Source organism: Cricetulus griseus (genome assembly GCF_003668045.3).
Source record: "Cricetulus griseus strain 17A/GY chromosome 1 unlocalized genomic scaffold, alternate assembly CriGri-PICRH-1.0 chr1_0, whole genome shotgun sequence".
Classification (NCBI taxonomy): domain Eukaryota; kingdom Metazoa; phylum Chordata; class Mammalia; order Rodentia; family Cricetidae; genus Cricetulus; species Cricetulus griseus.
Window position 1 is genome coordinate 216,055,583 of NW_023276806.1, and position 72,089 is coordinate 216,127,671.

Consider the following 72,089-nt stretch of genomic DNA (forward strand, 5'->3'; position numbering starts at 1 on the left):
ATGGTTGAGAACCACTGCTAAAGAAGCTAAACAAAAGGGAATAAAGCATCACTGCAGAACATGATCTAATCACAATGAAACACATCCATAGTAGAATAAATAAACAAAGGATTTACAAAGAAACCAGGAAACATTAACAAAATGCCACTGCTAAGTTCTTACCTATTAGCAATTACCTTGAAAATAAGTTGATTAAATTATCCAATTGAAAGACTTGGAGTGGTTGACTGGATTTCAATAAAGACATCCAACTCTACACCGCCTTTAAGACACTCAATTAGCTTTTATAGACATCCATAGACTAGCAGTGAATGGAAGGGGTTGGAAAAGATGTTCCATGCAAATGAAAATTAAAAGGGAGCAATTCTGCCTATATTTATAACAGATGAAGTAGACACTAAGTTAAAAACTATTAAACAAACAAAGATAACTCTTACATAATGATAGAGTCCATTTGTCAAGAGGATATAACAATTGGATGTAGATATACAAACATCTACATCCAATACTACAGCACATAAATTCAAAAGTAAATTATCAGTCCCAATAAAGTGAATGTAGAGACTTCAGTTACTATCATAATTTCTAAAATGATCAGATGGTCCATCCAGAAAATATAGGATATATAAGAAAACGAGAATATAACAAGGATTTATACAAATGAGCCCACCATATAAAGATAACCATCATCCAGCTGCAACAGAATCCACCTTCTTGTGGAAGGTACAGGACAGTCAAGCAGATGTTAGGCTATAAAATGAGTCTTAAATTAAAAGAGAAAACCAATCATAGTGAGCATTTTGTTAGCCATACAACATGAAAGCAGACATCAACAACAGGATGAATGTTGGTAAGATTCACAAACATTGGAAACTAAACAAAAGATGTACAAATAACCAGTATATTAAAGGAGAAACTAGAAGAGAAATTAAATTTTTTCTTAATCAAAATAAAAATGGGTACTAAAAATGGGTACCAACGCATACTAAATGGTTTAAAAGAATCTTTAACAACATAAAAAAAAACAACTTAGCTCATTGTGAGGGGATGGGAGAAAATAATGAAGATCAAAACAAACTAAATGCAATACAGATATAAAGAAAAAAGACTGTTAACACCAACTTCAGTAAAATGTTAAAACAATGGATACTGAAATAAATAAAATCAAAAATGAAAAAGGACATTACAAGTAATGCAATATTTATACAAAAGACCTCAAGATAATACAATGAAAAGATATACTCTCTCAGCCTAGACACATGAGGGAGGGCCTAGGCCCTGCCCCAAATGATGGGACTGACTTTGATGATCCCCCAAGGAAGGCTTCACCTTCCCTGGGTAGCAGAAAGGGGATGGGATGGGGAGGTCGGTGGGGGCCATGGGAGGATGAGAGAGAGAGGGAACTGGGATTGGTATATAAAATAAGATTGTTTCTAATTTAAATTAAAAATAATAAAATTTAAAAAAGAAATGAGCAGTGCACAAACTATGAAAGACCAAAAAACCCATCATTAGTGCAGCATACAGAAACAGAAGATCTGAACAGTGGATGCAGAAAGATATTGGGTTAGCAGTAAAGTATCTCCTGTATGAGAGCAGTCCAGGTTGTGAAAGCTTCACAACTGAATCCTGGCATCCTTTAAAACAAAAACAAAAACAAAAACCTTCAAACACTTCACTAAAAAAATGAAGAAGAGAAAAAGATCCTAATTTATCTTATGAGGCTTGAAACTGCAGGAAAATATCTTCGATGAAGGTAGAAGTAATAATACAAAAGAAGTAGCAACTCACATTTCTAAGCATTCTAAAAAGATTATGCATTATGATCAAATAGGATTTATCTCAGAGGTACAAGAATGCTTCAAACTACACAGACCTGTAGATGCCATTAAGACAAAGAAAGACAAAAACTGTATGCTCATTTAAGTAGATGTAGAAAACACATTCAAAAATGATTAACATCTTTTTGTGGTAAGCATTCACAGAAAAATTAGTTAGGAAAAGAATATACAACCCCAAGAGATGTGTATGACAAGCCCACAGCTAACACCACAGTCATCAACAGAAAGCTGAAAGCTTTGTGAACTTTTCACAATGAGATTCTTCCCATTTCTCTCCCTCATATCACTGAAAGTCCTAGTTGAGCAATCAGATAAGAGAAAGTAAAAAGAACATGCAAGCAGGAATAGGAGAGAAGTGAAATTGAAACAAATTTAAGAAGAACTGATCTTGTTCCAATAGATTCTGTACAATTCAAAGTAATACTCAGATTCATTCTTAGAATATGGCATTCTTCACAGAAATGGAAAAAGTAATTCTTTTTCTTTTCTTTTAGTTGAAAATTTTTCATGCAATATTTTTCCTCCCCCAACTCCTTCTGATCCTTATCACCTCTCCATCCACCCAACTCCATCTCTCCCCCTTCTCTCCCTCTCTCCCTCCCTTCCTCTCTCTCACTCTATTTCTCTCTCAAACAAACAGGCAATCAATAAAAACCACAAAAACAAAACAAATTGCCAATTTGTATCTTCTTAACTGATGATAAGCCCTGGTTCTTGATTGCAATTTACTCACTTTGTCGCTAACAAGGGGCTGACATCATGCAGAGTTATATCATGCATATGCCCCCATAAGGTAATGGGAATCACACTTGGAAACAAAGACATGGAGGCTATACATCTTCTCTTAAGACAGTGGTTCTCAGCCTTCCTAATGCTGAGACCCTTTAATGCACTTCTGCATTTTGTGGTGACACCTAACCATGAAATTATACATATTACTACTTAATAACTGTAATTTTGCTACTGTTAGAATCGTAATGTAAATATCATGTTTTCTGATGGTTTTAGACTGGACCTGTGAAAGGGTCATTCCACCCCAAAGGGGTCATGATTCATAGGTGGAGGAGCACTGTCTTAAACTATATAAACATTTGTATGTTTATTTACTCATAAGCCATACTCAATATGCATGAAATTTCTACTGAAAGTGTATGAAAACAGCAATTGGACATTTAAGAAGCCATTTCAACACCTAAGCCATTTCAACACCAAGGGTAAGTTTGGGGACAGAAGCTCCCTGGAAACTCATATTTTACTTATTTCATATATTTCATTTATTTCATGGCTTTAAGCTTTTTTTCTCTCTTGGCTCTTCACATGTTAGCGCATGTGCACTTACATTTTCCTGGTATAAGAATATGTAATTCATTGTGTCAGTCAAACTTGGTGGGGCATTATTAGAAATACAAAGAGAGGATTGTTTTAGTGCAATCAAGAACCAAGACTTTTCATCATTAGGAAACAAAAAATTAATGATAACTTTATAACAGAAGAATTTCTATCATTGCCTGGCTAGCTACTTCTATAAATTCTGAATACTTGGAATAAAATTTAACCAAGGCCATCAATTCTATTAACATTTCAGCTTTCCCTGTTTTGCAGTGTCATTCATCTATTTATTTACTTCTCTCTTACACTACAACCTGACCACATTTTCCCTCAGCTCTACTCTTCCCAGGGTTACTCCACACTTCCCCTTTTCCTCTTATTTATTCATTAGTTATCACTTGAAGCAGTTGTTATATCTACATAGGTTGAGTTCTCACAATAATTCTAGATTTACTCAGCCCTGCTGTCATTTAAGATGTATAGTTGAGGCAAATACGATAACCAGGCTGGCGGGGAGCTGAGTACCCTTCTCTTCCCTGAATCACGACCCCAATATAATCTTTCCTATTGTGTCCTTGCTAATGTAAAAGTGTTTAATGCTTCCTGGCTGTAGTGGGTAGCATGAGGATAAGAATTTAATTGGTTATTCTTGAAGTTCTTTTACAATAAACCAATTTTTATAATCTTGAAAGAAAAGATGTATAGGTGAGAGATAAGTACTTTTGTGTTGGCCTCCCTGGGAATGAGACTATCTGGTCTGTAGCTCTTCATCTCTTTTCTCCACCAACTCTGTTTCATGTTCCATGACTTTAGAGCAACTCAGGGTTCCAAATATTTGAAGGAGAAAACAATTGACGAAATGCTCAGAGGTTTAAAAATGAAGAAAACTCAGCTTTCTGCTTATTCCTTCCATGAGGGCTTAATATTCCAGCATGACTTTCAGAGGCAGCCACCACACCACTGTCCTTCCCTACACCCATGAGCATCTCTTAATCAAAAGAGAGTACCAGAGGAAAAGACCCTTCCTTCTAAGGAGAACCGTATATAAATTACATCCTCTGATTTTCCAAGTAATTCCAGCATTTCTCATTATAAAAATTAACGTCTTTAATCTAAAAAGTTTTTATAAGCACCAGGCAATTTAAGGAAGCTAAAAATTTAAATGTTTGATCTTCCAGGCTAACCCACCAATGATTCTTATTATGCATTTTAAAAATGTCTAATTCCAAACTTACTATTGGAAGAATAATGAGAATCTTTTTCTTTTTTGTGTAGTGCTGCATCAATCAAACACAAATATTTCACAGCTATTCTCTTGCAAAAAAACCTCAGTTGTTATCATTCAATAGGATTTCTCTCCCAGTGAATGGGTTCATGGCTGTCCAATTCAATTCAAATTTACATTTCTTGTTTTTTCTGGTACCCCCAAAATTAACATGCATTTTACATTGAAGCCTTATTGAATCATAAAATCTCACTGCACTGAGCACTGCCATTTTTAAAATGAGTAGCTGTTTAAATACAGGGAAGTCTGGCCCTCATTTTGAGGAGTAGTTGTGTTAATTGCAAGCACTACCTAGAGTGCCTTTTCAGTGGCTTTGTCCTTGGGTTTATGTACAGACAGACTTTTAATTCCATCACTTCCCTTGACTACTTCTATATTGCTCTCACAGTTAACTTTCTATGCCTCACTTTCATTATCTGCAAAATATTAACATTACCAAAGCAAAATAGTAGCATGAATTTAAGATAAAATGGAGTCACGGATACAAAATATTTTCATGGTGTGGCTGCATAGAAAGATTCTCAATTTTTTATACTTGTCATATTATTGGCAAATTAAGTAAACAAGTTTATATGGCAAAACAAAAATGTTATGCTAAATTCATTCTAGGCAGGATACTCTACACCTATGTTCCCTGAAGATCCCATACATAACCCGTGTCATCATTTCTGACTTCATTGTGGAACACCCCAGAAGTTTATATGTACAATCCCTGATGCATCGTGTCCACTCATGACAGGTTGTGTGAGAGCTGATTTCACTGTGATGTCTTCCTGGGCTGTTCTCCAAACAATAAGTGTACTCAGTTGACAAGATAACACTGTATTTCTGAAGTTGCTTTCATACACTCCTGTTAAATGATATTCTCTACTGAAAGCACTTAATAGACAATCTTAAAAATAATCCTGCGGACTATAGTCATTTAAAATTGTCAAAATAGAATGTTTCTTAGGCCTAATGAACCTCCTTAGAGTTCTTTATCTCCACTTACTTTTGATCAGGTAACACTTTGGTAAAGTCCCTTTTTAACTAAATTACTTAGATATTATACTATTGGTGTTCTCCTAAAGTCCTCCAGCGACCCAGTATAACAGCCACAAGGAGGTACCTTCAATTTATCTTCAACTCATGAAACAACTCCATTTGCTGGAATAGAAACCTTATACTTTCATAGCTTAGCCAGCTTCCCTATCATTCTCCTATAAATCACAACACACAGTATTAAGAATATGAAGCACCCATGTGCATTGTGTGTAATTTAGGTAAATATAAAACAATACGATTCCAGAGGCTTTATTAAATAACATTTGTTATTAATATGTCCCCACTTCTCATTCTATGTTGACCTCTGTCCTCCTGCTCAGGTTGGAGCAACCTTGCCATTATTCCATTCTCCACTTCATATTTCCTGTATCCTGTTATTCACATCCTGAGATACTCTCTCTCTCTCTCTCTCTCTCTCTCTCTCTCTCTCTCTCTCTCTCTCTCACACACACACACACACACACACACACACACACACACACACACACACTTTTATTGTCCCGGAATACATTCCTTGCTTCCATGCTATGTGTTTTGTACACTCACATCTGAGAATTCAGTGCTAGGAACTGCTGATAAAACAGAACACACAACATGCAACAAGTACCATCAGAATTTCTGGGTCTGGGTTACCTCAATCAGTATTATCTTTCCTAGGAACAGTATGTCTGGGTCACATGGTAGATTTATTTTTATTCTTTTGAGGATTCTTCAACTGATTGCTAGAGTAACTGTCCCAATTTGCATTTATTTATATTCTCACGGACAGTAAATGAAGGTTCCTTTTTCTTCACAACCCGATGAGCATTCTGTGTGTGTGTGTGTGTGTGTGTGTGTGTGTGTGTGTGTGTGTGTGTGTGTGAGAGTGTGTGTGTGTGTGTGTGTGTGTGTGTGTGTGTGTGTGTGTGTGTGTGTGTGTGTGTGTGCATTAAAGGACATTAAACCACTTGGACTGACAGTGTTCCCTACAAGAACCACAAACTAACAAAATCTCTACTCCCAGAAAATAGAAACCCTCCTGTTGAATGGTTCATCAGGATGCTACAAGGGACTCACAAAACAATGTAAAGAATGCATGTGGTTGATGGGACAGGGAGGTTGAGTTGGGGGAAGAACAAAAGAGAGCAAGATAAGAGATAATATAATAGAGGGAAACATTATGTTCAAAGAGAAATTAGGCACTAGGAACATGTCTGGAGAGCTACAGAGATGACACCAACTAACAATTTAAGCAACAGAGGAGAGGCTACCTTATATACCCTCTCCTCATAATGAGATTGATGACTAAATCATATGCCATCATATAGCCTTCATCCAGCAGCTGGTGGAAGTAGAAGCAGACACCCACAGCTAAACCTTGAACTGAACTGAAATCCAGATGCAGAGAAGGAGGACTGATGAGCAAAGGGTTCCCTACCAGGCTGGCGAAACCCACAAAAACAGCTGACCTGAAGAAGGGAAAACTCTTGGTCCCCAGACTGATAGCTGGGAAACCAGCATGGAACTGATCCAGACCCCCTGAATGTGGGTGTCAATGAGAAGACCTTGGAAATCTATGGGGCCTCTTGTAGTGGATCAGTATTCATCACTAGCATAGGAATGGACTTTAGGAGCCCATCCCCACATAGAGGGATACTCCCTGAGCCTAGACACAAGGGGGTTGGCCTAAGCCATATCCCAAAGAATATGACAGACTTTAAAGACACCCTATGGAAAGCCTCACCCTCTCTGGGGAGCAGAAAGGGTATGGGATAGGTAGGGCATTAGTTGGTAGGAGGGAGGGGAGGAAAGGAGGGAGAGGGACCTGGGATTGACTTGTAAAATACGGGGCTCCAGTGAGTTGAGCTGGATCTGACATGAAAGCCTCTTTCCTGTAGTAAAACTTGCATGGCTCTAGGAAATGCTATGCAAACTATTAAGGGAGGGAAGAGATTAAACAACCCTACTCAATCACAGCATCTGTGAACATCACAATAACCATATGACAAGATATGCAGTAAATAGCACTCAAATGTCAGTGGCAGCCAATAGTTGTCTAATTGTACTTAAGGTCCACTCAACAGGAAGAAAATCATTCCTGGTACTACAAATCTTGTTTCCCAAGACAAGTGAGGTCATTGACCTTAGAAAAGAACCACTACTGCCATTTGTTTTTAGATCAGCATATTTCCTTACTATGTTCCAAATACTTTTCTTATACCCACATAAATGTAGCTACCACCCTCATCAATGAAGCTTCTCTTTGCAGCAGAAACTGTACCAGAAACCCACACTTGGACACAATGCAGAAATCCACAGATCATGGGGAGCCCAGGTGCACTGGATGCATCTACATCACATTTCCTACACCCATGGCTCAGTGAACATAGTGGAAGAGGGACTAAAATATTAAGAGCCAAAATACCAGAAACTCTGCTGCAAAACAGTCTCTCCTAGAAATGACTGCATAAACAAAACCAGGAACAGTGGTGACACGTGTGTACATGTTAACATGGAAAAGGGGAATTTCACAGGATCCTACTCCTAGATGAAGAACTACAGGCAACTAATGATTCCTGGAAGAGGAAAAATCACCCCCTCTCAAGGATGAATTCACTATTCTCTGTCCAACATGGAGTGGTTGGCCCTGAAACCAAATACACACAAAAATAAAAATGTGCTCAGAAAATTCTATTTACATGTATTTGCTAAATGTTTACAAATGATTATTGTTCATAGAACTTTTTAAAATTAAATTAGAAACTAGCTTATTTTACATGTCAATCCCAGTTCTCTCTACCTTCCCTGCTCCCCTGCCCCCCCCACTGGCTCCCTATCCCATCTCGTTTCTGCTCCCCAGGAGGTTGACAATTTGCATGGGGGATCTTCAAAGTCTGTCATATCACTTGGAGCACAGCCTAGACCCTCCGCCCTGTGTCTAGGCTGAGAGGGTATCCCTCTATGTAGAGTGGGCTCCCAAAGCTCATTCCTGGACTAGGGATAAATACAGATCCACTACCAGAGGCCCCATAGATTGCCCAGTCCTCCAAACTGACATTCAAGTTCAGGGGGTCTGGGTTGGTCCTATGCTGGCTTTCCAGCTATCAGAGTGGGGTTCATGAGCTCCCACTTGTTCAGTTCAGCTGATTCTGTGGGTTTCTCCAGCCTGGTATTGACCCCTTTGCTCATAACTCCTCCCTCTCTGCAATTGGATTCCAGTTCAGTTCAGTGTTTTACTTTGGGTGTCTGGTTCTGCCTCCATCAGCTACTGGATGAAGGCTCCAGCATGGCATATAAGGTAGTCATCAATCTCATTATCAGAGAAGGGCATTTAAGGAAGCCTCTCCACTATTGCTTAGATTGTTACGTGGGGTCATTTCTTGTTGATCTCTGGACATTTCCAGAGATCTCTTTAAACCTATAATGACTCCCTCTATTATGTCATCTCTTTTCTTTCTCCCCTCTATTATTCCCCTGACTCAATCTTTCTGCTCCCTCATGTCCTCCTCTCCCCTCCTCTTCTCCCCTTCTCTTTCTCCTAGCTCCCTCTCCCTTCTCCCCATGCTCCCAATTAGCTCAGGAGACATTGTCCCTTTCCCCTTCTCTGGGGGACCATGCATGTCTCTCTTAGGGTCCTCCTTGTTTCCTAAATTTTCTGGTGGTGTGGATTGTAGGTTGGTAATCCTTTGTTCTATGTCTAAAATCCATATATGAGTGAGTACATACCATGCTTGTCTTTCTGTGACTGGATTCCCTCACTCAGGATGGTTTCTTCTAGTTCCATCCCTTTGCCTCAAATTTCAAGACTCCATTTTTTTTTGCTGCTGAGCAGTACTCCATTGTGTAAATATACCACATTTTCTTTCTTTTTTTAAGAGATACTAATGTATTTTTTTTACTTTTTCTTTCGTTTGTAGCTCTTTTAACTAAATTAGAAACAAGCTTGTTTAATATGTGAATTCCAGTTCCCTCTCCCTCCCCTGCTCCCCTGCCCTCCACCAACCCCCATCCCATCCCCTTTCGACTGTTGTAGCTCAATTGATGCACTCTTTCTTTTAAAAAACTGATTTGTCCCAGCATTCTTATTGCTGTTATTTAAACAAATAAACTTTTGATACCTCTAACTTATGATAACAGAGATATCCTATATGCTGCCTTCCACTACAATATGGATTATCATTGGTCCTTGAAACTACTCCCTCCTGGTATCAACTTTCACTTCAGTGGGCATGACCCCTTCCTTGACCCAGTCATTCCTCCTCCATCAGAAACCACCCTATGTCTACCAAGAGCACAGAAATAGAAGGACATTTCTATGAAAATGTCTGGACCCTTCACATATGAGGAAATATCCATACTTAATAGAAATTACAAAATATTCTAAGTATATTATTGTAGACCTACAGTGTCTTTATAACACAAAGACAAATAATGCATATTGCTAATTATTAGTCATGTCTATTTTCCTATTACCATATTTGAACTAAGAGAATATGCCTTCACTACATCTCTGTATGGATATCTATTTTATATAAGAAACTATGATGTGAACTGAAGATAATGGTATTCATCATTTAAATCAAGATTATTCGTTCTATTTTATCTTAAATATATTCTGTGCCAGCAACTTGCTAATCACTAGAGATACTATGTAGAGTGCCTTCATAGCTTTACAACATTGAAAACAGCCATGAAGAAAAGAACCTGAACACAAGGTACAGTGTGGCAAAACAAAATTTTGTTTAGAATCTAGTGTGCAAAAGATGTCTAGGAGCACATGGAATCCAGGAATGATGTCAGAGAAACAGACATTTGAAAAGGGCCAAATGCAGGGCTGGCAAGGTGGCTCCCTGGTTAAGAGACATACTACTGTTGTGAAAAGCCTAAATTCAGCTCCCAGCACCCACTTCAGGCAGCTCACAACCACCTGTAATACCAAGCACAAGATATCTGGTGCATTCTTCTGGCTTCTGCAAGCATGTACACTCATACACATACCCACACAGGGATGTGCAAGCGTACATATAATTAAAAATTAAATCAAGTCTTTTTAAAATTCACTTTCAATGTGAAGAAAACGAGGAGCCAAATCTGTAAGCAGAGTGAGAGTGAGGAAGGGGCTGTCTCTGCACAGCTGACCCCCAAGCATCTCTTGAACTGCCTGCTCTCTCTGTTCGGGGAATTTCAATAAAAAGACGGTGTTCTATGAAAAACATATCTCTTCATAATCACAGATCAGTTACCTCTATTCTCTTTCTATATTTAGAAGTATTTCATATTCTTGAGAGAAAAGACATAGTGGGGAATCTTGACTTCACAAAAAGCTGAATTTCTGCAATTCTATGATAAACTATCTGAGTAGTAACGTCTTCTTAACCTTTGTTTTTAAACAGTGCCTTTGCATTCACCCCCTTGCCTTGCTGGGTGCTATCATCTTATAATGCACAAAACAGCTCAGCCAGCAGCATCATAGCAGCAATATCAGCAGATACTGCTCCAAAGCCCTCTTTTCCCTAAAACGCAGTCAAAATCATTCAGAGGATGTGTTCCAAAGCCTTCATTCGCCATGAATCCCCAGGAACCCAGCTCAGAGACACAGAATGTAGTTACTCAGTGCCAATGGAAAATCCTTAAAGGAGACAAATGTGCCCTACCTGGACCTCCCTTGCCAAAGAAGGACCTATGGAAAAAGGAGACTTCAGTGGGGATAAAAACACTAGAAAAGATGAGACCACTGTCACTGTGGCAATTGTTACGTGCATTTTAGCATTTAGCTACAGGCCACACAAAGATGAAAAGCCAGGCATGCCCTATCAGTACCTGAAGATATAGGCTGATTTTTAAAGGAATGAGTCTTATATATGTATGTTTATGTGTATGTTTATATATAGGTACGTATTATGTGTTCATTAAACTGAATGTTATCTTCATGGTGTTAAATTCAAAACAGGAATAAGATAATCATATCCATTTGTAGCATTCTAAAAAATCAAATCTTTAAAAAAAAAAGTTGAGCTATAATAAGTGCCTGTTCACTGTTTCATTGACTACAACTAAAAGATCTTCTTAAATGCCAATTAAAAATTTAAATGGTTGTTGGAATCTGACCTCATGGAATCTATAATAACTGCTAACTTGAAAGGATCTAACAATCTGTTTTCAGAAATACATAAACATTAATACCAAATTACCCAGAATAAATGACACATGAAATAAGAATAGCTAAAAAAGTGAAACATTATTTTATGCTAACTATAAAAATAATCAAAAAAGATAACACATCATTAAAGAGTAGATTTAAGCTCACAGATAACACACTACGAATAGGTTTAACCCCAAGATATGATTTTACTGTTTTACATTTATCTACTTTCTCTGTCAGTGTGTGTGTGTGTGTGTGAGAGAGAGAGAGAGAGACAGACAGACAGACAGACAGACAGAGACAGAGACAGAGACAGAGACAGAGACAGAGACAGAGACTGCACTTATGGAGTTCATAGGACACTTGCCAGACTTAGATCATTCCTCTCACCACATAGGTCCCAGACACTGAGCTCAGGTCTTCAGATGTGGTAGCAACTCCCTTCACCAGATGAACCGTTTTACTTGACCTATACATTTATGTAATGTTAAAAATGAATGTTTGTTCAGCACCTTAGCAAAATGAGCATAAATTAATATCACTCTCTCAATAAGATATTTATGTTGTCTTATTGACATACTAGCCTATGAACAAAAACATTAACATGTGAGGAAAAATAAAAGGCAAATCTTCAATGAAGGCACAATTAATTCTATTTTAGTGAACTTCCACACAATGAATAGAAGCAATATATCTTAATATTAGTAATATCATAAATTGTATCCTAACTTTCAAAATGTGATAGTTGACTCTGGCCATGCAAAAATACAAAAAATGGAGAAACTATTCTGCTGTTTACTAAAAAGAATGCAAAAAAAACCATAAATGATGTCCAAGGCATCTCAACTTTATGAAAAAACTGAACAATTCTCCAAAGAACTCTTTATTAATCTGAAGATAGATTTAATTGTGTAGGATCCTGTGAAACTGTAGGTAAGCATTTAAAAGATCAAGTGTTTCCCAGATTTTAGAGAGAAATGGATGTTACATACATACAGTAGTCTGTAGGATAGATGATCATTCTTTGAAACTATGAATGACAAAGACATTATGAGTCTTGGTCACAGAATATGGAGAAGTAAGGCTGGCAATCTAAGGAAGATCCATAACCCTCCGACTAGTTTCCATAGTGCTGGAAGGTGTTATGAAGGCTACCAGAGGAAAAGAGTAATCATCAGTTACACCCAGCTGTGAAGCCGACAAACTACAACTATCGGATTCCACTGGTACAATAGTAGCAGGGATGGCTTTGTTTTGTGGAATGAATGTTATAGTAGTAACCAACCACTCTATTTTATTAAATATAGGACCCATTCTATGAGATGGAATCCATACCTGGCACTGTGAATGGAGCTAAAAGTGTCTAGATAAATGGGTCATGATCTCTAGAGAAGATGAATACTTCTCTAGAAAATGAAATAATATTATTCATTTAAATGTACATAGTACTAAAATTACTCTGAATGACTCACTGCTATACTCATGGAGCAGCATATTTCTCAACCTTCTTCAATAAAGATGATTCTTTTAGTATATTGCAAGGAACACAGAGCCCACAACTGGTCAACATGTAGAGAATATATGGGAAGTACTCAACCCTAAACAGGGTGCATATCACACCTTTTCCACCAAGGCTCAGGATTCTTCCAGGAAGAGAGGGCAGAAAGATTGTAAAAGCCAGAGATGGAAAACAACTTCAAGGAAACACTGTCTTCCAGACACAACAGGGCAGCTCAGAGTTTGTGATAGCATGCATAAGGCCTGTGCAAGTTCAAACCAGAGAAAATACAAGATGGGGCTTAAATGGACACAAAACCCCATCACTAGCTGAGGAGCTATTAGCTTTGATAGCTGACAGGACAGGAAGAGTCAATGTTCTATCACTGTGTGTTCTTCTGGTGTGCCTACTATACAGCTTATACTGCTATACGCCCAGGCAGATGTTACTCCCCAAAGTAGCCAGGCAGCACACATTAGATTGGATAAGTTTATAAATAAATAAATAAATAAATAAATAAATAAATAAATAAATAAATAAATAAAAGAAACCCCTAAGTCGGGTGAGTATGGAGTTAAGAGCAGACAGCATGTATCTCAGAGGAGTTGGGGAGAGATGAATATAATCAAAATACATTCTATGAAATTCTCAAAGGATAAACACAAATATTATTATAAAAAGAATTTAAAATCTATTTCTGTAAGTTATTTGACAAGTTATTCCCAGTAACCATATAGAAAAAGTGATATATGATCTTAATAGAAAAAATTGTTTACTAGATATTCTAAAAGCCTTTTTAAAACCAAGTATGACTTTATTAATCAATAGTATAAACCTTAAAACTGTCATTTATCAAAATTAAGGAATTTAATTAGTATCAAAGTACCTAAAAAGCCTTAAAAATATGATACATACATACATATACATACACACACATATAGATAGATAGATAGATAGATAGATAGATAGATAGATAGATAGATAGATAGGAAGAAAGAAAAAAGAAAGAAAGAAAGAAAGAAAGAAAGAAAGAAAGAAAGAAAGAAAGAAAGTAAGTTTTAAACAGAGGTTACCAAAAAATACAATACAGATAGGATGATCAAGAGAAAGATGAGAGAGACAAGTGGGAGAACAACTGAGTCTAAGAGTAAATGCAAACGTGTAGAACTACTGATTCATAGAGAAATGAGGGTAATGGAAATGACTTGTATCTGCCTCACAACATAAACTCAAAATCTAAATTCCACATTGGCCAGACACTCAAACAGGAGAAAGAAAAATACTGAAGTTAAAACATAAAGTCAGAATCAGAGAGAATATATTTGGAGCATATGTGATAGTCTTTATATATATTCAGAGATGAATTGATATCAAAAATTTATTTAACTAAACTAAAAATGAATTTAAGACACAAAATGCCAATGCCATGTGAAAATCTAAAGGCATTTCATGAGGAAATAATTTGAATATTATAAATATATGATAGATGCTTAAAAAACTACAAATTAAGAAACTGAACATAGAATAGAGCCTTCAATCTCAATTTAGCCTTTATAGAGCTATGATCAAACTTGAAAATCAGACACTAGGGAAATATCTGGATATCTACAAAGATGACACCAACTAACAATCTAAGCAACAGAGGAGAGGCTACCTTAAATGCCCTCCCCTGATAATGAGATTGATGACTGACTTATATGCCATCCTATAGCCTTCATTCAGCAACTGGTGGAAGTAGAAGCAGACACCCACAGCTAATCACTGAACTGAACTGGAATCCAGTTGCAGAGAAGGACAAGTGATGAGCAAAGGGGTCCAGACCAGGCTGGTGAAACCCACAGAAACAGCTGACCTGAACAACAGGGAGCTCTTGGTCCCCAGACTGATAGCTGGGAAACCAGCATGGGACTGATCCAGACCCCAGGAACGTGGGTGTCAGTGAGCAGACCTTGGAAATCCATGGGGTCTCCTGTAGTAGATCAGTACTTATCCCTACCATAGGTGTGGACTATGGGAGCCCATTCCACATAGAGGGATAATCCCTGAGCCAACACACATGGGGGTGGGCCTAGGCCCTATCCCAAAGGATATGACAGACCCTGAAGAACCCCTAAGGAAGACCTCATCCTCTCTGGGGAGCAGATGGTTATGTGATAGGTATGGTTTTAGTTGGGGGGGGATAAGGGATGAGGGGAGGGAGAGGGAACTGGGATTGTCATGTAAAACAATCTTGTTTCTAATTCAAATAAAAAATAAAGTAAAGGGAAAATATTGATGAATACATGGAGCCTTGAGAATGTATGGAACTAGTAGGTTTATAATATGAAAACCTTAAGGAAAATCAATATAATTAGAAATATATAGATATAGGTGAGTGTGTGTGTGTGTGTGTGTGTGTGTGTTTGCACGCGTGCACACGCTTGTGCATGCATTCAAGTGCATCTAATGGCCTAACCAGTCTATACCTAAGGAATAACAACAGGAATTCTTTATAGTAAAAAATTTTCTAAATGGGGCTGGAAATGGCTCAAAAGTTAACCCACTGGCTTTTTACAAACATATGTATCTGCCATTCCAAGAAATCCAATGCCATCTTCTGGTATCTAATGGCACAAAGCATGCACAAGGTGCACATACATAGATATAGGAAAAAAATTTAAATAATACATATTTTTAATATAACCAATACTGTTTCTAATAAAAAGAAATACAGAAACCACTTGCATTTTTGTCAACAAAATAATGAGATTTACCTTTATTCAATTCAGTACAATACTCCATAACAGAAAACATGACAAATTAATTGGAACTGCATTTATAAACATGGATGAACCACAAAACAATTTATTAAGCAGAGTATAAGATGTCAGAGCAGACGTTCTCATTATATACAGTTAAAACTATATAAAACTAAATATAGTGTCTAGAGATGTAAGTATAGGTACAAATATAGTAAAAATTATTATTGCCAGGCATGTTAGGACATATGTTGACTACATTTAGCTGGGAGACTGAGGCAGAAGGATTGCAATTTCAAAACCAGCTTAAAATATTCACAAAATTAAGCTGGGAGGTGGTGGTGCATGCCTTTAATCCCAGCACTCAGGAGGCAGAGATAGGCTGGTCTCTGTGAGTTCTAGGCCACATTGGTCTACAGAGTAAGTTCCAGGACTACCTCCAAAGCTACAGAGAAACCCTGTCTCAAAAAACTGAAAAAAAGAAAAGAAATATTCACGAAATTATATCTCATGAACTTTAAGAGAACAATTGCCACATGGAACAACGGAAGTATAGTTCTAAGTACTGCACAGCAAAGCAAAAATCACTAATATATTCTATTGCATTTTTACAATAAATCAATTTTTAATTTCTTATTTATTACTTCTATTTTTGAGATAATAAAATTGCATAATTTCCCCTTTCTCTTTCCTTCCCCTATATGCCCCTTTCCTCTCTCATATGCCCCTTCTTGTTCTCTTTCAAATTCATTGTCTATTTTTTCATTACTTGTTGTTACATGTAATATATAATATGCACACATAAATATATCCCAAATAACACTTATTCAGTCTTTAGCATGCTACTTGAATGTTTTCTGGAAGGACTATTTCTCTTATACTCTGCTTCAATTTTTATATTATTTCTGAGACTTCGATATTATACAAGACGAATATTAAGATGCCAGGTTGAAAAAAAAAAGTTGTTCTCCAAATCCCAGTATATCAAAAGAAAATGCACATATCCTAAAAAGAAAAATGAGTACAGTCCTCGAGAAGAAAAGATAACTGTGACCAAACCTGGAAGACAGAACTTATAGAAGAGACACTCGAATGGAACCAAATTGACAGTAACAACAGAGGGAAAAAAACCTCAGCCCAAACTGGCCTGAGCAAAAGCTAGTGCCAAGGTGAGAACCTTTCCTCCCACAGAAGCTTCAGAGAAACCTCAAGCTCAGAGTCAGCAAATTCAAAGGGCAGACATTCATGGGTACAATTAATTAGAAGACCATCAGTCAAAAGCAAGCACTGTGCCAGGACTGGCCCTCCTTCCTCCAACAGAGCAAGAAGAAGGCAGCTGTAAGCACTGGCATTTGCTACTGAGGATGACTCCTTCAGAACTATTTGCAAGAAAGGAGAATCTTTCCTAAGAGGGTTCTCAACTTAGGTACCCAGGTCAGAATGCAAAACAAAGGAATGTCCACCATGTCGGGAAAATAAATTAATATCATGTAAGTTACTAAAACCCAGGTGATATACTCTGAACTTGTCCCTGTGAGGAACTGTTTGATGTTTTTGGTGCAAAAATTTATGTTGTGAAGGTAAGGGATAATTAGTGATATATTCACGGACGAACAAGCAGAAAAAAATAAAACAATTCAAATAGGGGGCAAAAGGATAAAAGCAAGTGAGAACAAAATTACAAAGCTCTATAAGTCAAGCTCATGTGCTGGTGTGATCATAATAATGTACCTGAAAAATGAATTAACCAAAAATAAGAAGCAGCTATAATGGGGGAGGAGTGGGAAGCAAGGGGCTGATATAAGAGAACAAAACACTCATCGGTCAGCGTAGGAGGCAAACTCCACAGGCAATGGCTAAATATAAAAGAAAGAAATTGGAGGAAAGGAAGGGCACAGCTAATCATGGTATTTAGAGGCATGTGTGCGTAGCTAGTAGACTGCTGGAATCATTGCCCACTGTCTCCAGTGGGTTCGGGAATTGGCATATGGCCCTGTTGTTCTTGTGATAGGCTAGTAAATGTTTAAAATTTGTTCTCTGGGGAAAAAATGCCCAGATTTGTGGTATATGTGCCAAGAGACCCATACAAACTGGCAGTAGCCCACCAGTGTTTAGATCCAAGGTTGAAGCTTTTGTTACATTTGATGTTAAAACCTTATTCACATATTATTTTGATAAGCAATTTTAGTAGTTAATTTAATAGCTGAATGATTAAAAATACTTTAAAAGGTGCTTTCTCATGAAATAACTAAAATTATAAAATACTTAAGAATGCATGATTAGAAACAGGTTGAAGGTCAGTATGAAGACTGTGACAAACCTTCTCTGAAGATATTTTCTAAGACATGGAAGAAGCTTTCTCACACAACAGACTGTGTAGAATCAAGATGATGAAGCTCAGCCTAATCTAAATTTTTCAGCTAATTCTAAAACTTACTTGAAAGGGTAAGAAATACAAGGTAATCATTAAAAATTAGCACATGAACACTTTATTATATGTTTAAAATATAATAATATTATATTTACTTAAATATTTTATTAATAATTAAAATTTTAATGTGTTAATTCAGCCAATTGTGGTTATTAGTGATCAACGCAATACATTAATATAAGGCAAAAAATTAAGATCAATGGAAGATAATTTTACAACTGCACATATAGTTAATGCCTAATAAATGCAATCTTAAGATGATGATAAGAAAAAAATAGACTTGCCAAGAGTGTTGTGAGTGGGATAGAGATGTGTTTCAACAATGGAGCATTTGGACAGCACGAAGAAGACCATTAGTATAATCCTAAGGATCACAAATGCACAGAAATAACAATAAAATTCTAAGTGTTCTAATATCAGGAACAGCAGCATATAGACTTCTGTCCCATGCATTAGAAAGTCAGCTTAAATTCTGAAGACAAATAGTAAAGCAGTTTTTTAATTAGAAGGACTTAAAGTGCATATTTCTCTGTAAACTTGAAGTTAAGAACATCTTCCTAAATTAATCATAAAACTCCGACACCTTAAAGAGAAAGCTCACAGTGACATAAAATTAAAAGCAATCATTTCTATGAAGCAAAGCACAACACAATCAAAAATTAAAAGGGAAGTAGCAGATCTGGAACAAGAATCTGTAATATACATTGAGCTAAGATTTGCATGGCAGTTTCACAAGGCAATAGGAAAACCATAAATAATGGACAGAAGAGTCGTCCAAGGACATGGTCAAGCAACTAACAGAATCTATAGATAGATTAAACAATAGAGTGTATTTTAAATAGTTTCAAACTCATTAATAACTCAGAAAGTATAAACTAAAAAATACATTTTTAGCTGTTATATGGGCAAAATTGACAACATATGTCAATGTTATTTTTTATTTTTATACTGCAGATAGCAATGTGTATTTGCGCAATCTTTTACAGGTGAATTCAGCAATGTCTGTATAATGTGTTCTTTACAGTTTCTGATGGACAACATCCCAATCAGAGTGTGAAAACCTATTTGACTACATAGAGATGTAAATCTCCAGGGATTTCTCATTTTTCCAAATGTTATCTAAATAGATAAGATAATGAACTATTTTTTTTCCAAATTAAAACAGTTCTAGTCAGGTCTGAAATTTGATAGTATGATATTTGGATGTTCAGAATTCTCAAGATAATAATTATATCAGCTAGCCATTAAACACTTCACTGATATGATATCACTGATATCATCTTTCACTGATATGAATTTTAGTAATCATGTGATTTTTGTTATGTGCTTGTAGAACACATGGAAAAGAATGTTATACCAGTCTCCCACTGCTTGCTGTATGTCAAACTATGCTAAGCCAGCTATTGATGCTTTGTGTCAGAGCATAGATGTATTTATGATGCTAATATTGTATCCTCAGTTTGGAGATGAGGATACCAATGGTTAGAGAAATTGAGGAATTTGTTCAAGGTCTCACAGCTTATTACAAGGTATTTCAAGACCGGGTCTGGCTGTCTCAAAGGGTTCTAAACACTATGTTGTGCCTGTAAAATACAAGTGAAAGATGTTTTTCAGTGGGTAAAGAATGATGCATACAAACTGATTTATTATGAATTGCAATTTATAGAATTAACTAAAACATCAAAATCACTCATTGAAAAATTACATAATACAATCGTTCACTAAATTAACGTACAAAGTACTGTACAAACAAAAGACTTTTAAATATCCTCTCTATCTTCTAAGAGTACCTGTATTTGTTACCTTGACCAAAACACAAGTATTTATTCATTCATTCTTCCCATTCTTCACTAAATGTCCCCCTTTATATTACAATTTTCATACGATATATTCCATAATCCCTTGTTTAACTAGAACATTTAAGAGAGGATGCACCATGGCTGTTATCCTTTGTCTCTACATCAACCACTAGGTCATAATGAACTGAAGCATCTACCGATCAGTGATCCCTCTGGTCTTTTTCTCCCTAATCTGCCTATGACAATGAGCTTGCCAATGCCAGTTTGGAATCCTAGCTCTTGGACATGTTTGCCGAGGTGCTTGTTCGTTTTTATTAGTCCATTGTAGATGTTGGCTCTTCTCCCAGACGGGCTGCTTTGTTTTCCTTGCCTGTGATTGTTTGGACCATCTGCTTCAGTAGATCATCATTGTCCTCTTTAGGTTCTCCACTGAGAGTTGCTACAAGTTGGAGTCTTTCTTTATAAAGTCATGGCCACCTGCATCATATCAAATTCTCTAATTTTCTGCAGCTGACTTTTGCTTTTTGAAGGACTGTCTTATTTAAGGACTGGGATTTTTAAATCCTATGCACTTTCAAATAAATTCATTAGGTTTGTCGTAACTGTATCATCAGAATTACCACTAGTACATCCCCTAGCTTAATAAATACCCATGCCTCTGAAAGCAGGAAACTTGATAAAGCTTGACAGCATGGGTAAAGTGAGCTTGTGCTACCAAGTAACTAAGATCAGGGTATGTCAAGCCCAAAGGTTATCTCTAAACCTGAACAAACTCTTAGCACAACATGTTGAAGAAGGGGTTAATCAGAGAGAGATGAGTTTCCCTAGTTAGATAATAAAATTAGAGTCAGCAGCAGCAAGCAAGATCAGAAAAAAGAAGTATAAGCGACAAGACTTCAAAGAACAGAGATAAACAAGAGGCAAAAATCAAACACTTTCATGGTTTATAAGATAAACCTGGCCCCCATCTGTGGTCAGTGGCATGGGGAGAGAAAGTAGGATGTTAATAAGAACTACAACATAATATAGGTTGTGTTCATAAAAACCAAAACCAATATACCTAGTTCTGAAATCTTACAGCCCAGTTACCAAAGCTGGCCGATTAGGAAACCTTCGATCATTGTTCATATTTTAACATCTCAGTAATTAAGGAGATCCAGTGACCCTAACTGCTAATGGATGATCTCACTCTAGTTAAGTCTTAGCAGCCTAAAAGAAAAGATGAGTAATGTACACCAGAAAGCCAGAAAGACCATGAAAATGGTAGAGCTGTAGAAATCCGTGCTGAGCGTCTTCAGTGGAAGCATAATACATGGGTAACATATGCCAGCACTTGCTTTCCTACACCCGTGGCAGACATCAGCAGTCAACCACAACATGCTTTCCCACTGAACCCAAATGCAGTCTCATCATCTCCCTTGGCTCACACTTCACACACATTTACTAATTGATTAGAATTGGCATTCCATTGGAATTGAAATCAATTTGCTATCCTTGAGTTGCCCTTTCCTTTTCAGAGTTTGCAGTTAAGTTCCCATGGAAATTTTTAAAGGAATAGCATTATCTTCTGCAGGCAGATGGCTGTAGATTCCATCCCTATTAATGTGGGAAGAAGGTGACTTGCAAACACCAGAAGAGCTATGGAAATTCTGCTGACTGATGAGCACTTTTGTGGGCCAAAGAGTATTTTTTTTCCAGATCTTATCTAGAAGACAGTTCTCCAGATAAATTTCTTTAAAGATTTCCAAAGTGTCCTGAGTTAAACTTTTGTTTAAAAGGGATACAGAGACAAACACAGGGCGCTTTCACTTACATTCACTCAAAAATCCCAGAGGGCTGTTGCCAGAGTTTGGCTATTGAGTGGAATAGTCTCCTGAGTCTGTGAGCTCAAACACAATCCTTTCAGAGTGGAAATGAAGCTGGGCACAATTAGGCAGAAAACGGTATCTTTTAAGGAGAAAGAAGCTCTGTGCAGGCTGCAGTCCAAATTCAGTTAAAAAATAAGAAGAAAGTTTTTACCCTTGGACAGAGAAAGTGACCTTCAGTGGGTATAGCAAAACATAATGCTTTTAGGCATTGTACCCCTGGATTTTTCTTCCTCTCAAGGAGGAAGTGAAATTAATACACATTTTAAAATCTTACAAGTGCACTATAGCAAGCAAGCAAATTTTTTAAGTAAACATATTCTAAATTTAGCTCAACCAATATTCCCATAGATAAAAAAATCTAACCAAAATGTTCCCACAAGTCAAAGATTTTGATGTTTATTTTTATACATTTTGTTTTTAAATGTTTCAAACACATTTTCTCCCAATATTACTCTATTTATTGTTTTTAACCTTCTGACAGGTAAATGTGACAATATGTCTTCCTCTATATTCTCAATCTGTTTGACTTTTCAGTTGACCATGGAATTCACAGAAACTTTAACAGTTGTCTCACTAGTGAGGGAAATCCCATAACAACCTAGAATTTTAGATAATTTACTGACAATCTTGGTAAAGCTGCTGAATGTATTTAAATGAAAGAGAAAGACGGAAAGAGAGAAAGGTTCACTTGAAAGAAACTCTGAAGTGTTTTTGAGTTCAATAGCTATCCAAGCAAGTTGAGTGACATTGAATGTGATGTGAAATTTTAGGCCAAAAAGCAATAAAGGCTTGTGTGTGTGTTCATCCTTAAGGATTTGTACCTCCAGCCTCCTGATTGCTGTCATTCTCATAACCTTTGAAGAAATACACACCACAGACTCGGGTTCCGAGTTCACCTCTATGTCAGTGACACAGCATTTTATTTTCCTATTTCGAACTCTTATTCAGCAATTGAAGCTCGTGCCTGAGAAACTGCCTCCTGCTTGACTGTTTCAGATAGATAAGACCTCTAGCCTGGTTTGTAAATGAATGGTTTAAAAAAGTTAATTCTCAAGATTGTAATTATAGCCTCAAAAATTGTTTGCATGCATAGTAATATGGGAATTGTGAAGAGCAAAATTCAATTCTATCCTTAGTACAGACTTACAGAAATTATTTGTCATGTAGTACTTCAATATTGCCTAGTAAGAGAGTTGAACTTGTAAATTTGAGAGTTCTCCATACTTAAAACTAGTGAGATGATCTGGGATTTGGTGGGAGGAAGTCTTTGTGTATGCATGCTTTCCTGTTAAGTAAGCAGACTGATACAAGTGCTGTCATTTTCTGCACAATTTCCATCTTCAAGCAAAGGCACAACAAAGTGAGGCTGTCCTCTTTGGAAAGAAATGCTCTGGAAAATCTCTATAATGCAAAGAGCTGTGCAAGAAAGAATTCTCTTAAAGGATGTTATTCCTATGACCGTATAATTTAATGCAGATGTGCCTGGCTGGTGGGTTTCGAAAGCCACAAAACAAAACAAACAAACAAAACAATTTCATTTCCATCCAGCATATGAGATAAAAAACTGAACCTCCCATGAGATGAATTTAAACATAACCTCAGACCCAACTTTAGACCATTTAGATATTCCCAAATGGTGAAGCAGAGGGTCCAAGTATGAAGAGAAATCCTTAATTCCAAGTGCTTTCCAGTAAAGATTTGTTCATGAATTTTTAAATTGTCCAAATACTTCCTATGCAAACTAGAAAAGTACTTAAATTTAGTACAAGCAATAAGGTGTTTTCTTAAGCAAACCTCAAGGTTCTATGTACCTGAGAAAGGAAGTTAAACGGGTGTATGCTGCCATGTGCTCATCTCTGTCAAGGCACACAAGGATCAGCTTGGTAAGCTGTGTATCAGGAATCATCAATCCTTCCTTCTGCTCTTAGGTGAAATTAACTGGGAGTTTCTTTTTACAAATGCGCAAAAGCTACTAAATAACCAATTAGATAGTATGTGATGCGTTTGAACAATCGAGAATTCAAGTGACTTTTAGCAAGTCACTAGAACTTGCTGAGGCTAACATGCTGTCCGGTAGGAGCTTATCATGGAACACTGGAACACCTGTATGAACTTTGACATTGCTACAAATGTAAGCACAGAAGTTTACTGTCTGAACATCAGTGGGGATATCTTGTTTTTTCAACTGGTATCTGTATTTTAAAACATTATGGTCATTTAGACTTCATCATTATTAATGGCTCTGTGTAAGTTGTTTGGCTATGCATACAAGTACATAGCCACAACATTAATTATTCTTTAAAATTCTAATAACTATTTTTACATACTAGACACATGCATTCACTACAGTTTGAAAAGGACTTCTCTCCATGTACACCTACAGCAAAAGTTAATATAAACCAAAGAACGAAAAGGTGTCTGCCCTGGTATAAAAACATGATGGTTCCTTTCCATTTGTCCTTCCTTGTCACAGTCTCCTTCTAAGTAAGCTGTGGCTCAAAAAGAGGATATCTGAGGGAATTTCTAACAAACTAGAAAACTTCTAGGATAGGTGAAAGTTCTATTTTATGATTTCAATTCCATGCCATGGAAGTCCTTCCCATAAGAGTAGAGATGAGTCAAAATGACAGTGTGACTTTGAAGGAAGAAATCTTGACACTCCTGTCATCTCTTGAGAAGGGTACTTTCTGGAGTAGAAATGACTCAATTACCATGGGCAAACTGAAATCAGACATCAGAGATTCCATGCTTCAGACACTGCCCCATATGGCCCATTAGGAAGTAGAGGAGACAGAGGAGGCAGAGAGAAAAGAAAAATCTAAGATAAGAGCTAATGTGACAAGGATGCCACTCACTTCTGACAGCACGAATAGTCAAAGGGGAACTACTAGATAAATCACAGGAAGGTGCAGGATGATACTTCGGCACAGAAATGAGCGAAGACTAGGTGGCACTGATACAGAAGTAAAAACTGGAGTACTTGGTATTTTAACATACAAAATAGTCAGAGAAAACACTACATGGCCAACAGTGATATAGCCACCTTAAATCTTTCAAAGTATCAGCCATTCACTGCTTGGGGAAAGAGTCAGTTAGTTTCCTTTAAGGTTGTGGCCTCTGGTGGGTTGACAGGGATCCAGTGGAAGGCTAAACATGCAAGAGTATAGGGCCAATGCTAATTGTACTTGATGGATTAAAAAAAGAAGAGAGAGAGGACAGAAAGTTGAGTGGGTATGCAAGGGGTGTATGTGAAAAGAGTGGGGGAGGGGCAGCATGGTAAAAATACATGCTACAAAATTTTCAAATAAACTAAGAAAAATAAACAATTCCTTAATTAAAATAGGCATAATTCCTCCCCCCCCCAGTAAAATGAGAATTTACCAAGAATGTAAAAGGATGGATTTTACTATGTAGTTATATACTTGGAAAATATTTTTTCTACAAAAGCCATCCTGAGATGCCTGTATTTATGCTTTCATTGCTTCTTATACATGTTTCTTGTCTTTTCTATTTTACATTTGGAAAATATCCAGTATTGGATCTAGTACACATAACCCACCAGTAAGTGTTTTGAGAATAATGAGAATTTATAAAGAACAGTTTGTGGTGGATTGAATGACAATCTCCCCCACCCCATAAGTTCATATATTTGCCTGCTTCATTTCCAGTTGATGAATTGTTTGAGGATTATGATGTGTGGCCTTGTTGGAATAGGTGTGGCCTTATTGGAAGAGGTATGTCACTGGGGTGTCCTTTGAGGTTTCAAAAGCCTGTTCCAGGCCCAGTCTCTGTCTCTGTGTCACTGTCTCTGTGTCTTTCTTTGTCTCTCAGTCTCTGTGTCTCTGTCTCCCTCTCTCTAGATGTAATACTTTCAGTTACTACTCTAGCACCATGCCTACCTGCATGCTACCATGATGATAATGGACCAACCGTCTAAAACTGCAAGCAAAGCCCAGTTAAATACTTTCTCTTATAAGACTTGCCTAGGTCAAGGTGTCTATTCAAAGAAATAGAACAGAAAATAAGGCACAAATATTTCACATGCAGACTGATTTTTACATTTAAATTCAACCCAGTATGAGAAGAAAATTAATTGGGAAATTAAATTGTTTTATAAATCCTCATTATTTTCAAAACACTTACTGGTGTATTTTGTGCCCAGTACTAGATGTTATTCAAGATGCAAAGTATCCCCTTAGGGATGAAAAAAGAAAGAAATGTGTGAAAAGGCAATGAAAGCAAAATACTGGCAGTTTGGCATGGCATTTGCAAAAAAAGAGAATATTTCCAAGTATGTGAATACATAAGGAAATCCATTCTTTAACTTACCTTGATGAGCACAAGACCCCAATGTATAATGTCACCTGATACTGAACCTATTATTATAATGTTATTTCAGTGTGATGCTACCAAACTACCATCAGTCAGCCTTAAAACATAAATTATACTAGAAAAGTTAATAATGTAAATTTTCTAAACCCTTGGGTAAAAGGCAGGGGTGGAATACATTCGCTAACTTACCCATCTGGATTTCTATACCACTGTAAACAATCTGACAAAGGGATATATAAATTTACAGCCATAATGTAAGATATCCAGGGCAAGATATCTAATTCCACAGAAGCAAAGGGTTGTAGAATCTAAATTATCCACAGTGACTGTCTAGGCTGATAAATGCAGCAGATAATTTCTGGCCTCTGTAGTTCACTTTGTCAGCATAGCTATGACTGTGTTTGGAGAATCCCACACAAGGCTTTAAATTGACTCATTTGTAATATACGGCAGATGGTTCTTCCCATTTGTTACTGGGTGTTGCTCTATACCCTCTCATAACTCCAGCCTTTGGACAGCAATCTGAACATTTTTCACCAAGTAGCCTCCACTTTATAGATAATGCTTTGTAGTTACTGCCTACCAATATAAAGAGCAATTTCAGTAATTCTGGAGAATTATCCACATAGCAGCTTGTAATGTCATTTTAACTCACCAAACTCAAAATGAGTTTGCACTATTTTTAACTTGCTACAAAAACCTATCCTAAGATTTTAAAAGAAATGGTATTTCCCCTAATAACACATCCATCACTATAAGCTTCCTATGAGGAAGTATTTATTATGGTTCATACATAGTCAATTTTAGTAGCAATTATAAATTAGCTATAATTTCTAAAAGTTGGTCTCAGTTAGAAATAAACTTTCTAGAGCTGTGTTCAGCCTATGTTCATAGTCCATGAACCTTTATTTTCAAAACCCTTGACTAAATACTGCAAACTTTTAGGGATAAAAAGAATTTTCAAGAAACAAACTCTGAATATCGTTTGTGTCTATGCACTGGAGTTTCACAAACACAGGCTTAAAATCAATTCCATGCTAAAATTAATAGTGATGGCAATGCAAATAAATAATTTTAAAGTTATTTTGCATAAACGCTTCAAAAATGAAACCTCATGAACTTTTAAATCTATCCCTCATTTCTTTCACTAGTTTCCCCTAAATAAGAAAGAAGGCACAAAACATTAGAACAGTTTACTGGATTTATCTTAAATTTTGCCAAGAATTAGAATGCCTGTAGCCTTGACCAATTTCATTTGCCTAATGATAGTAAGATGTATGAGGCTTTTGTCATCCTGCCCCCATATGGGGTCTGTTATTCATGAAATAACAACAGCAGATAACAACTGCCCCACTGTCTGCTCAGACCATGCTCAAATCTCTGCTCAGTGTATGCACACTAGGTCTGAATCCTGGCTCTTCATTTAAACAGAACAATTCATTTGTCTATCTGTTCTTTCAAGTACATCAGGCTTTTGCATACCAGTCAAAAACATGGTTGAATTATCTTGATGGAATTTTTGTGTTGGTTTTTGATACATGAATGGAGTCATTTCTTGACCCATTTCTTTGTACATATAAAAAATCTTGCTCAATTATTGGAAATGGATGTTCTAGCTTAACTACCCATCTTTTAATACTATCAAAAGAAATTGTATTTTTCCCTTGATGGTCCTTTTATAAATGGTCTTCATATCTCTTCTTACTTATCAAGGAACTATAAACAAATGTTCCAGTGCTCCCAACCTGGTTGGAATACTAAGAAATTTTGTCTGCAGATAGTTGACATCAAAAAGAGTAACACATTAGTGATATTTTTATTTGTGATATTTTTTATTTCCATCTCCTTTTACTGTGAAAACCCTTTGCAGAAATATTAGCAAGTTACGAAGCCATCACGTACTTTGCTTTACATTTCCTTGGCTTTGATTCAAGAAAGAAACTGTGGCTGCTGTGTTTAAAAATAAGACCAACTTCTAACACCCTAATGATCCAAGTTGTCATGATCTCTCATTTTGATTCTGGCAATTATTCTCATATGTACCCGAGATAAGCTCACCAGTCTAGATGCTGCTTCTTCCTTGTCCTTCGCTTTTGCAAAGGTACTTTATGCCCATGCCGTGCCTTTCATCCACAGACCTCAAAGTGCTTCCTTTTCTCTAATATGCCTTTATATTCTCTAGAGAACCAAAAAGGCTCTTTTTATATTGTAACTCTAGCCTTCTTTCATAGGTGAAATCTGGTCTGGTTGCTAAGAAGCATGGATTTGAATACACTCTGTAGCAGCGTCTACCTTCTGCTTTTAAAATGGTTATTCTTTTTAATCCATTGAAGTGCATTTGACTATCATTTTTAAAATCTCCTTTAAAAGTCAAAACGCAACTCTCTGGAAACCAATGAATCTCATTGCCACGGTATGGTAGGTCTCCTGCTTCCAGATCTATAATCATTTCTTCAGTGTCAGTAATAAAATGCTTCAGTAACCTCTCCCAGCCCCTTGGCAATCTGCCTAATAGTGTCAGGCCATTCTCCCCTGAAATCCTATGACTCAAAGAGCCAAGAGTGATGGTGCTGCTGCCATGGCAACTTGGAGCATTGAAGGCCTGGAAGTCTAGTCTGTTTTACATGAGATATTAGGTAAAGAATATATGCTACAGAATTGAGGTTTAATTCATTACAAATGTCCCTTTGGAGTCAATTTTCTCCTCCTTTATAGATTTATGTATGTTAGTGTATGTGTGTTTGATTTTTGTTTCTGACTTAGTGATTCTTTATCCTTCCTCATTTACCATGTGAATATTGTTCAAAATCACACAAGTCCCAATTAAATAATTGAGTTACCTTGAGCATATGAAATTCTGCACAGATATGAAATTGTATTCATCCTTTCATCCTTTTTATCAGCCAGTTCTCATGCTCTCTCTCTGTCTCTCTGTCTGTCTCTCTGTCTCTCTCTCTCTCTCTCTGTCTGTCTCTCTCTCCCTCCCTCCCTCTCTCCCTCTCTCTCTCTCTCTCTCTCTCTCTCTCTCTCTCTCTCTCTCTCTCTCTCTCACACACACACACACACACACACACATACACACACACACACACACACACACACACGTGCGCACATGTGCGCACAAGCACACATACATGCCATTAACCTGCATGTCAAGCACTCAAAGAATCTTGAGATCACTCTCTAGGTATAGAAGATAAACAAAAAAGGCAGAGCAATAAAGTCAGAGCTACTCACAGTGTATAATTAGAATGGACATAGAGTCACTTTGCCCATTTGAGAGAAGAGGTCAGAAAGGATAATTTAGCAATGATTGTATGACGTGTAAGTAGAAGTTAAGTAGGCATGGTATGATGGAGAAAGAGTCTTGAGAATAAGAAAATGTAAATAAAGTTGGGACATGATAATGAAAAAAATCACATCTGGATAATTTCTAGGTTGTTCTTATTAAAGCATGAAATCTAAACAGATCATGCCAGAAGGTGTAATGGAAGAAACAATCAGGAACTGTTCCATGGAGGACCATATACAGCATGGGAGTTCCCAAGTTGGTTAAAGAATATTTCAGTTTCATATGACCTAAAGCCTCAAACTTGTGTACATTAGCACCAAGAACTAGGAACATGTGCTAATGAGTCACTTAAAGGAAAAGAATGAAACTTCAGTGTTTGGTAAAGTCATGAAGCCTAAGCAGCAGCCTGGCACTTCACCTCAGTCAAAAGGGAGGCCTGGAGAAAGGGTAGTGTCATGAGATGCCAAAGTGTGGGGAGGCACAGGGGAGAAAGCTGTTAACAATAATTCTATACTACTAAGGCACCAAAACTAATGTCCATTTGTCTTTATTTTATGTTTTTGTGGCTTTCATTTCAATTGGGTGATTTTATGTAGTGATACCTTCTTTATACTCTAACAAATAAAGGTTGCCTGAAGATCAGAGGGCAGGGCTAGCCACTTGCTAACCATAGAAGTCTGGACATCTGTATGGACAGACAGGAAGTGATATGGCTGGATGGAGAGAGGAAGTGATAAGGCAGGAAGAGACAGGAGTTCAGTCTCTTTTCGCTGGGAGGTTGAGTAGGTAAGGTGGCTGTGGTTTTGCTCCTTTGTCTCTCTGATCTCAGCATTTTCCCCTATATTTGACTCCATGGTTTTATTATTATGGCCTATTAGAACTCGTGTTACACTTTTATTTAGTAAAAAATATTAAAAAGATAACTGGAGAGATGGCTCAGCAGTTTAGAGCATTTGCTACTCTTACAGAGGACCCAGGTTTGGCTCCCAACACCCACATGGAGGCTCACAACCATCTGTCACTCCAATTTCAGGGGATCTAATTCTCTCTTCTGGCCTCTGTGGGCACAAGTAATGTACATGGTGCACATACATACATACATACATACATACATACATACATACATACATACATACATGTGGCAAAACTTTCATATACATAAGAAGAACACATGTTCATGTTTTTAACAAAGTTATTACTCCCACTAGAGACAAATACCCAAAAATGCACAGTCCATTAATTGCATATGGCATCAAACCCCAAGAAACCTAGTTAGGATGCCAGGACTTTCCTTGCCTCTTTATGAGACTGGCTTTCCTCATCTGATTTAATGTAACTTCTCCTTGCTATTGAAGTCTACACACTCAAAGGGAAAGATGTCCTCTAGCAGATATTCAAAGAATGAATCACCTCAAACCTGAGAACTAACAGCACCTTGAATTTCCCATAGCACAACTGAACCAGGAGAAAAGCAAAGTTCATGTGTCACAGATTAGATAACCGATTTGCAGACCAAGGGATGATTATGTAAGTAATTGAAGGTCACAGGGAAAATCAGTCACCTCAAGATCAGAGGCCAAGCCTCTGACTCATTGTTCTAAACCCCCATTATGCCATTTACTTAAAGGAATGCTGTGGGTTAATACACAAATGCACTTTCACAAAATCCTTTCCAAAACCTTTAGATTGACATTGTTCTAGAACAGCAGATGATGCCTGAATCACAAAGAGGATTTGAGGCTTTTTGTCTGTTTTGTGATAACAGAGATCTGAAGGCTTTGTTAAGCAACTTGGTAAGGATCCAGTTTGTGCTCAAGCCTCTGGCAAATGTTCTGAGAAATTGGGAAGCATAGTTAAGAGGAATAGGTGGATTCTTAATGGAACACCTACCTCTTCAGATCTATAACCGCACACTTCAGTCTTCTTAAGACGTCCACACATTTTCTCCAGCCACTAACAGCTCTGGCAGGAGTTGGCTAGGGAAGCATTTGTCATTGCAGGCTAGTGACTTAAACAGAATAATACCAACTGTACATTTGTCTGCATATTTAGACCTAATAAGGTATAGAGAAGTTTATAATGCAGTAAAGATACAAGGTTGGGATTGGTCTCCACCTAACTTCGTATTAGAAATAGTTACAAATGCATAGCAACTTGTTATGGGAGTTTCTCAGTTCTTTTGTTTTTAATAGAAATTGGAAATAAAAACTAGAGCATTATTTTGCTCCTAGCAAAGGTATGGGTTTGTTTTTCTAAAATATTGTATGCTTCTGTATACTGACATCCTAATAACGTAATTATAAATCAGTGAGATTCTAGAGAAGAAAAAATATTTCTGTCTCTAAATATGGTGCCAGTGGTCAAAACAGTGGTTCCCACAAACCGTGCACCTTGTAAAATTAACACAGGGGCAGGAAATGACATGTAGCTGGTATATATGTATTGCTTTAAGTATCATAAAAGCCAGTGGAATATGTGTTGGAAGAATGTTAGAGACTGCTTCTTTAAGCATGGATTTTTTAAAAGGGGCTCTGTTGAAGTTTTATTAAAGAAAAAACTTTCCTGGTTTGATTTTCACTAGTCTGTTCTGACATTCTTCTAATAATATCAGAATCACCCGAGTCAATGATAGCCAGTGTGTGTACTCTGGAGAAGTTTCTGCCTGCTGTGATCAATTCAATAGTATTGCCACTGCAGTGCTGGACACCAGTTTTAGCCAACATGGCATAGTTTTGTTTTGTTTTATTTCAGAATTCCTCAACATTGGGCAGCTGTTGGTGAAGCTAATCAATTTCACTGTGACCTGCCTATCGGCTTCACACTCTGCATCCCAGCACATACGTTCAAGTTTCCCTGTCAATCCACTCCAGAGACATTTTCCTCTTCTTTGGGGTCACCATTTTCCTGCCTTAAGTGTGGGGCAGCCACCAACCAAGAGCAGCTGTCAAAGTGGCCAGGGAGTGAGAAAAGGCTAACCCTGAATTTTTTATTAAAACAAAAAAATAATTGAATCCCAGGGTAGCCTTTTACGACACAGAAGCTATGACTTCCTCCTCAGCTCAGTGTTTCCTCTTCTTGGTGTGGTCCTGTGCCTCCTCTCTAGGTTAACAGGACAGCCTTTTTGAACAAATCTCTAGCTCAAGTAAAAAATACACTCTTAAATAATCTCCAAAGCCTTTTGTCTATGCCACACCTGTCTGTCTTTTTACTTGGGTGGTCTCTACTCACCTTCAAAATGTTGCCAGTCTGCCTACCGTGCTGTGTGTGTTCCCTCCATTTCTTTTTATGCTATGACTTCTGCAATTTCCTTCTGATTTGGTCTGTTCATCTGCTCTGCTGGCATCACATCTTTCTTCTCATCACCTGGTGGCACTCTTAAAGGTCATTCTCAGTTTTCCTTTTGTATACGGATTTCCTGTATTACTCAGCTAATTGTATGAATCCAGCCATCAGCTTCTGGGGCTGACCACCAAAGTGGTGTCTCTAGCCCAGATAACTTGAGAGCCTTCCTCCAGCAAGTACTCTACTGGGAGACTCTTCAGCACTGAAGCTAAACACTTCTGAAACGGAATGATTTCTCCCCAAGATTCTTTCCCAAGAGACTTTCCTGTCTGTTCAGAATGTGCCCACATCCATTCTGCAAGGCCCCAACGTCAAGACTCTACTTAGGAAACTCGTCTGATGCTTTAACAACTCACCCAGTGCTGCCAATTATCCCAGCAACAGCTGTTCCTTCTTTACCACTTACACTGCTTCTGCTTTAGGCTCTAATGCCTGACCTGTTTCTTTCCATTTTCTCTAGCTTAGTTGTCATACGAGTCTTCAGCATAAGGAAAAATTGCTCAATGTCCATATAGGCTATGTTCAGTAATCTTTAATATTATGTCAAAATTGGGTTTTGTGTACCCTGATGAGGCTGTAGGTATTGAAATTGACATAGAGGTGACTAGAGTTATAATTGTTCATATACATATCAACATAATTCTATGACTTGGAACTCAATTGTTTTCCAAAGATCCATGTGTTGTATACCTGATTCCCAGTGGGGGGTGATACTGAGGGATGGTTCAACCTCTGAGTAGTCAGACTTATAGAATGTTCCTTGAGTCATTGGAGTGTATCATGAAAGGGCTTATAGAACCCCTGTCTCTTTCTGTCCCTTTTTATTCATATACAAGAGCACGTGTGCTCGCACATGTGCACACACACACACACACACACACACACACACACACACACACACACACACACACACTTTTCAGGACAATTTGAAATAATGGGGTATTTAGTTATTGGCTAACATCCCTAAGAGAAAGAATTTTTCTTCCATTGCCCCCAAATGTTATCATAGCTAAACATAATAAAAATAAATCTTGCTAATAGGACCTAAAAACTAGCCACCAGTCAAATATTCTCACTAGGTCACACAAAATGGCTCCATGGTTATTTTTTTATTTATTATTTATTTTTTCTTTCCATTTTTATTTAAATTAGAAACAAGATTATTTTAGATGTCAACCCTAGTTCCCTCTGCTTCCCTCTTCCCCTCCCTCCCCAACTAACACCCTACCTATCCCATACCCTTTCTGCTCCCTAGGGAAGGGAAGGTCTTCCAAAGGGAGTCTTCAGAGTCTGTCATATCCTTTGGGATGGGGCCTAGGCCCACACCCTTGTGTCTAGGCTCAGGGAGTATCCATCTATGTGGAATGGGCTCCCAAAGTCTATTTCTATGCTAAGGATAAGTCCTGATCTCACAGTTATTTTTTAAAACTATGATGCAATCACATCTTAAAAACCATAATGGTATCTAGCAATTTTGTTTCTTTGACTGCATTGTCAAAGAAACTGCATTCTCTCTCTCCTGTTTGTCATGACAGTTTATACTCTGTCTTGCCGAATGTCCGACAATTTGAGTTTGCCTGTTTCCTTAGAGGTTGTTTATCAGGTTCTCTTTTCCCTTATAACTTGTGGGACTCTGACCAGTTATAATTACTCTCTAGATTATGTTATTTATTCCTCCTTCCACTGCTCTATATCACATGGATTCTTATTTCAACTCCCCTCAAGTTTTAACCTCCTCTCCTAGAATCCTTCTGCCCTCACACTCTACCTATCTGCCTCCACCACACCTATTCTTACATAATCAAACTCAGGCCCCTTGAGTTTGCACTTAAGACCCCCTACAAACTGGCTCTGACCCACTAATTGGTTTTGTTTCTAGCTATCCCTATCCCATGTTTAAATCTTGAATCCAGAGAAACTCCTCCCTAGAGCATGCCTTGCTCCCTCACCTCTCTGCTTCTGGCCTTTCTGATTTCAGGGTACCTTCACCCCCAAGTCTAACCTCTTCTCTATGCAAACCTTCTTCATGAAGTTTCTTCAGAGCCCTGCAATATTTTCAGTCAATTTTTCCTCTGAACTCACAGTTCTTAATGCCCAGACCTCATCATTCTTTCAGTAATTAGTCATAGACAGTCTCTAAGCAGATGTTTACTATTTTCTCATAGAAAATTTATGACTTCTATAACTTTTCAAGTCCCATTGACCACTGTGTCTTTAACTACATTTTACATTCTACTATGGCAAGATGTGTATGTGTGTGTGTGTGTGTGTGTTACCTGATAAAATGTCATTCAATAGTAGTCATTTATTGATTTTTTCAGAACAAGTAATATTTGGTTTTACTCTAAGTACATGGGGTATCTAGTCTCTTGTTTTCCAAGCTGTGTTGGGTATATATTCCATAGCAATAACATGAATCCTAATGGCATTTTGTTATACTTATAGATCAGTGTCTTACTCAAGCATCATCAGAGAAGCTTCCTCCTGTAGCAGTTGAGAAAGACACAAAGACTCACAGACAGACATGCAGAGTGAGAGACCTCAGAACATGCAGCCCTAAATGGGATGTCTCCATCAAATCCCTCCCCTCCAGTCTCAGGAAACCCGGGGGAAGAGGAAGCGGAAAGAGTGTAAGAGCCAGAGGTATACAGGATACTAAGAGACCAAGGCCCGCTAAATCAGGAAGATTAAACTATTATCAGTTAACAGACTGAGGTGACTTGCAAAGTGCCTGCACAGGTCTGCACCAGGTCCTCTTTATGTATTAATGGCTTCCAGCTTAGTGTTTTCATGGGGGAAAGTGGGGCCCTGGTTCTTGTGCTTTCTTCTTCTTCTTCTTCTTCTTCTTCTTCTTCTTCTTCTTCTTCTTCTTCTTCTTCTTCTTCTTCTTCTCTCTCTCTCTCTCTCTCTCTCTCTCTCTCTCTCTCTCTCCTTAGAAGCCCTTTTTTCTAATGAAAAACAGAAAGGGGTAAATCCAGATGGGGGGGGTGTGGAAAGGAACTAGAGGGAAAGGAAACAGTATGTGAGTGGAAAATTCTATTTACAATGAAATAGAGGGAGAAATTATATTATATATATATACATATATATACATATATATATATATTATATATATATATATATATATATATATATATATATGCAACTAATTGGGATATTGGAGAACATATACCCAGACAATTGTAACAGTCAGATTTAAAATTTGAGAGAAACTTGATCTCTGTCAAGTCATCACAAATATGTGAAAATTACTCTCAGTGTTAATAATAACTAATGATGCATCCAAATACCAAGCTTTATCTGTATGTTTTGTCTACTCGTGAGCAATAGTAGTAGAGAAAAAGTAAAATGAGACCAAAGGAACTGAACCCAAATGCCAGCTGAACTCACAGCAAAGGTATGCATTTAGACAAGCTACTTAAGTATTTTAATTTTTGATTTTGCCATCTATAAAATGGGAATGATAACAAATTTCTAGTGTGATGGAGAGGTGATGAAATCATAAGAATAAGGGTCCCCAAATTCAACCCTTAGAAGTTGCAATATTCTCAATAATTGCTGGATGAATCTAATTGAAGGGAATTGTGTGCTTGCCCCAAGAAGAGCAAATCTCATGTTAAAGAGATACGCTTCAAGTAACTTGAAATCAAGTCACCTGAAGAGTTCTTAGCTAGTAACTGAATGTTAAACTCTGTTAACCCTGAATATTTGCCAAATCCGTAAATGCTCGCTGAAGTGAGGAAGAACTAAAAAACGCACATTGCTAAGAGACTACTCAATTCATCTGAAGGAGGAGAGACATTTTCTCAGCACAAAACCTGCCTGAATTTTCAAGGCAGACTAGCCTCAGCTTGATCTGATAGACTCAAACACTTACAAGGTTGGTGAGTGTGCACAATTCTGTATTAGAGATGTAGAAAACCACAAAAACTATTGACAGGTACTTCAGTATTGCAGAGTGAGATAATCCACATGACATGTTCAACCTAATGCCACATATACAGCCAACACTAAAGAGCATTGTTACATCGTCATGAGTTTTGTTCTAAGGATCTTATAAGAAGATATGGAAATTCCCAAGTTATTTCTTCCTCACTCTTCTCCTTTGCTGCAACCTCTCTGTTCATTCACTAACTTCATCAAGAACATTCTTCTTTACTCCAAGTCTTGGCTGTCCTGGAGATCTTAGATAGACTTCCTCCTCATCACCAACTCAAATATTAATAATTAAAACCAGTTCTGTCTCTTTCATGGGGATTGTCACTTCTCAATCTACCTACATTGGCCTTATCTGCCTTCCAATTCTCCTAATGGCAACTATCACATTGACATATATATATATATATATATATATAATATATATATATATATTTGAGTCAACACATATATGTGTATGAATATATTTGAACACACACAAACACTCACACACATCACATATATATAGTCAAAATTAGTTTTTATTCCACAATAAAATGTCTTTTCTATTAATGAAATTATTAACTTCACAGCTGAAAATGTCTTGTGACCCAAGTGTCACAAATGGCAATATTTGTTGAAGTAAAACAAATTATGACAAAAATATCTTTCAAAACTCATAGATCATGGGAAACTTTATAGAGATACAGCTTGATAAGAATCATCTTTTCAAGCATAAAAGAAATTTTTACTAAAGCTAGAAGAGAACAGATCAAATTGGAACATTCATTCTAAATCATTCCTAATTCCCCTGGGCATAAATAAGAATTTTTAAATATTTTAAGACGATTGTGTTGTTATTGAACTAGAAGCATATTTGAAGTCTTTATCTTTTATATGATAACAGCTAAATCTAATCATCATAAAAGGAAATTTGTGTTTCTTGTGATCTTGTCTATTTTTTTAAATTTTATTTCATTTTTTGTTCTGTGTTTATGTGTGTATCTGTATGTGGACTTGTGTACATGGGTGCAGGACCACAGGGGCCAAAAGAGGATACCAGATTGTCTAGACTTGGAGTTACAGGCAGTTGTGATCAAGCATTCTTGTGAGACAAAATGAACATGGGTCTCCTGCAAAAAACAGTATGTGCTCATAACCACTAAGATATCCCTCCAACCATTGCTTCATGTAATTTATAGTGCAGAATTAATATCAGCATTTTTGTTACAGGGGTGGGGATGGGGGTGGCACTCACCCACATTCTAAACACTCCTCAGTGTTACTACTGACTTTGTCATTAAATTTGATACAGTATACAATTTTTAGACATCATTCCAAGTTTCTTGTACACACTTTCTCACTTCAAAAATAAATTAGATGATAATATAAGATTGCTACATTACTTTCCCATGCACAGTTTACACTATTTTCTGTATCTGCTTCAAAGTTCAATGTGTTCGTAGAAGTTGAAGAGGTTGCTCAATAACAGGTACAGCTAACACTATATATACATGTGGATAGAAAAGGGTCAGTTAGAACATGCGGATGTGTTAACTTTTAAATTATTGATCTCCATCTTGTGAGAAGAGCTGAAGGAAACACTTTTGACTTGGTGGTGCTCACCGAGTCAACCCGTGGGAGAACGCACTGACAAGCCACCATCATGCCTGGGTACCTACAGACAGAAAGGGTTGGTCTGCATGGTTACCAACTGATTTGACCAGCTATGTGACTACGAATGGGACACTTTTGAAGTAATGAAGGCAGCAGAGAATAGAAAAAAAAAGAAACAAGCAGGGCAGCATTGAGGGCTCTGGGGCCAAGAGCACAGCTCAGGCCACAACCCAGACAAAATCCAATGAGGCAGGCAAACAGATGAAGAGTCCCAGAAAGACCACAAAGCCATTGACATCAGCTGACAAAACAGAGGAGATACTGCCACCAATGGTGCTTAAGAAAGAAGGGATAAGGTAATTTGGAAGAAGACCTGATCAACAACTTCAGGGTGAAGAGAAAATAATTGATAGGAGACCAGAGGGGACACCACCTCAGGAAAGAAGATTTCAAAAGCCACTTGAAGAAAAGGGTGAAGGAAGTGAATTTTCAGTTAATAGACTGGTTATTGAACCGCCTATCTGAGGCCAAGGTGGTCTTGGGAGAGGTCGAGGAGACCGTGGTCTTGGGAAAGGCCTTGGCGATGGATTTGATTCTTGTGGTAAATGTGAATTTGATAGGCAAAGGGGGAAGCAATAGATATGGCCTGATGCATGAGGACCAAGGTAGAAGTAGCAGATCTCACAACTGGGGAACTGTCAAAGATGAATTAACAGAGTCGCCTAAATACATTCAGAAACAAATGTCTTATATAGCAGAGATTCAAATCAATCAAATGTGGCTGAGGAAATGCCTGAATGTGAAGAGCACCCAGGGGCAGACCTTGGAAATAAGGAGAATGAAGTTTAAGAGGTTAAGATGAGGGTCCAAAAAAGATGACTTTGCATGAATGGAGTGTTAATCAATAAAGACTGAGAAAAAGTAGAATTTAATACCCAAAAACCAAATGAAGGTGTTGAAAGGGAATAGAAAAAGGGATTTGTTCTGCATAAGTCAAAAAGTGAAGGTTGAAGATTAATTGTGGGCCATCATTTCCAGAAGTCAGCAAATGATACAACATCTCAATTGGAGATCAATTTTGGAGACCAATTTTGGAGACCTACGCCTCCAAGGATGTGATAGCAGAGGAGGACATGGTGGACACAGACCTGGTGGATGTCCAAACCATGGCAGCAGGACTGGAAAGTTGAGCGCTTCTGCTCCTGACATAGAGGACCCAGAGGCTTTGCCAGCTCTGGCCTACGTGGATGCCATAAAACAAGACTGGTTCCTTTGTGGATCCTCCTGTTCAAATCTTTTGCTGAAGGATCCCAAACAACTAAGATTTACAAAAACAGGACTGTCATTGATACCATTCACACCTAAAGGCTGAATTTTGTCTGTTCTGAAAACGAACTTTTCTAGCTACACAGAAGTAACAAATATGTTAAGTCAGTTTTGTATTTAGAAATGTATTGGTAACAGGGATGTTTCCATAGTTTTCAGAGATTATGCATCCTTTGTGAATACTTTTGTATTGCTGCTTGTCAATATGCATTTCCAAACTTGAAATATAGATGTGAACAATGTGAAAATAAATAAATAAATAAATAAATAAACTGTTGATTACATGACTTTACAGATCATCTGAAAAATCATTTGCCTAAGCAAACATAAACAAAATAAAATTAGGATTAACCAAAACTCAAGTAATGTTTTGTAAAGGACACACATTACTAACTTCATTCCCTAAGAAGAAATAATCATTAATAAGAGAATAGGAACAAATTCCTATAAAGGAGGATGACAGAATATTATAGGCAATCTGAGGGAGAAAACAAGCAAGAGAATATGAGCTAGATCACTTGCCCAATACCTGCCCAATAAGAATAGCTGACCCTTCAAAATGCATGCCACTTCAGACTACACAGTAGACATCTGGTAAGGGTAAAGACATTCACCAAAGGTAACCAAACCTGAGAAAGCAATAAATGGATAGTGTCTAACACCACATCTTTTGTACACACTAAAACTTTTTTCTGCTTAAAAGTAGTAATGCATGGCTTGGCATAGTAGCAGATGACTTTAATGCCAGCACTTGGAAGGCAGAAGAAGGTGTATCTCTGCAAGTTTGGGACCAATCTGATCTACATAGTAAGTTCCAGGACAGCCAGGGCTATGTAGGGAGTAGACCCTGCCTCAAAAAAAAAAAAAAAAAGAAAGAAAGAAAGAAAAGAGAAGGAAAAAGAAAGGATGGAAGGAATGAAAAGAAAGAAAGAGAGAGAGAGAAAGAAAGAAAGAAAGAAAGAAAGAAAGAAAGAAAGAAAGAAAGAAAGAAAGAAAGAAAGAAAAGAAGAAAGAAAGGAGAAAAATTTTAGGTTAAGGTATTCTCATACCATATTCAGGCACAAGCTATTCTGTACCAGAAGAGATCCTAATACTTTCCACTACAGCAGATACAAATCACCATTGCTTGAATCTGGATAATATGTTCAGCATAAATGCTAGCAACAAGAGAGAAAAAAGAACAGATTCTTCAGTTCTTCTTCTGCCAATTCAAAATATAAACGCATTGGACTGGATATTTCTGTACTCCCAAGAGATCCTCACAATGAAAGGGTGCAGCAATCAAACTTGTGGGAGAAACAATACATTTGCTGAAGGGTAAATCCTGATCCCTTGTTTTCAGCTCCTCTTTTTGCAAGTGAAATTTAAGCCTCATGAATGTCTAAGTGCCTGAAGGTTTATTCACAAACACAGTAAAGCTAATTTGACTTCTTCCTGTCAACACAAGCCTATACAGGATGTAGGGAAATGTGATGAATGTGCATGGGGTTGTTTTATATGAAGTTAATAAGATAATTATTAATAATTGCTTACATAAAGCCACCAATTTGCTGATCATCCGATAACCTATTGGGTCACGTTAAAACTCTCCAAAGGAAGGGTTCTATGGCTATATTTGATTAATGCTCTTAGAATCAGTGCTACCCACATCAGATGTAGGCAGTGTGGTGACTCACTGGCACCAATACATTGAGTGTAAATATCAAATCAAATATGCTTTCTAACCCCTATACCATTGTCACAAAATATATGGTCAGATATTCACACTTCAATTATGAAATACAAACATTAGTAACTATTTTTACCCTCTCCGATGGTTTTATCTCCACAAAAGTGAAGGTAAAATACAGGATAAAGAAAAGAATTAATAACTACATGTATGCAGAATCGCTCTGCAGTGAACAAGAACCTTCTCCACTCAGCTGTAAATAGCCAGAGCTAAACGTGATTATACAACCCTTCTTAATTGTCATACTACTTCAACACCATGTGCCAAGTATTGAACACTGAGCAGTTTGTGTGGTCAGGTCTAAAATGCTAGTTTCTCGACTAAAGTACCACTGATATTGGGGTTGGATAATTCTTTTGGGGGAGGGGGCAGTTGAGACAGGGTTTCTGTGTGTATCATTGGAGCTTGTCCTGGAACTTGCTCTATAGACCAGGCTGGCCTGGAACTCACAGAGATCCACCTGTCTCTGCCTCCTGAGTGCTAGGATTAAAGGCAAGCACCACCAACACACGGCAGGGCTGGATAACTGTGTGGAAGGATGTGCAGTGCTGTACAATGGCTTACAGAATCCATGGCCTATCTTTTGGCCCTATGTTGTTGCTGCTGTTGCTATTGTTGTTGCTGTTTTGTTGTTGCTGTTTTGTTTTTGCTGCTGTTGTTGTTGTTGAACTAGAAGTGGTGCATGCTGTGACATGCAATTGGTGTTCAAGGAGTTCAAAGGTCAATTTTGTGGTATGGATTCTTTCTTCCACATTTATGTCAAGCTGTAAGTGCCTTTACTCACTGAGTACATCTCCATGCCCACAACTTTTATTTTAGCTGCCTCACTTACTTGTTCTTATTTCCTCTTGCCCCATCAACAAACCACCCTGAAGCCAGAATAACTAAGGTGCACTTCCTTCTCAGTTTAGGACACAGTATTTTCTATTGGCTTGTAGGGAGGGAAACCTTCACAGAGCCAGATACAGTCCTTCTCTGCCTCTTTAACCTCAATCGCTCTGCAGTCTTTGGTTTGCTGTTTTAAGGAGTGGCAGTGACCCTCTGCAGCAGGCATGCTTTTTCCACCTGCTTCCTAGCCCTCGCATGTGCCCCTTTCTATGCCCTGTGCGATCTCGCCTCGATGTCTGTTCTTCACAGGTACCTTAAAGGAACTGCTCTGAGAGCTTGAACTTTAGGAGTCAGCATCACCTGGTCCCATGAGTTTTTAATAAAGTTGGTGGAAATGGACAAGGCAGGGCCTGGGAGCATATAAACAACTAAATGTATAAAACGTGGGCCTGTGATAACTGCGGGGTAAGGATAAGGGGTGCTGATAGAGACAGACTTAATGTTTTATACAAGGTCATCAGGAAAGAGCTTACTGATAAGCCAAGGGGTTATCTGGAGAAGGCTGTTTTGAGCTGACAACAGCAAGATCAAAGGCTCTAACATGAATTTATCTGTATGCTCCATGAACACCGGAGGACAATTGTAAGAACAGAGTACCGAAAAACGAGGTCAGATATGTAGCTGAAGGCAACCATATAAATAAAGCTCCATAAGATGAAGTAGCGACTGGAAGATTGACCCGAGGTGGGAATTGTATTAGGAGGGATTTGAGCAGAAGTCTAGTATAATCTGACTTTCCTCTTAATGGGATCACACTGACTGCAATTTGGAGAAAAGACTCTATAACCACTTGGTCAAAGAGGACAACTAATTAGAATTCCATTGTTTTTTCTACTTAGCCCTCATGATTTTTTTTTTTTTCAAAATGTGTTTCATTTCCATTAGACACTCAAATATTCAAGCTTTTATCATCTATGTAACATTTGGTATTCCTGAAACTTTACACTTATTTGTATGATTATTTGATTAATATTTGTCTCCTTTGTTGGTCCACAAGCTCCTTTAGGAAAGGATCTGATATATTCTTCCTTCTATGCCAAGTAGGCATAGAGCACCACTGATTCTCAGTAAACACTAAAGAAGGCACAGAACCCCAGAAGTATGGAGAAAAGGAATTATAGTAAAAAAGGATAATATCAACATGCTACTATTTAGAAATGTGTAAGTATCAAAAACATTCCAACAATCAAGCTAGCAGTGTCAGATTTTTTTCTAAAGCTTATAGGAAAGATTATGCCTTACCTTCCATGGAAGTCTGGTACCAGGACATACCAGTTAGAGCTATTTAACATTTGTTGAGGGCCTACTATGTCCTAAGTACTAGATGTCTCATTGAACCATAGCCACAGCCTTAAGATGTTTATATCATTGTATTTTTCAGATGAGTGAATGAGCTTAGAGACATTAGTTACACAGTCAACAAACAATGGAACTGAGGGGTGCAACTCATGTTTAGCCACCATGCACACTGTGTCCTACAAGGACAATCAATGGCAATTGTGTTAAAGATTTAGCTTCAGCAATCTGTCCTAAAACAGCATCCTTGGGTTGAAGAAATAGCAGTGCTTATCGCTGATGTATTTCTGGGCAGCTCTAATGTGTAAATTTTCTCCTCACAGAAACAATTCCAATCAGTGCCATACAATTTCATTTGAAATTTTGATGAGGCACAACATGCAAAATGTAAGAAAAAATGAGAATTAAAAAAAAAACTGGGCACACCTAACAGTGGAAGTTACAAAACTGTATCTGCTGCTGCATTAAAATACAAAACAGAATCTTTCATCTCAAACAACATTTAAAATACCTTAATGGTATAATACGTTAACAAAAATATAATTTAATACTACTTTGGGGGCATAAGATAATTCTTATTTTTGTATGTTCAATAAGAACAATAACCATCACAAAATGAACCTCTATTTTTGATAAGTCTTTCAAAAGATACAGAAGAAAGTCAATTTAAAGCTACACTTTGGAATTTTTTCATGACCGTTGCATAATGAAACATGGACTTCTAAAATATTTACGACAACTTTCATGACTTAAACATTTTCAGTCAATTTCATTTTCCCCAAAAAGAATCTTTCTATTTTCTGTAGAAAAAAACATTCATCTATCTAGAGTTAGAATTGTTTTGGTATAAATGTGTATAGCCATGAACATATATATGTGATTTCCTCTCAGAAACAGACTTAAGAAATAAAAACAAGTTCAATTCTTAGGAGAAAATTAGAAAGCACATATAAAATTCTTCTTATGCTCATATTTTGACACAATAATATATTAGGCATTTGTCTTATTATAAATATTCAAGTATCATTAATGGCAAGGTAAAAAGATACAGTCTATCTAATAAAGGATGAATCATTAAGCCATAAACATCAATACTATGTTAATGGTATATTAATAATTAAAACACGTACAATCTAAGACAATTATGATATATTTCAACTTTGTAAATGCTTGCATATCACTGATAAAAAACAAATAAAAATAATCAAAAATTAGTTCAATATGGAATGTAAGAATATGGGCTATATTTTGAATTATATACATCTTTACATGTGTTTAGGATACATGCATGAAATTTCTGTGTGTATGAATAGCCAAGATATGTTTCTTTCTAGATAGAAACATAACAATGTTATTGTATTTTGTGTGTGTCTGTATTCATTATAAATAGTACTGTAATGGGATGTTTTTATAGATTGTGCATTAAAAATATCCTTGATGCCCTGTACTCCCCTTTATCACCTCTTGCTCCTCTTCTCAGTTCTCTTTGTTCCCCTTCACTGTTATTTCCATGTCATATGGACATACATGATTTTTGTGAATTTATATGAAATCTAGGAAGCACTTATGAAAGAAAACATATAACAGTTGTTCTCTCTGAAACCAGCCTAAGCTTAATTCCCTTAATATGACAATCTTCTTTGGTCTGAAAGAATTCTAATATATATTCTTTCAATGCTACCTTTTAAAAAATATAATACTCACAGTCAGCTACCTTTTTATTATTATAAAAAATAAAAATACTCATAACCAAGTCAAAAGCTTAAGATATTTAATAGTTATACAACGAATAATACAAAATTTACCACACAGCCTCTCATATACTGAACCACAGGTAGATAATGGTGCCTTGATCATTTCTACATTAGTCAGTCATTTTATCTGATCTTCATTTCCTTAGGCTTTTAAGAACATTAAGAGGCTATATTGAGTATCTTACTATAATAAAAATACCCACTGTGTTCCCATTCAGGTTGTTAAGAAATCAAAGAGAGAAATTAGGTTAGTTTGGCATGATTTGTTTTTGATGAACCCATGTTGCCTTCTAATTATCACATTATTTTCCTCCAGATGTTTGCAAATTGAGTGAGTGTAGATTCTCTTTGTTGAAATGCACTATGAAGCTCTGGACAATAGCCTGTGTTTGAACGCCTTTTATTTTTTTAAACTGGGTTTGCTGGCATTAAAAATGGAGTTTATCTGGATGAAAGAAAATTCACACATGCCTTAAAACATGGTGATAATTACTAACAGTAGACAATTAATGGAGTAAATGACTGAAGAAACAACCGAATTCTGTAAGAGAAACACCAAAATAATAGCATAATGAAGGTTCAGGCATAGCTACATAAACGTAGAAACAGATGTGTAGAATAACAGGAAATTGAGCAGTGCATCAATCATCTTCCTTCAATTTATTAAGATAAAAATCAAAATGAGTTTTTATTCTTAGATAACCTGCTGCCTAAATAGAGTCACAGTAACACATCCCCTAGCTGATAATAATTGAAACCTAACTTCAAGTAAGATAAACAGAGAAATGAGACTGCAGTGGCAGTGAGTGGGCAAAACATTTGCCAGGATTGTTGACCTCTGTGTGTGTCTCTTTATCTACAGAGCAAGGTGAATGATGTCTGTCTGAAAAAGACTTTAATGAATGAATGTAGCACACTGGGAGCACAGAAGCCAAGCATGATAGTATGCAAGTGTTTTGCTTTTGTTTTGTTTTGCTTTAAAATCTAAACCTTCTAAATTCTCTCTTTGCATTGTAACAGGAGTTGATGCTGAAGTCGCTATTGTGCTGCAGGTGTTTGGGGGTCTCTTATAATCTGAGAATATAAATGTTTATTTAATTAATTACTGATAAAAGCAGAATAAGTCAATCAACCCTTCCATAAAGTCTTGATAAGCTCAAGAAAACTCATAAAATTTAAGCTACATCAAGGTTTTTAATTTCAGTCTTACATCATGTATCTGGGAATTTTTGACATAATAAATAAATTGCCTAAAATTTCACTAACGGAATTGAAAAAAAAAAAAAAAAACCTCTCCATAGTGTTCAAGATTACTAGAAGCAAATAACAAAGCACTCATAAGACGCAATCCCATGTGGCAGTCAGATGTACTTCATGCCCAAGCAAGGCAGCCAGTTCCATTGCCACCTTGAATTTCACAAACATCCAGAAAAGTTACAAATCACAACATTCCAAGAAATGGCTTGGAATTCTTAAAACATACTTGTGTCAAGCACTTAATCTGGATTTTTTCACCTAATTGCAGTCAATGGAAATCCACAGCCCGATCAATTCTCTATCTCCATTGCCCTATCAAGATTCTTTTATGCTCTTTTTTCCCCAGAGTTTTGGTGTCTGGCAGGTAACCTATAGAATGGTTTTCCTCCCATAGAGCTCTTCTACTGTCAAAGAAACTTTCTGAAGACACAATGATTTCATTTAAAAGACAAGGGCCACGGAGAGCCCTAGAAACAACTGGTAGTGTGAGTTTTGAGCTAAGAGCAATCTTCACAGATTCCATCAAATTATGTTATGCAGCTACCTGCTTGCCCTTCAATAAAAATGTACAAGCTACCAACCACATTAAGTGTGGTGCAGTCCTTTACAATGAAGATAGGTACATCATACATGATGTGGAAATGTAAGTTTGCAGCTAATTCAACCTCATGCCATGGAGAGTGCTTGGATTTCCATAGGAAAGTTACAATTAGGTTCCCAGAAAGGCTCCCAGTTCTTCTAAGGAAGTTCATATTCACCACTTCCTCTAATTAAGATCCTCTTTCTTGGTGCTGTTAAACAATGGTAAATTGCAACCATTGTTGTCTCAAAGGATTATAACATAATGTTCATTCTGTTAGCAACTTCCCACTTAAAATAGTATGAATTCTTCATAGCTCTCACTCTACCAAGCAAACAAGTCAAAAAATAAAAGTTCATAACTCTTACCATATCTGATAGCAATACCTCAAAATCAGACAACTGAATTTTAAAAATGTAATACCATCTCCACCAAGGGATTTCAAAGTCTAAATGGCAAAAAATAATCATTCCTCAGTTATTTTAACAGAAAAATGCTATTCTGCACCCTAGCATAAAATAAAGGAAGAATTTCTCTCTTAGAATGATAAAAATAAGAAAACCATAGTCTATTGTGTTGGATTTAATGGAAAACGGATTCAACAATTTGGAAAAACTCTTCTAAAATTGTGCCATGTGAAGTATCCCATCTTCAAAATGGCAGTCATTGCCAACACCACAGCCCCACCATGAGAACCTTCACACAGCCACTCAGGTTAACAAAACAGTTGAAGTGGGTCTTGGAGCTGACTGAGGCTTGTATTTCTCGCCATTCTTTTGTTGTCAACATTTTATACTGTTTAGTTGCCCTTTATATTTCTTGTGCAAAAAAAAATGGTCTGAAAAGTGATCACATACAGTCTATAACATAATTTCGGAATAGAAGTTTATAGAATATCTGAAATTACATCTTTGGTTTTATGGGGCTGATTCGACATTCTGAGCTTGTAAGATCATTTCTAGATGTAAAGCCTGGCTAGTACACATCTTATTATCATAAAATAGTAAGAAAGATAGACATATGTCTAGACCTAGGAAGGACATGGTTCAAGTTTCTGAGTTCAAACCTCAATCTGAAGTTCTACCTATTTATAAATATGACTTTTAAATGTGATTAAAAACTCCATAGTATAACTATTAATACTTTTAACATGATGGTTTGGATTTACATCTAAATTAAAATTACTTATAATCACTTATAATTCATTTGGTATCAAAAGCAAAATCTTTTGTGCTTTGGGATTAATTTTGTCTGCATATTTTAATAAAGTATTTCCTTTATAAAATAGTTTTACAGGCTTGCTGACTTATTTACTTGTCAATGAGTGCTTTGCCAATGTGTGTGTGCTTGGTGCCCATAGAAGTCAGAAGATTGCATTATATCATTTCGAGTTACAAAAAGGTTATACTAGAGAGGCTGTGGAGAAAGAGGAACACTCCTCCACTGCTGGTGTTAGTGCCAACTAGTACAGCCACTTTGGAAATTGGAAATTTTCCTCAGGAAAATAGGAATCATTCTTCCACAAGATCCAGCAATTCCACTCTTAGGCATATACCCAAAAAATTCACATTCATAACTCAAGGACATCTATTCAACCATATTTATAGCAGCATTATTTGTAATAGCCAGAACCTGGAAGCAACCTAGATGTCCCTCAACTAAAGAATAGATGGAGAAAATGTGGTACATTTACACAATGGAGTACTACTCAGCGGGGGAAAAAGCAATGGAATCTTGAAATTTGAAGGCAAATGGATGGAACTAGAAGAAATGATCCTGAGTGAGATAACCCAGTCACAAAAAAAGACAAAAGTGGTATGTACTCAACCATATAGATTTTAGACACAGAGCAAAAAGGATTACCAGCCTACAATCCATACCAGAGACTCTAGGAAACAAGGAGGACCCTAAGAGAGACATGCATGGTCCCCAGAAGAAGGGGAAAGGGACAAGATGTCTTGAGCTAATTGAGAGCATGGGGAAGGGGAGAGTGAACTAGAGGAAAGAGAAGAGGAGTCTAAGGGGGGACATGAGGGCACCGGAAGGTTGAGTCGGGGCAAGAATAGAGGAGAATAGGAAAAGAGATACCATCATAGAGGAAGCAATTTTAGGTTTAAAGAGAATTTGGACACTAGGGAAATGTCCTAAACTAACAATCTAAGCAATAGTTGAGAGGCTACCTTAAATGCCCTTCTCCAATAAAGAGATTGATGACTACCTTATATGCCATGTTAGAACCTTCATCCAGTAGCTGATAGAAGCAGAAGCAGACACCCAAAGCTAAACACTGAGCTTAACTCTGGAATCCAGTTGCAGAGAGAGGGGAGTGATGAGCAAAGGGGACAAGACCAAGCTGGAGAAACCCACAGAAACAGCTGACCTGAACAAGGGGTTGCTCATGGACTCCAGACTGATATCTGGGAAACCAACATAGGACTGTTCCAGACCCCCTGAATGAGGATGTCAGTTTGGAGGTCTGGCAGTCTATGGGACCTCTGGTAGTGGATCACTATTTATCCATAGTCCATGAATGGACTTTGGGAGCCCACTCTATATAGAGGGATACTCTCTCAGCCTAGACACACAGAGGAAGGTCTAGGCCCTGCTCCAAATGATATGACATACTCTGAAGATCCCCCATGGAAGGCCTCACCCAACCTGGGGAGCAGAAAGAGGTTGGGATAGGGGGTGGGGGAAGCAGGGGAGCAGGGAAGGGATAGGGAACTGGGATTGACATGTAAAAGAAGCTTGTTTCTAATTTAAAATTGGTCTGATTACAATTATATAAATACAAAAAGAAAACAGCACAAGCACCCCTCACTAAGCAATCCCACCATGAGAGCAGGAGAGGTGCAGCATGGCCACGAGGACGTTTCTTCGCTCTTGAGACCTACTCAGCTAAAATGATCTTGCTGTGGCAAACACACATTCATAACAATAGGTTTTTCAGTTCCAGGAATGATTTGCACAAAATTTGTGCCAGTGTAGGGAGTCCACATTTGGTTAGTGAAATCTGAACAGGAACAGCTGCCTAATACAGGATACCTGACCCACCAGGACTGTTATTGTCTAAGCATCCCCAGCTTAAATGCATCCACACAGAGAAGCGCTTGGGAACCTCAACGTGTTAGTTTATGTCAGGACTGAGTGAAATGATAATCACCCAGAGAAAAGACTGCTAGTCCTTGTCCATGGTTACACAGTATGGAGACTCTTTCAGAATACAAAATAGAGCCATACAGGTCAGGCTAAATCAATAAACCAAGTGAATGAATGAAATAATTCTACCCCCAAAAAAGGCTATAAACCACATCTGGGTGGTGGGAACTGAACCCAGGTCCTCTCCAAGAGCAGTGACCATCAGCCTTGGCATTCATTGCCTTACAGCTATTTCACTCCCATATCTGTTTCTGCCACCCCAAGGAGTTCTCCCTATGTCTGTTTGTATACATTCTCATAAAAGGGCACTAATCATCTTAGATTCAGAGTTACCCTGTTCCAGTATAATCTCATCTTAGTCTAAATCTCCAAAAGAATGTGCTTCCAAATCAGATCATATTTATGGATTTTGGGAGTTAGGATCTCTTTGGAAAAAACTATGTAACAAACAGTGTGGAAACCATCACAAAGTGACATATAGGCTATTTTGTATTTTTTTAAGGAAGTGTAACAGGGAGTTTAGAAAGAGATGAAGTAACGTTCTTTTGCAGGGCTGAACTGAGTTCTCTTCTAAGGCAATGCTTTTACAATGCAGAAGTCTGGTTTCATTAATAACCAAGGGCAAAATGTGGTCTGTAGTAATTATACTGATAACATGATCAACTAATGAAGTTCATTAGTCTAGTTGATGGAAACAGGGATTTATTGACTTCTTTATTTGTCACTGGTAAATGAGCACTGTATAAAGTGGCACTACTGAGACAAAATATAAAGCCAAATGCATTCTTACTGCATCTCATCAGTCTTAATTAAATTGTGCTTTTAACTAATTTAAGCTGAAATCATCCAGAGCATATAAAATTTAAACACCTATTTAAGCAATAATCCATATAAATACTATATTAATTGTAGATAGGCCAATTATTGTTACTAAATTTAAAAGGTCCCAATGTGATTTCTCACTGTTCGGGTTCAAAGTTCTTTGAGTTATTTGTAATAGCTTTACTATGTGTTTAAACATCTTAGTCCCAAGACAAGCCAGAATCAAGTCCCCAGTAACATACACACACACACACACACACACACACACACACACACACACACACACACACATATAAATATATATGGATTATGAAATTTACTAAAACTGAAAATGTTTGTTAACAAAATCCATAATAAAACACCAGAAATAATATGAGTAAACTTAGTGTTTTACTTCTTGAAATAGAAAACATAAATCTGATTTAAAAGGAATGAACATTTACAATGTCCCAAGCAATTGCATGTTCTCATTGTTTGATCATGGCTTTTCCCACTGCCTAGTCACTCTTTTGTGGGTTACATGGTATCAACAACATCATTTTTTAACTTACATGTATTATTCAATACATAATCAATGACCTAAAAGAAATACACTTAGGTTTGAGTCTAAGTGCACATATTTCAAATTTACAATATGACCAATCTAATTCATTTAAGAAGCTTTTACAGGGCAGAGGACAACATTCCTATATCCTAACCCACTGCACAAAGAGGTCTAAACACCATGTCTTTGCGGCCAAAGCCTGGCAGGAATTTTTATGCTGTATTTGTTCCAGACTGCTTTCTTGATCCCCATTATGTTGTTAGCTCAGCAGAGGAAAGAGATGGTTTAAAAAATGTCACAGTGGGAAGTGCTTTAATATTGAGTGGTAAATCCCCAGAGGCAAATGCAAAATATATCCACATTGTTAGCCATGCCTTCCAAGCAGACGCAAGATTGTTAAAATAAGTGACTTTGGTCTCTTTTCTTTGGATGAAGCTGTTTGTGGTTTGAGGTTGCTTGGCTGGGGAAAGGAGAAAGTATTTTCCATGAACCATCATGTTTTTGTGTTCTTAGGTATTTTATAATGTACCACAAAATAAAATTCTTCTTTTGTCTTGCATCTATCATTCTGTACATTTCTGTACATTTAGTAGAGCAACAAATATATATATATGTGTGTGTGTGTGTGTGTGTGTGTGTGTGTGTGTGTGTGTGTGTGTGTGTGTGTGTAACTCTTATTAAATTATTCATCAACTCAAAAGGGAAATTTGTCTATTATACCATGTTTAATAGTGTCATTGTAGGTCATTGTTACCCACCCACCTCCCCCTTCTGCAATCACCAAGAACTATTTTTACATATTAGACACGGGAAAATTATGAATATTCAAATGTGATCTAATTAATTCCCTAGAATGACAGATTCTGTCTTTCAGGGCAAAAAAACAGCCTCCATTTTTGGGATTGTTTTGTTTTGTTTTGTTTTACACTGTATTGAAGAAAATAAGAAAGATATTTCAAACACAGCTTCTTGAAATTAAAACCAAGAATTGTGCTCTAGCAAAGCTGAAAATAGCAATATCAAGGTCTTCTGGAAAATCCACACATCCCTTCTGATGCCTTTTGATGCTTTCTCTTTCTGATATCATCAGATTTTTTTCTGTCCCCACTCTTAAAGATTCAACTTATCTATTTTCAGAAGTGCTTAGGTTTCGAGATCCATTGCAATTCCTTTGTAGGCAAAATTGGTATTTTGATCTCTGATGTTGAACATCTGCAAACTACATTTATATGCACGGTAATGACACCCAATCATAAAGGATGTGGAATAATCTGTCTGTGTTACAACAGATGTCAATTTTTGTTGCTTGTTATTACAAGAGGAAGTGGCGCTCCTCTCTGTGACAAGCAATGTTGCTTCTAATCCCTAGCAATAAATGTACCTAAAATATGTTCAGAAATGGCATTCAGCCTGAGTATCCATCACCATTCTGATTGTTTGAAATGCATTTGGAACCTTTGAGTATATTTACTATGATTACCCAGTTCAAGCCTTTTCACACTATTGTGTGTGTCATCAAATAGCAGTAATGAGAGTAACTGCATCCATTATTGTAGGTTTTAGGACTCTGCCATCTGTTGAGTATTAGCCTTTGCCATTCCCCAACTGGCATTCCAGTGATCCAAAATTACACAGAAGCCACCCCACGACAATGCATTTTTATGTCACCTTTCACTCTCTCTCAACAAAGAGGAGTCCTTCCTTAAGATGTCCTATTAGGAATGTAATGATTAAGAATGTATATCAGTGAACTGATTTGATCTTATCTTAAAACTTAACATCCAAGCTTCAGAAGTAAAGAAGGCACACTAGTGTATAGCCCATCAATCAGTGGTGGTGCATAAGGTTATGGTATCTAAACAACTATCTAAATAGACAAAAATTAACAAGCACCTTTCTATTTCTATAACCTATGTGGAAGTACTCTATGAATCCCTTCTATGAAGTGAGTAAGTGGATCATGTTCACTTAAGGATAATATTCCCAATTTAAATATAAACATTATTCAGCCACAAGGTTGACAGCGATTTATTTATATTCTCAAGTCAAAAGACTGATGTTTGATTACACTAGTACCAGTAGTAGTTTATTGTCATGCCAAAGGCCACAAATAACAATTATTAAATAAAAGTTTCCAGTGTAAATGAAACATTGCACAAAAGGTATGTGATAATATATTAGATATTCTAAAATTCCATGAAAGGATGTAAATGTGAAGTCTAAATTTTTAGTGAATTTTTTATTTTCAAAAATTTTCCATTGAAAATTTCTTTTGTTTAATTCAATTTTAACCAAAAGTCTGGTGAAAGCAAAGCTATATTGATAGTGTAATGAAAATAAGGAATAATGTAGTAACAAATGCAGGAACAGTCCAGCTTCAGAGAAAATGCAACTGAAACTCATTTTAGTCTGTTTTCCAACCACAACACTTTATCCTCTATTTCTATTCTTCCAAAAACTCTATTCAGTATTAACCATACCATATGTTCTCAAGAAATATTATAGAAAATATCCTGGGGTAAAAGAACCAGGAAATAGTAGAAATGGCTACAAAAATCTTAAATCAACAGACATATTTTTAAAGTGTTTATGGGGCTGGACAGATGGCTAAATAATTAAGAGGTGTTCTTCTGAAGAAGACCCAGGTTTAGTTCCTAGCACCCCTATAATGGTTCATAACCATCCATAACTACACATCCAGATTATCTGATGCCCACTTCTGGCCTCTGTGAGCACCAGGCAAAATACTCACACACATAAAATAAGAATAAATAAATTGTTTATAACAATTGAATGGATCACTTCTTACTACATAAAATCCATAATTTAAGTAAAATAGGACCCTGATCTGCAAAACCCACCAACCACTCGGAATGCAACAGCTAGCTCAGTCCTTAAGAGAAGGGGTCATATAATTGTCTCTCAATTACATGGCCTACTTCTAACATGCAACATCAATACATTATCCTCTTTACTTTTTCCAGTCAAAGAAAATTATTTCGAACCATTTTACAGGACACAAAAAAAATTTATTTCAAGGACCAGCCACTAAATTGGCCTGAAGACCTTGAGTTCGATCTCCTGAACACACATAGTAGGAGAGAAGTGACTTCCACAGTTTGTCCTCTGATATCTACATACATGCCATGGTATTCACACACACACACACACACACACACACACACACACACACACACACACACTCGCGCGCGCGCGCGCGCGCGCGTGCACGCTCAATATTTAAAAACCATGGATTTTAATATAAAATTTGATTTTTATGTAGAATTGAAAACCTTATTTGCTCAATTATTTTGTAAGGAATTAAATGAAGAACGAACAATATCTAAACAACAACAATGACAAAATAGCCATCCATTTTTAGTTAAATTTTTTCTACAAATAAAAGAGAATCTGAAGAAAGATCCCAGTGAATTTTAAGATAAAATCTACCCTTTCTTTTTAGGAGCCTAGAAAGGGTGGGAATATATCTCTTCCAATGTCACTTCAAGCACAAACAAAGCAGACATGAGTGGTCTTCTTAATGTGTGGCTGATGATATAGTTATTGGTCCAGTCTTAATGATGATATGGCCAGCTGAAGAACAACAGAAAAATAGTAAAAACAATAATGTTTCAAAGGGCTATATGAGACACTGAGGTCATTAGTAATATTCAGTAACACACAGTGCTATCTGGAATAATGTTTATTTACTGTATTTCTATCCAACATGCTTTATACTCCTAAGTATATTACAAAGCAAGAAGCTTTCTTCTTTTGAAACTGTTACAATAAATTTAAATAAGTTATAGTACTTTGGCATTTGGAGTTTGCCTGTTTCTTTTAAAACAGAGGAAAACATTCCATTCAAACACATATTGAAGGCACTATGACAAGAATTGCAAAAGACACAGGGTAAATGGCACATATCTACCATTCATTTTGAATTATTAGATCCCCAACCAGTAAGAACATGGTATTAGAGAGTTATTGTGGTGGATTCTTGTGTTGCCCAGCAAAGTAAGAAAAAACAACAGTGAGCAACAAGTTCTGAGAAACGAAGTCCCTCCACTCCTCAAAATAAGGGAAAAAATATGTATGTGAACACATCTAAGGAAAGCCCAACACGGATGTATACCTAACAGAATTGAGTTATACCACCAAATGAAGTCAGACATTACTTCTAACTCAGAGCATTTTCAAGGGAAAGTCTTTCCAAGATGAAGGATGACTGGTCCAAGGAGGGCACAGATTGACCAAGTGCCCAAATGTCATAGACAAGAAATGAGTAAGAGGGCTTAAAGGGAGAGACTCTTTGGAAAACAAGAGGTCTCTTAAAACTCAACCAAAAATATGAGTTTACTCTAAAAACCAAAGTAAGTTAGACAGCAAGCAAATAATTTTGAGACAAGGAGTGAAATGTTCATGCTTCTAATACTGGGGGGGGGGCGTGATTAAACACAATTGTGAAACTTTTATATTTTTTAAATGAAGAGAAATAACTAAAAGAATATTCAGTGATATATTAACAAAACTGGAAGTTTTCTTCTCTAATGATACTAGTGAAATGAAGTTCATTAGTCACATTTTAAAGGTGTATTATATTATATTAAACTATATTACACTATATTATATTCTACCATTTTCGCCAATAGTAAACGTACTATTTCTGATTGTTGTCACCTAAATGTGAGGGATTAGAGACAAAAAATGTGTAAAGCCATATAAGTATTTAACTTTCAGTATTGATTAAGGCAAAATGTGGCCATTGGCCTTTGGTCAGGACACTTACAGATATTGATTAAAAGCCAAATATTTCCAGCAGTCAACAAATGATGATGGCGCTTTTCCAGATAACCTGCAGTCTGCTCCTAGAATAGCACTGTGACTATGCGTTACAGGAAGGGGATTCAGTTGCATCTGGGAAGTCAAGGTGTTTCCCATCACAGAACAGGACAGCAGGAAATAGGCACAAGGACAGACAAATTCCCTGACATGATGTACTGCAAGGTGAGTACATGTCCCTGTTAGATACTCTGTCCCCATTCTGAATAAAAAGCAATTGAGGCATAGCCTTGATGAGAAAAGGGATCAGACACTTGACCTTTGTGAAACAGTAGCAGCCGCTTGCCATGGGGGGAAGTGGAGAAACTGAGCAGAACTAATCTTAAGCAGCAGTCATGAAGAATGAAACCCCTGGAAAATTCCTGCAAACACCAATTCAGAAGGGTTGTTTGACCCAATATGTTTACCTTGAGTCATCAAAGGTGGTTTGGGGGAAAAATCATTCTAACTCATGTCTCCTTAGTCTTGGTTACCCTGTAGCTTAACACCATGGCTGATAAAGGTTCATCTGCTTAAAAAAATACATTCGCTTAGATTCTTAATTGGGGTCATCCTTGTAGATCTCTGGACATTTCGCTGGTGTGAAATTTCTCTTTAAACTGAACCAAGCCCCCTGAATGTGGATGTCAGTTGGGAGGCCTGGGCAGTCTATGGGGCCTCTGGCAGTGGAGACAGTATTTATCCTTAGTTCGCAAATGGACTTTGGAAGCCCATTCCCTCTCTCAGCCTAGACACATGGGAGAGGGCCTAGGCCCTGCCCCAAATGATGAGACAGACTTTGTTGATCCCCATAGAAAGCCTCATCCTCCCTAGGGAGCAGAAGGGGGATGGGATGGGGAGTTGGTGGAGGGCACGGGAGGATGGGAGGGAGAGGGAACTGGGATTGATATGTAAAATAAGATTGTTTCTAATTGAAATAAAAAAATCTAGGAAAATGCATTTGAATGGTCTACATTCTTTTTTTTTAAGATTTACTTTATTTCATATGTATGAATGTTTTGTACACATGTACAGATGGTGCCCATAGAGGTCAGAAGAAAGCAGCAGGTCCCCTGGAACTATAGTTACAGAGGGTTGTAAGGCACCATGTGGATGCTAGGAACTGAACCTGGGTCTTTTCCAAAGTTTGAGCAAGTGCTCTTCTCTTAACAGCTGAGTGCTATCCTGTCACCCTTGAAATGGAATTTTTGAAACACATTCAGAGGGGATGGTAGGACTGTAACTAATTTCATGGATTTGAGTAAGGAAAACAATGATCTTAACATGAGACTAGACACAGATATATGCTTTTCTTTATAAAAACAATATTTGCATTTGTAGAGTGTGCTGAAGACAAAGTAGTCTGTTTAAATATGTCTCTAAAACCAAAGCCTGGACATGAATGGTAGAAAAGAGAGAAGGCTTGTGAAGGCAAATTTAGGGATACAACTAATTGCTCGCACCACATGGCCCACAAACATCCTCTTGATAACTGTGTCTGCATAACTATGCCTACCCTGGCCACAGGGACTTAAGTAGTTGATGCTGCTGCTGGCAGCAGGTTTATTGGATAAACTGGCCACTCACAGTCGTGCTGCTTGGAAGTCTGTCTAGATAATGGTGTGGGCATACAATCTAAAGCCACTAACCAAGTCAAAATTATCAGACAGAAAAGCCAACACCACAGGAGCCAAGTAGGTCAGGAATGGAATGAACTGAAGCATGTATTAGGAGGAAAGAAACCGAGCCTTAAAAACCCACTGAGCTGGATTCCGATTCTCAGTTGTTTGTTTTGTGTTTTGTTTTGTTTTTTAACAGGGTTTCTCTCAGTTGCTGGAATGAAATTTGTAGGATCTATTACAGGAGTCAAGAGGAGGGAAAGAAAGTAAAGAAAAATCAAGCAGACACCCAAGTAAATGTATCCCTTTCAATAAGTCTTTTGAATAATGATTCAGTGAATGAATGACTGAATCTGTTCTCTGTTTGATGACCATATCAATGTCATGTAAGTGCATAAGAAATGTGCATTAAATACCTTAGAAAGGAGCTTTAAAATACTGGAGAATGCCTCTTACTATGGCTACCCACCCCAAGTAAAGTTCTCTCTGGGTGTTTCTCAGTCCTTCATCCCCATGTCTTTTCATTTTTGTATTTTTGGTTGTGAGCCTAGCCTTCTACAGCTGAGCCATATCCCCAGCCCTGTCCTTTCATTCTTAAAGTCATCTTTCAAAACTACCCTGTTCTGCCTCTGCTTCATTATCACACACATAAAAGATGCATTAGTAATCACTAAAGCTGAGAATTCTACCTGATATTTAAAAGCAACCAATCCTTTCTCCCTCTAAAAAAAAAATCATCACATGACAATAATTTGAAAACGACTAAACAGACATAAATAGGTTTTTTTTTTAAAATAATGCTGTCTCATGATAGTTTCTACCCATTCTAGCAATAGTACTTGAAGAGTTACCCTGTTCTTCATAGCTGAACATAGGACAGGTGCAAGTGATTGAACTCCCTGCTGGAGAGATGAGCACAATAAAGGCATAAAGATAAATAGGTAACCCTGAGGCAGAGTAGAGAGAGGCATGAATCAGCAAACAGATCATATGTTAAGAACTTCTACCTCAATTTGACAACCATGGGATCCTATTGTACTTATTAAGCAAGAAGGCCATGATAGAAGTTGGGAATCATGATACTATGATACTAAGATGGAAGTCGTGAATCGTTTACTATGATAACAATATACAGAATGATATTATGAAATTGTTTTAAGTATATTACTGGAAGGAAGTCAGAAGTTCAAGACATAGAAGGGCTCAAGAAAAGTGGTGACAGAGAATAGAAAGATGAAATCACACTGTTCAATGATATAGTTGTATCCTCCTGGCATCTTTCAACCTGAATCTCCACCCAATGCCATGCTGACTATAAATATTCTAATTTAAGAAAAACAGAGCACAGGAGAAAGACACCATTTGATAGGGTTCAAGCAGAGGAGTTTTTTCTTAGGGAAGTGATGGGGGATGTCCTTCTGTATATATGTTTCTCTTATTGGGTGATGAATAAATCACTGTTTGGCCAATAGCCAGTAGAGGCAGGAAGACAGGTGGGCCTAGGAGATGAGGAGAATGCTGGGGAAAGAGGCACCTTGAGGAGACTCCAGGTAGCCGCCAAAGGAGCAACAGGGCCAGGCATTCTCAAGACAGCAGGACCTGGCAGGAAAGTGACTCCAGCTACAGGGAAGGGGGTGATAAAAAGGGGAAAGATGTTGGGGTACACTGGTCTCTAGGGACAGGAGTAGCAGGAGAGAGGAAAGAGAGGCAGGAGGGAAACAAACTGAGGGGCACAGACTGGGTGGGGAGAAAGAAAGGGAGGGAAGGATGGGAATTGGGCAGGGCCATATAAAAGGGAACATAGTGTATAGGCACAGGTGGTGCTCTTGGTAGCTGCAGCTAAGGGTGTATCCTGTCAGGACCCCATGGGCAGGCCACTACAGACACCTGAATACTAACAATAAATATCCTTCTAATCCTCAAGTTCATGACAAATATCTCACCATCCAAGTCATCTACTGGAGATCTGTCCCTTTGTATGTTCTCACACAAACTTCTGGTTGTTAATCTTTTAAGACTCAGTTCACTGGCATTGACTTGCGGTGCTTTGTCTATGTGTCTTGATGTCTCCATCTACTACAAATTCCCTCAGTTTCCTTGGCAGGTTCATTCAGTTATACTCTTTCTCCCAAGAACAACCTAGACACGCCCTTTCACAGAACTCCATAACCTGTGTGAATAAATATTTCAGGGACAATTGGCTACTTTTGCACAGCTGAAAGCAAAACCAAATTCCATAGCCAAGAGCAAGTAAAAATGATGAGGAATAATTGGGTTAACTTGAAAAAACCCCACATTTGTGTGTGGGGAAAATAATTAGAAGAGGAAACATTTTTAGGTAAGCACCAATGAACCAATGTGTGATGCTTATAGACATGTTTCTCTGTGCATCTTCCTACAAATCACAGTGGCAGCAGTGACCCAAGGCTATTTTATTGACAAACTGCAAACAGATAAACACTGGCATTGTGAAGACACTTGAGATTCACTACAAAATAGTCTTTTTTTGTAACCATGGCCCTCCATTCCAGCACTAAAATAGAAAAAGAAAACTCACCCTAATGATTTCCAACCTAGATAAAACCAAACACAAACCCTTGTGATGCTGGAAAAGTTAGTTACAAGGGCTAAGGAAAAAGTGTCAAGAATAACAGTTTCTTTTCAATTGCTGCTCAACCACCATGAAGAGAACAATGTCCATTTCCACCAATATTACTCAAAAAGATGACAGCGCATCAAGCTATTCATTATTGACTTATGGAGTACTTTGAATTTCATAGTTGGGAAAGGATGAAACACAAAATAAAAGCCATCTAGAGCCAGTGGCTTCCTAAGAATTCCTCAGCATTAATACCACTCTGCCTAAATCCCTTTGAGGATATGCTTAGATGCTGAGAGAAAATAATTGAACGATTTCATGGTGACATTAAACAGCAGCTCATAATTGACCTCAATATGAATAGCAATAAAGATGGAGAGAATGGCATATGCTCTATATAGTCAGCTTAGAAAGGATCTAAATCCAGATGTCTTTGTCTCCATCACAGGGATGACATGAGAAAGCTGCCTAACGATCATTTGCTTCCTGTATCAGAGCTGGATGTTTTCATAATACCTCAGCTCAATGACTGCATGGGAACAATAGGACCACTCTCCCCAGCAAAAGGACTCAGATTTGCACCGATCCACAAATTGACCAGTGTGGTAGTACTACTTTTTTTTCTAACAGGGCATTTCAATTGGCCATATCAAAGTGAAGTGTTTCACAGTTCAGAGTATAATTAGCATTTACTGTAGCTAAAGAATGACTGTTCCTCAGAGTAGTAAGTTATGTTGCAAAATATAAAAGTGATCACTGATGCTTGCCCCTCCCCCACCCTAGCACATTCTCCCAGACCTGAAGGTCTGAGCAGAGATGGAGACATTTACTTAGTGTTCTAGATCTTTAGACAATTTTGAGGACTGAGTAAACAAATAAAAATTGCCTGTTTGGTTTTAAGCACTGGTTCCCCTGAGTGTCTATCACCATGAAATAGGTCATGTAAAGCCAATATTTTGAAAAACTGCATAATTGAATTGGCATTTAAGTAAGGGCTGAACACAATGCATAAAAATAATAATGGCAATAATAATAATAACAATACAAATAAGTGATTCATTAATTTTATGACCTTACTCAAATTTGTCGTCTTTCTCAAGCCCATTCATGCAACATTTATTTTCAGATGCACTTCTGTCTACTCCATTTCCCTTGACACACACCAAGAATTGCCTTTTCCTAAACTCTGGTACAGGCCACCTAGTTGTTCTCCCTTCCATCATGGTTGACCACTGTGTATCTGCCCATCAAAGCAATCTAGCTTATTAAAAAGTTGACCCTTCAGTAGCTAAGGCCACTAACTTTAGGAAAGAAGACCTATGTCCCTGACTGGGATCAGTCTCTCCATAATCATCTCCTGGACATCCCATTTACTGTTACCTCACTCTGAATCAATTTTTTAGCATGGAATTACTTGAGCTGGAGAAGTTCTACAGAAGTGTCAGTCACTTGGATTTGCTACACTCTTCCCTGAGCCATATGGAATTTAGAGGTGAAAGCCAGATGGCAAAACAGAAACTATTAGAAATGCAACAGAAGATGAGGTAGAAGCAGCAGTTAGGCTAGTGGAAGGGTAAATATCACCAAAGTATGTTATAATGAATGAATGAGAATGACACAGTGAAAATTTGTATAATTAATATTTATTTTAAAGTGTGGTGAGGAAACTTCGGAGCTCTCTAATTTTCAAATCTGACATCATCCCTTATAAACAGTGTAAAACTAAGCCAGTTACCCAACCTCTCTGGACAACAGTGTGCTCAGCTGTTAATGACAACTGTGACAATATAGACACTACAATGAGGATTATGAATATTGGTCTTTGTAAATGTCCAGCCCAGTACTGTTCAGATGGTGCTAATTTTCAGATTGGAAAGGCAGTGAAATCTATCTTTAATCTCCAGTATGGTAAAATCTCAGATTTGATGTTGAGCTAAAGGATATAGGCTGACTTAATGAAAGAAGTTACAGACAAGTTCATCCCAGCTGAAACACTTCAGAGGTTTTGAAGCTATGGTTTTTGGGCCATTTAGCAGGAAACATTCTTCCAGGGGCCCTAATACTTAAACATTTTCATTACCTCCTTCAAGGAATGCTACTCTGTCTCTTTTCAAACTTCGATTCTCAAGAACACTCAACCTTTTCAGAGTTTTATTTCTCTGTTATTGTGCTTTGATTAGAACTTCCTAGGTAAATCAAAATGAGCTAATGAACTTACTCACACAGCGTGAATGAACTTCCCAATCCCAACTTCACTGTTCATGTCAGAAAAACACAATCTAAAGAGCCATCAACCTTATCTAATTTTACATCAGTATAAAAAGAAATGACACAATATACCTAGAAAAAATACATAATGCATAAGTAAATATGTAAACCATTTGTCTTCTCTGTGACATACACTCCACACATATCAAACTTACATACTAAGGTTTAAATAGCAATGTGTGTCAGGAAACACATTAAATTTATAAGTAATCTCATCTGTAAAACATAAAATCATAGAAACCGTTACTTGTCAGTCCTCAGAACAGCCATTAAGAATGGAGAACAGAGTATAAAATTGAGTCACAAATGGACACAGGGACATTCAAAGTGCTGAAGAGTGATGAACTCTGTTCAATGATCTATTGAGTGGAAGGTCAAACCTTAAAAGTTCAGAAGGAAGATTGCCCGCACCACAAATCACAAAATAACATTAACTGATATAAACTCCACTGTATACTCTGATATTACAAAAGTGAATGTAACTTTCATGAGCCGTGGTATCACAGTATTATAAATAGAAGTTTATCAAAGCCTTCTCAAATAAATGCCTCTTGCAGTGAGTTGATACCATGCACACGCTCAATAATTCGTATCTGCAGTGCTTAATGCATTTACATAATACAGATTAAATTATTAGCTCTTGGCCTTCATGTACTTTACATATTTTTAAACAACTTTGCAAGATCCTTTCTAGATGGTTGTCATTTCTCACTTTTTCAAATTGTGGTATACATGGCTTTAACATAAACTTTTAAAGTCAGAAATTAATTACTATCTTAGTCAATATCATTCTATTGGTGTGAATAGCAATAGAACCATGACCAAAGGCAACTCTTACAAAAAAGGCATTTAATTGTGGGCTTGCCTACAGTTTCATGGGATAACTCGTTATCATCATAGCCGAGCACAGCAGCATGCAGGCAGATATGGTGCTAGAAAAGTAGCTAGCTTTTGAAACCACAATGCCCACCCCTAATGACACACTTGTTCTAACAAGACTACACCTCTTAATCCTTTTCAAATAGTGCCACTCCCTGATGACTAAGCATTCAAATATATGAGCTGGTAGAGTCCAATATTATTTTAAAAAATAACCCACTACTTTGCACTCCCTGGTCCCCATAAGCACGTAGCAAAAATGCATTGTTCAACATGAAAAGTCCACTCCCAGATTCTATCACAGTCTCAACACATTTAAAAGTCCAAAGTTCAAAGTCTTTTCTGAGACTCAAGGCAATCTCTTAACTGTAAGCCCCTGGAAAACCATTAAAAAAAAATGATCACATACTTCCAACATTCAATGGCACAGAATACGCATTACCATTCCAAAAGGGAGGGAAGGGAGCCTAGTAAAGAAACACTACACTAAAGCAAAACTGACACTTAGTGGGGCAAACACCTAGCAATGCAAACAAATTCTGCATCTCCAAGCATAGTGTCAAAATACTCTTTAGAACTCCAGCTCCTTCCAGCTTTATTGACTGCAACACATATCCCGCTCTTTGGCTGGTGTCATACTTGATCGGCAGCTCTCCTTAGCATCATATACTCCATGAGTTTGGCATCTCCAATATCTTGGGATATCCAGCACATTCCATGTTTCACCTTCACAGTTTCATGCAATGCCTTCTCCAAGCCTACATGCAGGGACACCCCTGACAGACTCCTGGTTTCAAGCAGTTTTCCTCAGCCATAGTTAGATTCCACAACCCTTTTCTTATATCCTTGACTTTAAAGCCAGAACCACATGGTTGAAGCTGCCAAGTTCTAATGCTTGACTAGGGTGGACCTTGGTCCCCTTATTCTTTACATCACTTTTCTGTTGTTGATGGTTTCCTGTAATGTTTAAGCTTACTTTAATTAATTTACACAAGTTGGAAGCTCAGCTGGGTGAGGTCTTGCTCTAAGGTTATCACTATCTTAATTCTATTTAGCATCTGGCTCATCTTTAAACTTTTTATCTCCTTGAGCAATTTGGGCTTAAGTACATTATACTTACAAGTGCTCCTCCTCTCCTCAAACTGTATTTATTGTACTTGTCTTTGTCCAGTTTGCTCCTTTTCATTATAGATATGCACAAGAATGATACTAATAACCATAGTTGATGGTAGACTGATTTAAAACCTCCTCTGCCAACACTATTAATCCAAAACTCTTTAGCATTAGGCAGATTTTGGGGGGACAAGGTTAGAAAGCAGCTACATTCTTCACTAAAATACAGTAAGAATGGTCTCTAGGTCACTTACTAATATTCTTCCCCTCTGAAACTTCTTGTGTTGGACCCTGACAGTTCAAATCAGCCTCAGCACTGTTTTCCATGCTCCTACTAAAATGACTCATTAAACCCTGCTTAAAGCATTCAATCAATATTCTACTTCAGAGTCTCAAAGTCTTCCATAGTCCTCCAAAGAAAAGCATGGTCATGCCTATCACAGAAATACCATACTTCTTACACCAACCTATATATTAGCTGTTGTTCTATTGCTGTGAAGAGACACTGTGGCCTAGGCAACTCTTATAAAAGAAAGAATTTAATTGTGGCCTTGCTTACAGTTTCACTAGTTAGTCCACTATCATTTTGGTGGGGATCATATTCAGACATGGTGGCGAAGTAGCTGAGAGTTCTGCATACTGACTCATCAACAGAGAGAGAGAGAGTGAGACACTAGTGCTGACATGGAAATCCTACTTCCTCCAACAAGGACATACCTCCTAATCCTTTTAAATTGTGCTACTTCCTGATGACTGAGCATTGAAATAGATGAGCATATTGGGACCATTCTTATTCAAACCACCACAAATATTATTTGTATACCACTCTTGCAGTACTAAAATTCTATGTCTTACTTCTTTAAGTGGATATTTTTTGCATGTATTTCCCATATTCTTAAATTATATTCACTTAAAGTGAAATAATCTTGAATTCTTAAATCCAGCTGCCTGTGTTAGTTAGTGGCATTTCATCTTCATATGATTAAAAATCTTTCAAGTTTGTTCACTGGTTTCTTTTGAGACAAAGTTTTACTCTATAGCCCTGATTAGCATGGAACTCACTGGGCAGGCTTTCCTCAAATCCATGATGACTCTCAGCCCCCTGTGGATTATAGACATGAGCCAAAATATCTGTCTAAAATATGTACTGTCGCTTTTGAAAAATAGAGAAAAAGTATTTCTTTAAAAATGTCTCAGGGTTATTTCAATTAAAAACTATAGCCACATAACCCACCACAGGGACCTTGAGATTCTCTTCAACAGGGCAGAAGCTGGACCTTCAGTTTTGTCATCTACAGAGGTCTTAGTCAGGTCCTAGAGCTCTTGACTCTTACTTGGATGTGCACATCTTTGGATTTTTATGCCCCTTGCATTGATAATTAATGAAAATACATACTCAGCCTGCAGCCAGTGTAGGAAGTTTATACTAGAGGATGATAGAATACTGAAAAGGAATACTGACATTCCACATGAGAATAATGTACTGAAATTGCCAATTGGAAAGAGTATAGCTTTCTTTAAATAAAGCAAGAGTCTATTAGATACAATTTTCCTTCACTGAACTGGGGTAATATTAACTCAACTTCTGAGGAAATATATCCTGCCACACACTCTCTCTTGAGAAAATTCCATATAAGGTGAAAAAACACCATGTCTCTTCCCATCAGGCCTTGCTGCCATTTGGAAGAAATCAGCTATCGAGGCCTAATGCTATTCAGTATGTCTATTTTTATCACAGTCTTTTCCCTCAAACAGCAAAGAGAAGCATATCTTAAGGGGAGAGGGTCTAGTGTTTAGAGGCATAAACTCTGCATCTGTGGGACTACAGCACATTATAGTTATGAAACGGGCTGACCTCTGTGCACAGAACAAGCCAACATCAATGCTCTCCTCCACCTGATCAGCATTGTCATGAATGGGGTACTTCTACAGATCTCACATATGTGCAACTTCCAAACAGCCCTTTTGAGTTCCCAACCAGGGTCAAAGTCAGAACATTCCATCTTCCTGAAAATACTACAGAGCAAATGGAATTTATTTCCAAAGTCCCATACTGTATGTACATGTCTCTGAACCTGCTTTCTCTCAAATTTATAGTTGTAATTTAGCCACACCAATGAGGAATAGACTAGGTAGTCCTATAAAGAAGAGGCTCTTAAAGACAGATGGTCATTAGACATCCAGCTTTCATGGGAGATCTTAAAGGAAATACCTTAATCAATGTTTTTCAGTTTTTATTTTTTTCTTCTCATTTGGAAGAATTTTGACTCAATTATACCCACATTTTAAGATTTGCATTTATAATTTTTATCTTTAGCTGAATTGTAGGTTAATTTATAAAAGATTTCTACTCTTGCATATGGCATGTTATATATCTGCCTTAAACATACTTGTCCCAAGCCTTGGAATTATGATTTAGGTATTCCAATTATGGATAACATGGGACATAACAAACCAAGCTTACAAAGCTTAAATGGCCATTGTCTATGTGTTAACACACCCCTGTGACAACTTTAAGGTAAGAAGGAAATAAAACAGAAGAGTGGGGGACAGCATGGCAATAAGATAAAGTCTCTACATAATCTTTAATGATTATAAATTTTGTTGGGCTTTTTTGTCATTCACTCTTTTCTTTTGGTTTTTGATTTTTGATTTTTTGAGACAGGGTTTCTGTGTGTTTCAGCTCTAGCTGTCCTGGAACTCACTGTAGACTAGGCTGGCTCATTCACTCTTTCTTTAAAGAACTTAAACAGCTCTTACATTTACCTTTAATTGACTCCACAGGCACAATTTCAAAATAAGAAATTATTAAAGAATCCCCCATGGTTTAGAGGACTGGAGGGCAATTCATTCCACAAAGGAAGGAAAATCAATTTTTATGTTTTCTTAGATTTGCATGTGAAAACGGGTAATATGACACTGATTCTACATCTATGACATGAAAGTTGCACCTCGAATTTTAATCATCTTTCTAATCAGTCCTCAGGGCTGTCTTTGAGGTGGCTAAATTCAGTTTGTAATATAAATACGATTTCAATGTATTACAAAAAAGAAATCTACAGTTCAGAGTCACTTTCAGATTATCTGAAAGATGTGTGTGTGTTCTCCATGTCTACTATGCATAAAGAGGAAAGAAAGCAAACAGGAGAAACAGCCTCTTCTGCTAAGAAGCAGGCATTCTATTAGGCAACCAAGCTTTGTACAGAAAATCAAGTAGAATTGGTTCTAGAGAGAGAACCCAATGAGCCACTAGGTCATGCAAGAATGAGACTTTGAATTCAGATCCCCAGCACCTTGGAATAGGAAGTTGGAGACATGCAAATCCCTGAAACTCTCCGGCTAGCTAACCCAGTTGAATAGGAGAGTTCCAGGTTCAGTGAGAGACTGACATCATTTGCCTCAAAATATAAGGTGGATGGGAAGATTAAAGAAGCCATCTAACAATGACTTCTAGCCTAAAGAAGCATGTATACATACACAATCAATCAACTGATCAATAAACAAACTAGGAATTTATTGTGCAATCCCAATGTAATTGTTAATAAAATGAGACCTTGGAATTTACACAACGTATCTTGCATTCCATGATACCCTTGTTTGGATTTTCTCTTTCCGTAAAATGGAGACAGAGAAAAGCAGAGGTTAGTAAGCTCTAGTCCATTAGCAAAATTATACATGGTACTTGTATTCAAATAGCCTGTCAAGTTATGATTGTCTTTGTGTTTCTATGTGGTCAATTTTTTTTAATTTCATAATATCCAAAATTAAGTTGAGCTTAGCTTTCAAAGTCAAAAATAAACTTTTATTGGCACATGGATAGCCATGTGCACAGCCAACCCTAAAATATTTATTACATGGATTTACATCTTTACAGAAATTGTGTGGAGGTCCCTATTTTATATAATTAAAAAATAGCATAAACAAAGTGGTAAGCATGCTATCTGACATGTAAGGTTCAATAAATGGTAAATGCCACTGCTTTTTAAGAACCCATACTTTGAACCAAATGTATAATGTTGAAGTTTAGGATGCTTACAAAAGGGAAGACTTACCTCTAGGAGATTCCATTAGAGACCTTAATAAAACTGAAGTATTGGTGTTTTATTACCTATATCTATGCTGTATTTATACTGCTTATCATGTATAAAGGATGGAGAACAAAAAGTAATTGTCTATTCTGTGGCATCAGAGTGGATAGTCACACAGCATGTTTCATCTGTTAACTGTATTCTTTATCCTATTCCATCCTTGTTTCTCCACCCAATTCATTACGTTTTTGCTTAAATGATGCCTCCTTCACCATTCATCCTAGCACCACGTGTACTATTATATTTAGGTGGCACTTACTTATTATGCTCTAACTCTGCCTTTGGATTCTGTCTAGGATTCTGTCAAGATATGTCTAGGAATTAGAAGACTGAAAGGTGACAATGAGTCGGTACAGAGTGAATGCCTATAACTAAGGTAGAAACAAAAGACAATAGCCATCTTCTCCTGAAACAAAAAAGAAAAGCAGCTATCAAAATGAAACCAGCTCTTAAAATATAATGTTCACTACTTTGTTAGCAAGCTTTCAAATCACTCATAACAAAGTGTCTCCTATGTTCAAGACATGGTTCTTGGAATGAGGGGAGATGAGTCCTGTGTAAACCAGGAACTAACAGTCCAGAAGTCCACAATACACCAATTCCAACACAAGGCAACTCTGAAAATGTTAAAAGATTGTAAGGGATGCAAGGTCATATAAAGCAATGTTTCTAACCCTTCTGAATGCTGTGACCCTTTAATGCAGCTCCTGGTGTTGTGTTGACCCCCAAATACAAAATTATTTTCATTGCTACTTCATAACTGTAATTTTGCTACTATTGTGAATCACAATGTAAATATCTGATATGCAGGATATCTGATATATGATCCCTATGAAGGGGTCCTTCAACCCCCAAAAGGGTCGTGACACACAGGTTGGGAACTGCTGATATGGAAGTTTATAAGATTAAAGAATAATGGTCTGCTTAGAAAACAATGGAAGGTCCTGGGGTGAACGAGATTTAATCTGAATGCTAAATAATGTTAAAATTTTAAAAAGTGGCAGAAGCAGAAATTTCCAGCCCAGATCAGCAAAAGTCACAGCAGGGAACTAACTATATAACATGTTTAGTGAACAGCCATCTTACCCAACTAAGATATTGAAGCATGATTGAAATTGTAGAATCAAATTAGGTAGACACCCTGGCCCTGTGTCTCAATGCCAATTTCTCCCTCTCTGTATTAATTACTTTCTGTGTCTCTGTGACAACATATCAGACATAAATTACATAAAGAATGATTTATGTTATCTCACAGATAAGTATGATTCGATCTTGACCCCTCGTACCTCAATAACCTGTCTCATATAACTAGAACCCGCCACAATTTCCAGAACCTCCACCAAAAGTAACATCATTTGGGGACCAAATGTTCCACACATGAGCCCGAGGGAGACAGTTTATATGCTAACCACAACATTCTCTAAACCTCGGCTTTCTCATCAGCAAAATGGAGATAAAAATATATTGGACACCTCAAGTCACTCTTGTGGAGGTCAAGCACGATGAACCACACAGTGTGTGTCTACTCCCATGGCTTTTGCTGTCTTTCCATTCTAACTGCAGGGGTGAGAAACAATACCCTCTTTTCTCCTTTCTATTTCCCTCATGCTATTCTGAACCAAGCTATTCCCTGGTAGCAAATGAAACATCTCTGAAGCTGCATGCACACTTTAAAGCTTCTGGGTGCCATTGTATACACAGAAGCACTACCTAATTGAATAGTAGCCTAATAGCCTCAGAAAGCTGCTGCAATTAAAAAAAGCACTGTTGATTTAAAAATAGCAACCTTTAGAGGGGTGGAGGAGTGAGCTCCTGTGAGTTGCCTTGACATTCTTCTCAACACTCTTTTTTAAAGAGCAAAATTAAGCTAAATATATGTCCAAATCTAAATTGCTCACTAGTTCAACAAAATTGGAGTCAATGACTGTGAAAAGGTTCCCACCCTGAGGAAGAATCATTGATGAGACCAAAACAGACCTAAGTTAAAATAAACACACAAACAAATGAAGTCAAATAATTAATGTGTTGAAGAGGCAAAGTATGGATTCTGTTTCTTTAAAAATTGTTTTTAAGTGAAGAGACTGAATTTATTATTTCTTTTTAGGATCTTAAAGTTCTTTAATATTAGGTGAGCAGGCACTGCCTCTCTTTGTGAAGAAACTTGAAGGTGAAAGGTCTGATTCTGCCACTAAAACCCTGACATAATTTCCTTCATGAAATGAGGTGTCATCTAAAAATAGCCTGTCCACTCAACTGTTTTACATGGCTTAAATATAGCCTTCTCTAGAAACAGGAGCTATGACCATAAAGTCTGGCTATCTGGAGTCCTTGCCTAGTAGCCTTCTGAGAAAGAGACTGATTTATGAAGCAAATAGAGGACTCTAGATGCAGATGTGCATGCTGGAATATGCCTTAGTGTTTGTGTCATGAGTGATGCTTGTCCACAGATGTCAGATTAATGCCAAGGTGTAAATGAGTTCCCAAGAAGTCTCTGACTGGTGTAAGAAGGAAGCCCAGATAGGAGCCTAGCCATCAGGTTCATGGCCACTTGGGACTCACTATGGAGGCCCTCAGCTCTAGCCTACAGAACTTCTGGTTCCAGGAAAAGGTTCCATACCTGCAATGGCAGATGCAACAACCTCAAATGTGGTCAGTAAAGTTATGGGATTCAATTCTTTGTTTTATTTTCAGATATCCTATTTTTTATTTAAAAATTTTATACAATAAATTTTGATCGTATTCTTTTCCCTCCCCCAATCCCTTTCATATTCTCCCCCACCTGCTCTACTTCATGCTCTTTATCAAAAGAAAAGGAAATAAAAAACAAACAAAAGCCAATCAGATAAAAAATACCAAAACAAAAAGTACATATGAAAATTCATGAGACACATTTTG

At 37.3% G+C, this 72,089-nt stretch overlaps 1 pseudogene; it reads left to right on the top strand.

The window, feature by feature from the left end:
- The first annotated feature begins 24,867 nt into the window (after window positions 1-24,867).
- On the top strand, window positions 24,868-39,824 carry LOC103161485 (annotated as a pseudogene).
- The last annotated feature ends 32,265 nt before the right edge of the window (window positions 39,825-72,089 follow it).